Here is a 71,908-nt window from a genome sequence, read left to right as displayed (position 1 = left end):
GCACCCAAAATTTTGCTATTCGCACAGCTCTAATGAATAGATGTGCAATAATTAGATGATCATTTGTGTTGTAATTGCAACTAATTGTTGTAAAATACACAATTACTTTAACACTTCAACTTGCTTTATATTCTGTCTGCGGATCTACGGCATAAAATTATGCGAATATCATCCATTCATAGACAGTCGATCATAATATGTGTCACAAAGGGTTAAGTGTCGCGAAGCAGTGGGCGCAACAGGAAAAGACACGGGCATCTGAAACCAACCTTTGGGTCTCTCGATGACCGAGGATAAGGAGCGAAATCCCAGGACACTTTCGAGTCGTCAACAAACAGACCAAAGGCGACCGGTTCCACAGCAACTGCGCAGAGAAAGGCAGTGTCAAGGGCAACATATTGTAATGAAATGGAATAAAAAAATCGTGAGCTTAAACGGTTCCTGGTGCATAATGTGGTTATAGGGATTGCCCCTGTGAAATGGCAAGCACAGGCAGTGATTGAAAAAAAAAAATTACTTTCCTTTAACCATAACATTCTTTCGTCATCCGTGACACGTCAGCCTGAACACATTTTATATACAACACAAAAGACAGAGGAGGCTATGCTTTCGGAACAAGATATACTAAGGTTTGTTTTTGACCAGCCTGACAACCACTAAATCAGACTCGAGCAGACTCATCACGCCTCTCCGTCAGAATGAATGAATGAATAAACTTTCGTTGATGTCAGTCCGGCAGCTTCCTTCGGGCGGGAGAAAAAAAGCCCGTCTGTTGCACAAGGCTAACAGGCAGCTTCTTCCTATACATTCTTCTTATAAAGTAAGCCATACAGTTTCGGGAAAAAGATTGTCCTGGGCTGGAATTAGCACTTGGACACAATGCCTTTCTGAAGTAGTCACTCTACCATTTGAGCCAATGAGAAAGCTAGGAGACTGTGGCATGGGGGCAAACATATTCCGCTTGCTTAGAAACCTACATTGCCTTGTACAGCATGAATTGATCAACTGCTCAAAGCAACAGATGCGAAAATGCCGCATCTGTGGTAACCAATCAACTTCTGCAGAGTCAATTGGTTACCCCTTTCTGTTAGGCAAATAGTTGGATAAAACCAGCACATTTCTAGTTCTTTTGGCTCATTGTGAAGGACGTAACGACTACAGCAGATGTCGCGCAAGGTGCTTACCTGATTTGGACTGGTGGTTCGTTCCTAGAGATGAGGCAAAAGTTGTCAGGGAAGACGTTGAAACAGGTCGTGGCGCCGAGCTCGACACGACTTTCTTCTGCCTGTCACCCTTCACAAGGAAAGAGGCAGAGATGTGTCGGTCTAAACAATTTCAGTGCTATTCTGCAGTCAAAGCACAACACAAAAAAGTGAAGCAGAAACTCCTGGTGCAGGAATCGTCAGACTGTACGGAACTGTTATTTTGAATTACTTGTGAAGCCGATACTGATAATAATACAGTAAAAGCTCGTTAATTCGACCCTCGTTAATGAGGAAAATTGGATAATTCAGACGTGTTCCCTGGTCCCGGCCAACATATGCATTGCTTAATGGCATGAAACTCTCGTTAATTCGGTCATATTTGGCCACAACATGGTTAATTCGGACGATTCTCGGAGCGCGCCAAGCATGAAGCGCCGCAAATGTGCGATGCAAAAGAGCCAAAACTACGTTCGCAGACAACTGAAACGAGGAGGCGTTGTCCGCATCACTACCTTCATCAGTTAGTGACCGCAGCTTGTTCCACACGCGGATCCGGCACTCAGAAGCAATGTGTGCGCAATGTCACAAATCTCAAACATTGCGCAAAATGTTTAAGATGAAGAACTTTCAGATGAGGTCAGCCTGCTGGCATGAATCTCGCTTGCCAAATCGCGATGGGCTTTTACTCTGCTCTTGTGGAAAATGAGTACTGGATTTATGTTGGATTGCTGGATCTATGTTGGATTTATCAGATGCTGGCCATTTTACCTGCGAAAAAAAGCTATCGAAGATGCAGAAGTCTGCATCTTCGATACTGCCATACTGCCACCACCACTGCGTGTGCACGCAGTGGTGGTGGCAGTACGTAATAAGGGAGGGGTGCAGAGCACGTTTCGGGCTAATTGAACATGGAAGTCTGACACCGTGCTTGTATTGTGAACGGAGCAGTAGGACAATCAATATTGTGGCTTCTACTCTGCTCTTGTGCGAAGTAAGTACTGAATTTATGTATTCATGAAAAAAATGAAAATGCACTGATGTAGTAGACACTTGTGTATTGTGTTCTTCATACTTTCGGTAATTTGGCATTTGGTGAATTTGGACATTTTTTCCAGTCCCGCGAAATCCGAATTAACGAGCTTTTACTGTAATTGCTGGCGTTTTACGTGTCGAAGCTACAACACTGTTATGAGGCAAGCTGTAGCCGGGGGGCTCTGGATTAATTTTGACGACCAAAGAAAACTGGTGCACGTATTAATTTACTGTTTCTAAGGGTCATGGCAATGTGATAAACGAGTGATTTCCGGTAAAGTTTGCAGACGTCATCGATCGTACTGGAAGTCGGTAATTATGCAGCACGTGCACACGTGCATAATTATGGAACAAAATGTACTGTGTGCCGTGTCAGCTAGTAGCCGTGCCAATCTTAATGCGCTTTTCTGCACGACACCATGTACTGTGGCGAAAGTGACTTAAGCATTCCGCACGCGATCAGAAAACTTTTTAACCAATGTCCTTAGTTATTACTTTCCTTTAATGGTGGTGCTAATGCTGTTTTTGGGGAGATTTATGGCCATGCCCGCACAATTAGGAGGATTGCTAAAAACTCCAGTGTCTCCCGGGCAAATCGTGAAAGTTAGGTGGTATGGAATCTTAATACATGGGTGCCTCAAGATTCTTTGCTGAGAATGGACCCCAGAAATGTTACACGCGGGAAAATGTAAATGGGAGAAAAGTTGAGAAACTTTGCACACAAATGTGTACATCACTTATTTTTGCTAATTGTGTCGACTAGTGACTAAGAAAGCGCAAGATACATTGACCTTTTTTATGAATTGAATTTCCTGCATAAAAAAATGTGTCTTTATTTAACTTCATCTTGCAATGTACTGTTGCAAATGATCACTTTGCTGAAAACACTACCATGTTCGACAACTAGTTCGACTTGCCGCTTCCCACGAGTCAGGACCAAAGTACAATTTTCCTTTGCTCAAAATGAACATTACCGAAAACGAATTTCCACTATATTTCTAGCCTAATATTTGATTCATTTATGCAATAACTGTGCATGAATGAATTCAGATTAAATAAATATTTAATAACAATTTAATTAGGATTAATTACCGTAATGCACGTAAATCACTGTATTATGACATTCTTTTTTGTGAAAATAGAATATGAAGTGCCTTGAAATAATGTTTGAAGAGATGAAAAGTCCGTGAACACAGGGTGTCGCTGGAGCCGACGTTTCGACAAGCGGACTTTTTGAAACGTCGATCTCACCGCGTTCACAAATTTTTCATCTTTTCAAGCTTCCATCTTATGAACTCCTGATATAAAAAAAAAAATTATGCTGCGTCAATCTGACACATTCGCAGACAGTTCTTCATAGGACGTGTCAGAAAAGAATAAGTAGGGTTCTACTGCAAATGGGAGGACAGTGCAAACGAACCTTGCTGCTATCGCAGAGCCGCTCGTACGAGAGGTCCTCGAGCTTCTCCGGGAGCTCCCTCTTGGTCCTCACGGTGACGTTCGAGATGCTGGGAAGCTTGGGCTCGGCAAAGATCGACGCCGCTCCACTCTTCAGTGCCGGGGCCTCCTTACGCTGCCGCACGCGAGCCTGCTGCGTCCCGTCGCTCTTGTGCTCGCTCCGGTGCTGCTTCATGTCGGCTGGTGCAGTTCTCCTGTGGCTAGTCTACCCAGCAGAAAAAAACAAAAACGAAACGCGACAGTTCTTGTGAGCCCAACATGTTGACAAGTTGCCATATTGAATGTTTCATGCTTCTCCACTCTCTACTACACTCATCGCATTGTAGCTGTTTAGGCAAATTTACGAAGTTATTCATAGCTCTCACAACTATTTACCATTTCAACTTAGCACAAACATGTCCCAACCTAATCTACAAACAGTGCTCCTCCTTTAACAAGTGAACGTCGGATTTCCTTGCTTGAAGTTGCTGCATGTTATGCAATTTTTTTTGTCTGCAATTGATGTACAATGTTATCAGTTCTGCCATAACTCCAACACAGTGGCAGCATGCCAATATAAATTATGAAATTTGTGAATAGGAAAAGTAAGCGAGTGTTTCCTATAAGCAATGCACCAAAGAATTTTTCCATTACATTTCCACATCAGGTGCACAGTTCGTAGTTATACATCTTTGACCAACAATGAATGCATCTTTTGTTCAATTAGAGCAGCACGATATCGGATCTTCCAGAGACGACATTGTCGGATATTACCAGCAGTTGCCCACATACTACTGAGAACAATTTCTCCATTGAATGTCTTTAGATCAAACATCTTCGACCTCTGTGTTCTGCACAATTCTACAAAAAATAAACATTTCCCTTGGGCACTCTAATCTACCCACTTTAGAAGAAGGAGTATCAGGGAAGAAAGATGGATCTCGTCAAAAGATCTGCCTCTCAAAAGACCTTGACCATTCCAGGCCATCGGCATTCGCTGTTCCCAGGTCATCTCTTGCCGAAGCGCTGAACTAACTCGACGCTTTTTATTGCCATTGATATAACAAGAACCTGCAGATTCTGCATGTCATGGCTTATTGCTTCTTCTTAGAAATACATGGCAGACCCAGTGGCATACACCAAATTTTGAGCCCAATTTTTTCGCTTGGCTGTGATCTATTTCCCTTCTGCATTATGAATGGTAACACTACAGGCTTATATTTAAAAAATCAATGTAGCATAAGCCGGGCTAATCAGTAAAGTGTCGTGATGAGAAAGAAACAAACAGCAAACAATAGACATAAGCAAGACAAACATATTCATAACCTCTGTAGCTGTTTCATATGCCATCGTCTATGTGTCCTAAGCATTCCTCCAACTACACCCGTAATACTGAAAAGGCACTAATAGCTGCAATAAAGGAGTCTACAGTCAATGAGTAACTCTTGACACTGCACAACTGTTACTGCAAAAATAAGTTTTCCCTTGATAATGTAAGCCATACTGCATAGTGTGAAACGTCCCAAATGTACGACGATGGGCTAATCTCATATCCTAAAAGTGAGAGCAGAAGTCAATGTACATGTCACATCATAAACAATGCAAGTGCACCGCAGTGAAATAGAAGGGGACATGAGCGCTAGTGTCCAAAAGAGATTATCTCACAAATTTAGCCCTTGGCAACACGCCCTATGACTGACTGTCTCTAAATGCGTGAAATTTACATAATTTGAGGCCATGGTTGTGGAGATCAAATTTAAAGCAAGTGGAAGTGTTAGAATAAATTATAGTGTATCTTTCAGCACACAACTGTAATTACAATTACTGTGGTCAATCATGCCATATTTCTTCATAAACTAAGTTTAATAATAATATGTAGGGTTTAATGTCCCAAAACGACGATATGATTATGAGAGACGCCATAAACTGTGTGTCCACCTTTTCAAAAGGAAACGTGAGTGTGGGTGTTCGTAGCAATGAGGTGATAGTTATCTGCTTGCAGCGAGCATTTCTAAAAAGGTGAAAAAATATCTTGAAATTCGTGCTGAAACACCCCATGTGTAACATTGAAACACAGCACTGCCTTCACCAAAGGGCTCGTATGCAGCAGAATATTTCAAGCAGGAGTGTTATAAAGGAACATTAGGCCACAAGAATGTTTAAATTACAATTAGCTCAGTGTTCGTGGTCTCTTCCTTGTCAATAGTGCCCAGAAATGGCAAACGTAAGTCGAGTCTCCAAATGAGGATGCTGTGTCACAAAGGGTTAGGGAAGAGATCAAAGATCTGCTAAAGGGTAATCTCAAAATCCCCATTGACAATGGAAATTTATGAACCCCATTCCGTCAAGGAAGCCACAAAAACAAATAACTGCAAAGGGTAAGCAAGAAAACAGCTGCTTCAGGTAATGACAGTTCTGCCTTGAAGACTCTATCATGATATTGGATCTTTCAGAGATGACATTAGCGGATATTACCAGCAGTTACAATAGAACAGCGGGACACAATGACCGGGCATAGCCATTAGGCTACGGCTACACCCTATCACTGTCTCAGCTTAATGGCTATGCGCGATTGTCACCGCGCACTCTTGACACAGGTTCCTGAAATATCCACTCATGTGGTCGCCGGAAGGGTCAGCACTGTGGCTACTCTTCGTCGCCGTCACCGAGACCCGACACTTGGTGTTGCGAGTACTCATCTTGAGAAACCCCAGTGGTGTTCCCGTGGTGGAGCATCTGCCTACAACGGAGACGGCGCTGGGTTCGATTCCCAAGGCCACCAAACACCCGACAGTTATTCTAACAGAGACACAAGTCTACCAAAATGGCACTCCGTGGTGTGGGTACTTTTATCTAGAAAAGGTGGCCCCTCCTTTCTGCTCTCGCATCTTTCAAAAGCCTTTGCCTTCCTTCTCAACAATGCTGTTTCGTGCTTCCTTGCAAGTTCTACACTATACACAGTAGTTACATGATACAGTCATAGTGTATTTGTGTTGTATGTATAGTGTATTCATTGTGTTGTTAAGTGTCCTTCTGGGTTGCCGAAATATGCATCTTCCCTAACTTCAGTACACTGTCTGTAATCACTGTCTCTCATTCCAATGAATAAGGTTCTAGCTTCACCCCCCCATTTGTTTCACGGGATGCCAAGTTAAAGAATTAAGACTTGGATCGTAGCAACTGCGTAAGTGGTGGCACATTGCGGCAAGGAGTTCAAAGGCTTACTGTAGTGAAATTTCATTTTGTTAAACTCGTCAAGAGCAGGTAGTATAATAAGGGGTGCATCACAAAGCAAAATGCAAGAGCTCCCGTATAAGGAAACACAGCTGCCATCGTTTCAGTCTATAAAATATCGACAGCGAGTAGTGACAAATCCCGTTTATGAAGATGAGCTATGATATAAGCATTCAGAACGGAACGGTTCAGATATTGGGACGGCCCGAGACGTTCTCGAAGGCAAGAATTCACGTACACCAGCACAAATTGAAAGCATCTTCAAAAGCGTCAAATTGGGATAAAAGGCCAGCCGTCCGACAGCGGGATCAATAATTCATTCGCGGACCTTCACGCTCGGGGTGGCTGCCCTCACAGCGACCTACGAGCAATCTATATCTTCACATCTGGGCAACAACTACCTGTATCAGCGATTCAACGATCGAAAACATGCACACAAGTGTTCAAAACATCGTCTACTCACCCCATTTCGGGCCGCCGATTCCACCGGCTGGCTCATATCCACTACGGAGAGACAAAAAAACACACCAACGTCAAAACTTCCGCGACCTAACGCAGTTTCGATTCAATCTCGACGCTGCGACAGCCGAGATCACCACTTGTGCGAGTATCTTTAGACTACTGACGTCACGAGAGGCAGCTAATTGCTCCACATGGCCCGATGAGCGCAGAAGCAAATGTATATCATTTTAATGGCCATCGCCAACCGTCCTCTGAACTATTGTACTTGCCACACCTAATGCACTTCGAAGAAACGCATTTTTACAGAAAACAACGCAACGTTTAAGGTACTAGTTTGATGCTACGCCGACTAAACTATGCCACGAGCATCCTAGATGCCTCCGAAACCATAGAACATCGCACATATGCGGGCGATGTCAAACTTCAATGTGAAACTTAAACAGTCGGTGCACATAGGAGGCTGGCCCCAGATTACCACCGCGCGTAGAAACTACGCAAGTTTTAACTGACAGATAGTTTTAGTGTAGCGCTTCTGATTCGCTAAAGAGCTCGCGCTCTTCATCAGATGATCGTCGCAATTTTCCGCGCACCGTTCGGAAGCGATCGCTTCTCGCCGCTGATCGGACGTGTGAACGCACGTTAAACTTCGTTATCCGACGTGCCCGGAGTGTCGCAGCACACGTAACTCATGCGCGAGGGGGTCCCTGAACCCCAATTAAGACGGAAGAGCCGGAGGACGCAATTTGATACCGCCGCACACAAAAATGACAACACGCAGGCGCGTCGCATCACGGGACATGGTCGAGGACGAACGACACGAACCATGTTTATAGAATTACGAACGAGTGTTGTTCAGCGCCGTTGCGAGCATGACAATGCGTCCCAACGGTGCTTATGAGAGTGATGGCTAGTGACTTACCGTTTAAATTTGTTCCGAGGAGAGATGCTGAAACTCCTCGACGCGCGCTTTAAACGTTCATATTGATCGCGCTGGTGCCGTAACGGGCGAGGATGGCGAGGAAGCGAAAGACGAAAATACTCAGCTGTTCATCAAAAAGCCGCACTGACGAATAAATATACACGAATGAGTATAAGTGTCACTTCATTCACTAATTACTGCTTAGTTAAGAATATATTTTTGAAATGACTTGCAATACGGAAGAAGCAAAAAAAAAAAGTGCTCGTATAAGAACGAACCTTGTAGGCGGCCGCTATATTAAGAAGGACTCAACAGCACTTGGTGGCAACACTGTGCTTGCACAGCGTTGCCTGAGAATGGTCTAAAAAACCGCAGCCTGCAGCGGCGGCGGAGAAACCGGATTTTCTCAAACGAAAATTCACCAAAGAATTTTTCGAGACAGATGATTTCATTTTTTACTGATCTAATGCTTAAATGAATGCATGTTCGTGCACTGGAGCCTAGATTAGACCAAGGAGGTTAAAAAAGAATTGCTGGAGCGGCGATTATTGCGCAAGAGTGAAGCCGTGCCCACCACAAGATGGCGGCTGTGGCCGCCATCTTAGTAGGGGCACGATAAATCATCGGCGTTTGGCGATGGAAAGCGAGCGTTTTCCACGCACGCCAGACGAGTTTAATATAGCAACTTTTACGGGTCAGATACTGCTCCAAGCGTGTCTTTGTGTTACTAGTTTTCTTCAGTAAGCCTCAAAGTCATGGCAAATTTTATTGGAGATCAGTCGCCAATACTCCACTCGACGGGTTACTTTTGTCGGCAAGAACTATCTTTTATTTTATAATTAACGTAGTATTTATACTAACAGATCAAAGCCATTTAATCTCTTAGTAGGCACCACCAGAAAAGGGCATGTTTCCGAGTTCTTTGGTGGGCAAAAGCTGGCTTCACTTGTTCTGGCAAGGCGTTGCGAGAGCTTCCACTCCAGAATTTTTTTTTAAACCTCCTTGGATTAGACACCACCCTACCCAGTTCACTTGACATGTGATACTCGTTCAGAGCCAATTGACCTTGGCCATTCTTCATAAAATATAACGTGACATGCAGCTTAGGTTATAGTTGCGATCGGATAAGGTCATCTGAAGATTTCACATGCAGTGCGCGTGGTCCGTTGCATTTTCGGAGGAGCAGTTTTCCATGCGCATATACCATGCGAACTTAAAACTTTTCTCGTGCACAATATTTTGTTGCTTTCAAAAGTTGCCTGCTGTGCCGGGTTAGATTATCCTGAATGAATATGCGTGGCTGTGCGTCCTTGAGCTTACTTTTACTGCTCATCCAAAGAACCTTGATAGCAGGGGCGTAGTCAGAAATTTTTTTCGGGGTGTGTGTGTGGGGGGGGGGGGGTCACCCATACCATGTTCGTGTGTGCGTATTGATGTATGCGTGTATATATACGCAAGCAAAATTGAAAATTTTCGGGGAAGAGGGGGGTTGTATCCCCCAACCCCCCTTGGTTACGCCCCTGCTTGATTGACTGCCTGGTAAAGCGAACAGGAGGCCTGTGGACACTGACTTTTTCTTGTTCGGAAAAGCACGGATCATCAAGCTTGTCTGCGACCTGATTCAGGACCAACACGAGGTTTTCACCCTGCACAGCAGGCACTCCCGGAACTGCTAGATTTAGTTGGCGACTTTTGTACTCGAGCTAGGTCACATACTTCCTTCTGAAACTGAACGTGCAACGACTGATGGTTACTCTCTTTACTTTCTAGTTCAGCAACTTTCTTTCTTAGTACCTGGATTTCACATAACTGAGGACCATAGGTCGGCAATACTCACTCATGAGTCGACTCACTCAGACTCAGATCGAGCCGTGAGTCGGAGTCTGAGTGAGTCCGGGTGAATAATATTTTGGTGAGTACGAGTCCGAGTGAGTCCGGCTGAGAGAAATTTTAGTGAGTCTGAGACCGGCTCTAAGCTAGGACAAAATATATTTCATGAGTGAGTCTGAGTGAGCTCCACATTTTTTGCCGCGGCCTATGCTGAGGACTGGTGGTTCTTTTCAGCTCCTCAAAGTGCGAGACATGAACATCAACAAACGATTGTTCCATACCCTCCACTTTTTTCCATGAGGGTAGGACGTCTCTCGAGTTTCGAATTTATTGAAACGAGGACTGCTGCTACATTCACCTCAGAGGAATCTTCCCCATATATTATCGCTAAACTTTCCAGCAGCCCATGCAGTTTACAACGCCAAGTTTTCTTTGCACTTTCGGGTTGTTCTCTGTAGGATACTTTTCTAAAATTCCGGCACATTTACCAAAATATAGAGTTTGGTAAACTCAAAACATTTTACAACGCCACATTCATCTGACAGGACGAGCTGACAAGAAAAGCCCGAGTCGGGCACTGCTTCAGCCAAAGCAAGACAAAAACCCAATTTTCACACTGTAGCGGAAAAGCAAGGTATTGAACTGTGGCAGCAGCACCAAAAGTAACATGTATCAACACAGGTGAAGTATAACAACATTACTTGTAACAGATGCGTCTTCGCGATGTTGTTACGGCGCTGCCGCTACACCCTGTGGTCCTCCCTGAAGAAGGGACCACCCTGCGCACCTGCCGCTTATGTGCTTTGCACTGCGCAGTCGACAAGTTCCCCCGACGAGGGGCGTCACTTGCAGTAAGTTGACTGTAGGCTAGCGCCAAGGAACAAGGCAGCTATTGCGGGTCGATAGCGTCAACTGTAACAGATGCGACAACATATGAACGATGTTGTTACGGCCGCTGCCGCTACCGCCAGTAGATATATTGGCGGTACAACTACTACTAGTATACACATACAGAAAGAAATAACGTGCAGTGTATACACATTTTTTATTGTGTTTACTAGTTGTGCAGACGATCGTGTAGACAATGTGCCAACGATTCCGTAAGCGGCGTCCGTATACTTCCCATTGGGCCCGCCAAGCAAGCTCACATTGTAAAGCGAATTGATCCCTCGTAGCCTTGACATCAAGGCTACAAGACTTTCGAGGACTCACGAGACGCTGACATATATCTCGCATTTTGCCACCGCCCGTAAGGAGTGTCAGCTGCAAGGGCGACCGCGTGCTTTGCGGCGAAGCGGCAATGAAGAGAAAGGCAGTGTGCGTTCGCAGGGCCAAATTGAAAGAAAGATTTTTTTTTTCTTAAAACAAAAATTGATTTGATCAGACTTTCTCCATTACTTAGCAATAGAGCCTTCACGAGGATTTTCACTTGGATCGCATCAGTACAAAAAATATGGTCAAATATATGCGCCAAATCGCATATTTTCTCTGATTTCACAATTTTCTTCGGGACAATTTGAAGTCTTTCACATATAAACATTTTTGTACAAAAATACACTTTGCTGAAAACCATATTAATATTAAGATTGCCTAGGGAGAGTTCGTATTAGCTTAAGAAAAAGTCGCGAGCTTTAAATATTTTCGTTGTATTTGAAAATACGTAGCTGGCAGTTAAACACAGAAATTTTCGGAATAGTTAAATAGGACAACGAAACAGAACCTATGTAGTATGGCAAGCACAATTTCGAAGCTCAAAACACAAAAATAGATTTTACACACATTTTCCTATTAGGCACAATTTAATTAACAAAACCAAGCGAACATTGAGGGAGCGCCACGATCGTGAAAAATTTTTTCGAGCAAAAATGCTTGGCATTTCACTCCATGCGGTATAAGAAAGGGGAGCAAATTTTATTAACAATATCTGCGCACGGCTAATTAGGGTATTGATTTATTTTACTATCTGTTACTAATATGTAAAAAAAAGCTTTCTTTATAGATTTGATCAAACACCAAAATTTCCTGTATAATTTTGTAACGTTTCTGTTCTATTAGCCGCCTTATATTCTAAAGATTTATGACGTTTTATAGACCCCTCAATTCTTGGCCGTTCCCTCGCTGTGGGTGTGAGTCAGAGAGAGGGTGTTGGTCAGAGTTAAAGGGACCGACAACTGGACAGAACGCATGATTAGATCCTGATAGAAGTGAAAAGACCGTGAAATATAGTGACATATTCTAGCATCCTTTTGGCGTTGTGAATAGGATTTGTATTTTTAACTCGTGCTTAAAAGTAACAAAAAACCGGGATGTCGTGCAGCCCAGCGGAAGAGCCTTGAAGCAAGATTATGAAGACGGCCACTTTGTTGTACGCAGTCTGATGCTGTCATGCGCGCCATAATTGGACCTCAAAGTTAGAGTATGTATATTATTATCTATTCCCGCTCTGTTCTGTGTTGCCTACGAGGTAAAGGTAGTTGCACGGTGAGAAGCGGTGCTGCCTTCGTGGCTGCCAGTGGCCCATGTAGAGCCGCGGCGCATGAGCGCGGAGTGCCCGCACGCGCAGTAAATTTCCGCGCTCGAACACGAACAGCTTTCGTGCTCACTGATTGCAGCATGTGTTGTCAAGTGTGTATAAGACTTCATATTCGCCGCACATAGAAAAATTCTGATCAAAAATGTTTCACGGCGTTTTCCACGTTACCATTCTGTGGCTAGACACTCTTACCAGTTAGCTTTCCAATGCGCTAAAGAAAACAGGTGCCCTAAAAATTGGTTGTCAGTCCCTTTAATAGGGGAACAGCAACAATCAAAGCCCGCGTTCTGCCCATCCGGTGAATGCAGTGGCTATGCTGTTTTCTCGCACCCACCGGATCAGTTGGTACGCAGGAAAACATCGTCGACCGGCAATATCTTTTCGGGGACAGGCTGTGAAGAATGGCCACATCTAGGCCTTCGCCATACGTGCGATAATGTAAATCAGTTTTATTCGAACTATAGAAATGCCATCGATATACTGGAGCAAACATAGTTTTCCCGGCCGCGACGGTGTCTTGTACACTCTAAGAAAAAGAAAGAGTGTGTGTGACTCCTTTCGGAGAGTTCTGGCTCGTCACGTATATGACTCTCTTCAAAGATGCACGTTAACGCTCTTGTGGGTCACACGACTCTCCGAAGAGAGTACAGTGATCTGCAAAGACAGCTGACGTGTCTCTTTAAAGAGAGTCATGAACATAGCAAGTCAGGACTCTCCGAAAGGAATCAAAGGACTCTTTTTTTCTTAAACTGCACTACACGGCTAAGCTAGCAAGTATGCGCGCACTGTTTTCTGTTTAATTCACTAGTGAACTACCAGATATAATGTTGACAAAAAGTCATGTTAGGTACGAGTATCACGAACACTAACGTTAGAAAAACGCCACTAACTATTTGGACAACAGCGAGCGTCTTACAAAAAAAACTTGTGTAGCGATTGGTGTAGCTCTAAATCCTGCGCTAAATGCAACTCCACTACTGTGCCACCTGAGGAAGTTCGTAGCACGGGCACCCAGTGATTCCCGTTCGTAGAGATCCCCTTGTTCCGTTTACCGAACCGCCGATGGCGTCAATGTTTGAGGTAAGCATGTACGGTTTTCCCGGCACGAGTAGAATCTTGTTAGGCATATTCGCAAACTCTGCGCGCGACATACGCGTTACTTTTTGCTGCACCATGACCAGGATTTGGGGACATATGCACGTAGCGCCATCTGTCGTCGGGGACTGCGGTGGCCTGCCGTAACTGAATGGGAAATAGGCGAAAAAAATCATATCTGACGAAAAAAATACAGATATCAAAAACGACTCCCAGTTCTATACAGCAGAGACTTACTTGAACATTCTGTTAAAATTACAGTGTGGCGCTGCAAACCGCGTGGCTTCCCAGAGTGTTTAAAATTTTACAATGGGGCCCCATGTATTTCTAATGGGCGGTGTTCAATTGCCCTGGGAAGCCACAGGCTTTGTAGTGCGATACTGCAATTTTACCAAAATGTTCCAGTAGGTCTCTACTGTATAGAACCCCGAGTCGTTTTTGATAGCTTGCTTTTTTCAAGAGATATGATTTTTTTTTCGCATATCTCCCAATCAGTTACGGCAGGAGGCCGTCGTTACCGCCGAGAGATGGCGCCACGCACAGATGTCCCCAAATCCTGGGAATGTTTATCGACTTCCAGCTTGTTCTGGCAGTTGAGATAGGTGTCGTCTGCAGCGAGTTCCGTCAGGTTGTTTAATTAACACTTCAGATGTAGCGACGAAGGCGCCGGAGAAGTGCCGGTGGGAGGAGAAATCGCACGCTTGTCGAGTCGGTGGCGCCCTCTCTTGCGCGGCTCTGGTGTCAGCTGCATCTTTCAGAAGCGTTTTTATAGCGATTTTAAGTTAATTATTGCGATTATTTCTGGTTTATTTCTGTTACTTATATTATTTGACACGTTGTTCAGTTATTGCAACCCGGTTTTGAGCATTGCCGGCCTTGCTTAAGGCCTGTATTGACCTTGATTGCGAGCGTGATCACGCCACATGGGATCTAGGGATGGACAACAAGCCCCGCCTCTAAAGTGCTACGCCCATTAAACAATGACACATATGGGTTGTAGCCTTCACGGCCGAGCGTTCCAGGCTATCCGACAGCGCAAGCGTGCGCAGCGGAGCCGATTTCCTGCTGCGCGGCAAGCAACGCGAGTGAAGAAATGATTCGGCTGATAATGATGATGTGGTGATGTACCCGCTATAACGGTCTAGTGGTTGTAGCGCTCGACTGGTGATCCGAAGGTCGCGGGATCGACTCCGGGCTGCGGCGGCCGTGTTTTCGATGGAGGCGTAAATGCTCGAGGCCCGTGTACTTAGATTTAGGTGCACGTTACAGAAGCCCAGGTGGTCGAAATTCCCGGAGCCCTCCACTATACGGCGTCCTTCAAATCATATTGTGGTTTTGGGACGTTAAACCCCAACAATTATATGGCGATGTGATGGCCATGGCAAGAGTTGACGTTAAATTAAGTACTAAGTCCCTGTCGTAAAATTGCCATTGTTGTTCGCGAGAATCAAATCTGCTTCCTACCAAACAACAGAGAGACCGCGCGGAAGAAGCGTCAAATATTACTCGACAGAGCACATATGCTTGAACATGACCCGGCGATGGCTTCCAACGTTGCAAACGGTGAAAGTTAGCGCTGTGTCCGCGTGGTCGTTCTTTTTGTGCCCTATAAAAGTTAACGTCGAATACCGTCTTGCTGCATGGTCGCGTTAATTTCCCGGTTAGCGATAACCTGCCAGCGGGTAGCCATTTCCGACAAAAAAAAAAAAAAAGAGCTTTGCGGATCCCTTTCCCAAAGATAACAAATGTATCCATAAATTAGCGCGACTGTATGAATTCAGGTGCATAAAGTGAAATTGCCATTTCTGCTTTTTGAGTGTTTCGCAGACTGCCATCAAATGTGAGACCGGTTCATCTGCCAAGTTTGACTTTTTATAGGGCGAAAATATGCAAACAAAAAGGCATATTGTCTTATCGTAAGGGCCCGATTCAGTTTATCATTAAAATCTTATCTAGACCACTTACATCTACATTCTGTAGCATATTAGTTTGCGCTCCATTGCAAAGGCAGCGTGAACGAAATTACCAAAATAAAAAAAAATATTTTCTTCTTGAGATATATTTACGTCGAAAGAGCGTAAACGTTTCATTACATTATATAACCGAAAGGTGGACTTGCGTGGAAAGCCACGGAAAGTTCAATATTCTGCGCCAGAGATCATTATTACTTATTCGGTTGCGCATGATTATCGGGAAATTCGAGTAGTGGACAAGCGTCAACACTCGAAAGCAAGAAGAACCTAATGAAGATGGATGCGGACTTGTCTGAGCATCAGCGCCCCAAGCCTGTGAAAAGAACGGTAGCAGCTGTTCCTGCAATCTCGGTGCCGTATAGGTCCAGTGGTCTAACGAAGAACTCCTTGCCTTTAAATAGCAGTGACTTAACCTCTCCGACGGTTGAAGAGCCCATATCCGCCGTGAGTATGTACGCCATCACGCGCTTCGTACGAAGTAGAATATGTCGACAGGATCACACTCATTTCAACTGATAACAGTACCACGTCTCGCTTGTGGCAGGGCTTGCAATACTGACATGATATTTTGAGAATGATTCCGGTTATTCATTCCTATTTTTTGGTCGCTCATAAAAGGCCCAGGACGTTGAAACAAGAGAAATAAGCCCCAGAAGCCCCACTCTTTAGGGGCTTGCTCCCGGGTCCGGTGCCATTCGTAGTGGTTCTAGGAACCGTAGTGAGAGCAGATCGGGTCGAGAGACGCGGGTGACGGCAGACATTGCTGACATGCCCGTTTCCGGCGACGTTAAAGGGACATTAAAGAACAAAACGATTTTTGTCATATTAGTAAAGTACTCTTTCACAATACCAAAAACGCCACGCTTGCTGCGAGAAGACGCTTAGTAAGCGAGAAAACGCGCAAAAACAAAATGTGGGTGGCGACGCCACCTTGAAGTTTCCGCACCATTCACCGTGACGTTACATGTTTTGACGGCGCATATTAGGGACTATGTAGTTCCTAATCGGTAAAAATGAAGTACATTGACCTCTGAGGGGGCCATAGACTTATCAAATACCAAGTTTGGGGTAATTTTGTTTAGCCAATGGCGCCAAAATACGATAAATACAATTTGAAATCCGTGACATCACGCGGGGAAATTTCGGCGGGAAATTTAAAAATGAAAATTTGAACTTGATTTTCTCCTCTACCTATGATGGCGAAATTAACGACATTAGAATTCTCAGAGCACAATTTATCGATCTAGGCCGATTAATTGTTTCTCTTTAGTGTCCCTTTAACCTTCACCTCATATAGTTTACGGCGCGGCCACTAAGTTTATTACTTTCCACTAGTTCCTGTCTGAAATCAAGGTCGCGTCTACCGACATCAGCACCATTCTTCCAATTTGGCTGAAAATCTCGGCGGTAAATTTGTTGTTCAGTATCCCTTTAGCGTTCCTACTGCAGTCTCCAGCGTTCGTCTCCCGGGAACGCCGCGGACTCCGCCGACGCCAACGGCACAGAAGGATCGCGACGTTGCTGCTGTCGGCATTCACTGTGTCCGTCCTCCTGGTGATGTTCATATTGCTGCTGACTCGGTCGCGGGTGTCACGGAGCACCAGCGAGCCCTGCAGATCCCCGTCGTGTCGCCGCTTCATGGACCTACTCGAGGCCTCCATGGACACCACGCTGGACCCGTGTCAAGACTTCTACGCGTACGTCTGTTCTCGCTGGAAGCCAGGTATACGTGCTATAGATTGCAATGGATATATACATTCTAGAACACGGCGTACTGGAAGCGAGACGTGATGATCTAGGCGTAAGTTCACAAGAAGTCTTGCGATGGGATTGTCCGTGAGAGAAAATTTCAACGACCCCTGATGCTAGGAATATCACTATAAAAAACCGGCTGAACAATGGCCACTCAAACACTAGGAACTTTGCGAATACGACCGAATATCTCTAAGCACACCGTATATGTAGGGGGGTAGATGGAGGCGGGAGAGACCTAATTTATTTTGACAGGCTGGGGTTATTTTACACGGACCGAAACAAGGCAAGTTTCGTGCTTCTTCCGTTTCAAAACGCTGCCTCTGAGGCCGTATCGACGCGGCCAGCTCGGGCCATCAGGGCAACGTCACAGCAACTGCGCTACCGTGGCCAGCAGATGCAGTGACAATATAAAATGGCAGAAAGATAATTCGCAATTCATTGAATCTCTACTCTCCTTCGACTAAATACTTGCGACAGTAGATGGACATGAAGTACTGTTTGGTACTGTGAAATTATCCAGGAGCGTGACGCCAAGCCTCAGCAAGGTGGCATTCAGATACCGCTCTTCCTCAGGATCCAGCTAATAATGGGAGCCGTTGTCTTGTCTCGCTGTCGACCGCTACGCTATTCTCCACCGTACTCGCTGTGTTGTTCGCACCAATGTATTACCATTTATTTTTAAAAGGACACTAAAGGCAAACAAAGAATTGATTTAGATTGATAACATGTACACTGAGAACTCTAATGTCGTTAATTTCACCATCATAGGTTTATAAATGGAGGAAAAAATCAACGTAAAAGTTACATTCTTGACTATCGCGCCGAATACATCGCGCGTGACGTCACGGACTTCAAAGTGAATTTTTCGTATTTTCGCGACATTGGCTCAACGAAATTTCCTGAAGCTTGGTATGTTAAGTCTATGACCCCTCAGAGGACAAAATATTTCATTTGCACCGGTTAGGAACTACGTAGGACCCAGCAGGCGCCATCAAAATCTATGACGTCACGGTGTCTGGTACGGGAACTTCAATGTGGCGTGCCCACCCACATTTTCTTTTTACTCGTTTTCTCGCTAACCAAGCGTCTCCTCGCGCCATGTCCGGCGATTTTGGAATTGTGACAGAGTAGTTAACAATGTGAGAAAAATCGTTTTTCTCTTTATTGTCCCTTTAACGTTGCGAGTGCCTATTAACTATTACCTTTAAAATATTTTACAACCACAGGGTTACCCGCCACGGTGGTCTAGTGGTTATGGTGCTCGACCGCTGACCCGAAGGTCGCGGGCTCGAATTCGCGCGGCCGCGCTTTCGATGGAGGCGAAAATGCTTCAGGCCAGTGTACTTAAATTTAGGTGCACATTAAAGAACCCCAGTGGTCTAAATTTCCGGAGCCCATCACTACAGCGTCCCTCATAATCATACCGTGGTTTTGGGACGTTAAACCCCGACGATTATTATACAACCACAGGGTTAGGAGTTTCACGTGAAGTTCCATCAATGTCCATTTCTTTACTCCGTCGCTGAATATATAACGGCTACCTACCTTTCCCGGTGCGCTGCACTACTACAGAAATCCCGGGTATGGAAACTGCGGTCTAAAACAAACAACGTGAGCCAACATTGACACATTGCATAGCCGAAAACTAACGAAGACTCCTTTTAAAACAAAGTTTTCTGACATAGAGGTTTCTGCCTTCTCATAAGGATAAAGTGAATACAATACATTTTACGATGAATATGTGGAGTAGTTTGTCCTTTACTTTTCTCAAATAAACCTTAGGACAGTATTAACAAAACCGACCTACGCTACGATTGATTTTAAGACAATATTTCAGCGAATCCTGATGTGGGGCATATATCTTTGTCGAAGCCGATTGGAAAAGAACACTTACGAACTAAAGGCTTTGCGAATTTCGCCTTGAATGCGCTGGAATAACGACATACGAATGAGGTTACACAACAATCACATGCTCTCATGTTACTCACGCAGCATAAGCGCTTGTGTTTGGCGCCTTCTTCGAAGGCCTTCTTATCTGCGCTCTAGGTTCCTTACGAACAAGGCCAGCAGATATTAAGGTAACCCTTTCAATTTCGAGTGGCAATGAACGCCAGATTGGAGTAGCGCGGAACATTTGCAGCCAGACCATTGCTTTGAGACGCTAAACTCGAATCGATAAGCAAGTCGACCATTCATAAAGAGTAACCATCTTTTTTTTTGTTCCAGAGGCCGGAGGTCGTACTTTATTAGAAGACGCGATGCTGGAATTCCAAAACGTGGTCATGAACCGCGCAGCAGCCGTAAAAGTGCCCACGAGAAACCAGAACCGCTTCCAGAAGGCCGTTATGCTATACCAGAGCTGCCTCGCCACCGGAGATAGCAGAACGAGTTCGTTCCGAGGATTCCTGGACGTAGTGATGGGTTCACCATGGCCCGACGTGAACACGAGCGTCGATCCCATTGGAATTCTTTTAGACCTGTCCTTCCAGTGGCGATGTCCTGTGCTTTTCTACGCCTTCTACACGCGGGGTGCCTCTTCCGTCGGCAAGCTCGTGTTCCTGGACTCCTCGGCGGGCTTGGACTTCCCCGCGCTCTTCGCCGAATACAGGTCGCGGCAAGACCACGGTCGCTACATCTGCGCGCTGCAGGCTGAGCTTAACAAAGGGTCAGATGAGTTTCCTGGGGACAGAGACTCGGCGAATCACACTAAGTGGTGCACGGACCTGGCACGGTTCCAACGCGAAGTGCTGAGCGAATTGGAACCGCACAGCCACGAATCCGGCGGTACAGCCTACGCTAGCCTCAACCAGTTCGCTGCCCAAGCGACTCCGGCTGTCTCGGAAGAGCGTTGGATGCGTGTCATGGCCGCTCACGATCGTCGAGGCGAAAACGTCCTGAGTACTACCCCGGTGGAAGTCGACAAGCCGGCTTACTTGAAAGCCCTGACGAATATCTTGGAAGATAAACCGAGGACGGAGGTTCTAATATTCATCGGCCTCACGATTGTGCAGGTAATCGGACGCTTCGCGAGTGCCGATCTGGCGAGCCTTATATACAACGTAGCGTCGTCTGCAGGCCGGAAGCATCAGAGGACGTTCTGTTTCCAGATTGTGGACGTTGCCCTGCCCGCAGCTCTGGGCAATGCGTACCTGTTTGAGGATGAACGCGTCAGTAAGGTGAAAGAAGTCGCCGACGCGGTGGTTGCTTCCACCAAAGCGAAGCTCGAAGGCGCGACCTGGCTTACTGCGCAGTCCAGGGACGAGTTTATCGAGAGGATTGGCCATGCGGCGCTCGTCTTCGAAGGTATACTACGAGAAGCGAACGCTACAAGCGAGAACTTCTCAGTCGCGAGTACCTACTTCTTAGAGAACGCGAAGTACCTGCCTAACGACGTGTGGGTGCGCTTCAAGCAGCGGTACGGCGACGATGTGAAGGAAACCAGCGGCGGATGGATAGAACCCCCCAAGCTTGAAGCAAGCACCAACGAGAAGGCTCTGCGGCTGGTCGTGCCAGACGTGTACATGTCGAAAGAAGTGTTTCCAGACGCCGCATACGAAAGCGTGAACTACGGGACCGTGGGTTCCCTCGTAGCACGGCAAGTCGCGTCAGCTCTGTACCTCATAGGTCAAACTGTAGGCGGCGGTGGACAACGCCGCGATCGTCTGACCGATGGGCGAAGCGGGCAGAACGGGACGTTAGAATGTCTGGTCGAGGAGTTTGAGCGTCGCGACAACCTGACGCTTCGGGAAGACGACAAGTCCGCGCTTTATGTTACCTGGACGAGCCTGGCACCGCTTTTCGATGCGCACCAGTCCAGTCCTGGACTTAACGAGTACAGCGCAGGTTACAAGCAGTATTCGCCCGTGCAGTTGCTCTTCATTACCCTCTGTTTCATCGGGTGTGCTCAGAGGACAGATAGTGACAGCAGTGCGACAGGTATCAGCGCCGCTTCCTTGTGCAATTTCCCGCTAAGCCTGTTCAAGCCGTTCGCGGAAAACTTTCAGTGTTCAGCGGAAAGTCCTATGCACTCGGTGCACGCGTGTAATGAACTGTAAGTTTTGAGGATCGCGTCAAACACTTTACCTAAAGCTGTGTGGTCGCAAGTGATGGTGTATTTGTACGATATGCAGTAAAGGCTCGACCAGCCTTTGTGCGACGAGGACTCGACCTGCACTACTTTCATCCATGAGAATTGGTGTATAACCAAACCTGTCGTATTGGCTTGCTTTAAAAGAAAAAAAAATGCGGAAATTTTTACAGCAGTGTTTGAACGCGTGTGAACGCGTTCAAACACTGCTGTAAACTGTGAACGTGTGTAATTTTCTCTTGAGAACTACCCGAACGTTGTGTATCTAAACACGACCATAACTTGCGTGCTTGCATATACGAAAGAACAAAGCGCCTATTTATTTTAATAATAAACCAGTATACCTCTAAACATTCTTCTCACAGTTTTTTTAATATCTTCAGCGAATTGGGTGAATTTACCTGGGAAACATGATGTTTTAAGAACGCGTAAAAGGTGGCGGTACCACGTTACGGCAGAACAAGAAACACTTTTGTGCTTTGTCACTGTTGTCTGAAATGGAGTTCAGTATATGTTAACGATATCTGATGGCGCGTTCGTGCCTGCAGGTAGAACATGTAGTTGCACGAAATGGTGGTGCATGCCTTCTGTTAGACGCCAGCGCCATTAGATGGGGCACTAACAGAACGAGAAAGGTCTCTTTCAGAAGACCTGCATTTTTAAAACATTATAGTGCTTCCCACAATGTCCTAAGAAAAACGCGCAATACATGACACGACTCAATCTTTATAAAATAGATATATGTGGCGCTTTGTTTTTTCTAAAAGACCCAATCCACTTTAAATGAAACTGAGAAAAACACAGTTTTTTGCTACAGACAATATGGTCGGGCCTGCTTCAATAATTTTTTGCAAATGTGCTCATGCCAGCAAAATACCTCAAACCTACATTTTGGCTAAAATCTACGGGACGGGACGCTAAAATCTACGGTGGACGGGAGGATGACCGCCGCCGTAGCTCAGTGGTAGAGCATCGGACGCGTTATTCGAAGGTCGCAGGTTCGATGCCTGCCGGCGGCAAGTTCTTTTCGTCCACTTTACTTTCTTGACATTTATATTCTAATTAATACAAATAACATCCCCTATACTTTCCTTGGCATTATTGTCTGTTAGTTCTCATTAATATTGTGCATAACAAAGAAATACGAGCCCTTAAAATTAACACTTCTTTCCTTCATTCATAGCGAGGGTCTCGTTCTGGCAGACTTGATGCTTTCAGGTAGTATGCGAGGGATTATTGGTCAGCTGCCAGCTCGTAATAAGTTCATGTGCTACGTGACGCCAACAGGAAGAAATAGAGTGTTCCACACTCGCCGCCATGGCTGCGATCGGCGCTGACTATCACTCCTAGGTTTAAATTCACATATATACCCCATAAAGTGGACGGGAGGATGACCGCCACCGTAGCTCAGTGGTAGAGCATCGGACGCGTTATTCGAAGGTCGCAGGTTCGGTCCCTGCCGGCGGCAAGTTATCTTCTCGTCCACTTTATTTTCTTGACGGTTATATTCGAATTAATACAAATAACATCCCCTATACTTTCCTTGGCATTATTGTCTGTTAGTTCTCATTAATATTGTGTCTAACGAAGAAAAACGAGTCCTTAAAAGTAATCTTCTTTCCTTCAGGACTGCAATAAAGTGCTTTATATGCACGTAACTTGCATGCTGCGTGGTGACTTCCCCCAGCTATTATGGAAGGCCCGCGAAATGTGAAATAAAATCACGTGGTTGCGCTCATACGCTACCGTACTGCAGCGCTCTCAGCCGTGCATCAAGGAAACAACCTGCGCGCGGACCATGAACCCTTCGCTCATTAGGGACGACGGCGCTTTTTTGCCGTGTGCGGCCGTCAAAAATGCTGACGCACTGGCAAGCCAATGCCTAGAGCCGCGGATGCTCATTTCGCCACTGTCTGCACGCATATTGTTCCGCTCGAAGGACTAGAGGAGGATGAGGAGCATTTTTTGTTTTGCAGGCGGATCTAGCTTTGCGAGATTTGCAGGCAATTGCCCCGCCTGGTTTCCTGCTTTTAGATTATGTTGAAAACGTAATTTTTTTTTAAAGTCAAGCGTATGCATGCCAGGCGAAATACTAGACGTATCGAGAAATAAAATTTTGTCTTCCTATGATACACTATCTTTGTCGGAGTACTGATGTCATAATCTCTGGTAAAATTTCTTTAGACGTTCAAGTTTTCTATCTGTAACCGGCGACACATACATGCGCCTGTGGGAAAATTGGGCTATCTTCCACACACAGAAGCGCTTGACGTCACGAAAATCAGCGATAGTAATCGGCTGGAGCGGTTATGCAAATTATTTTTCCATAGGGTGCGGTAACCGTGGACGTTAGCACACATCTATTCCTAGGTCGTAACCGACTGCAGACGCCACATCGTCGGCTCTATGCGCAAAGCATAACACCGAGGCATGGACAACGCTGAAGAGCTCTGGAAAGTTAAACGAAGTCGCGAGCGCTATGGTTCAAACAGTGAGCCGCCACCTAAGAGCGCGAAGGAAGGAAGCGATGGGCGTGCGCTTTTTACCAGTGAAGACATCCAGAAGATGATGATGACCGCCTTGCCTGGGAATACTAGTACGTTGGCTACCGTAAAGGTAAGTGCTGTGGCCACAGGTGTTTCCAACGTGTTTTACGAATGTTGAGCAAGTGGCAGGCATTGCTATTTTTGGTGCCTTCCGTACGCCAGTGCTGGGAATATACAATCACCGATACTTGCGATACTAACGCGATAGCGTTAATGACCTCGTTTCGAAGAAATTTTGGTACCGGCGTCGTAGGTTGTGAGCGAAAAATTGCACTGGATGCAATACAATAATAAAAAACAATGGATTCGAACCGGAATCGAACCCAGGCCTTCGGCGTGGCAAGCAGGCATTCTACCGCAAAGCCACGCCAGTGGTTAAAACTGCTTCGGTGTAAAAACAACCCTGTGCAGGCGTCATGTAGTGTGAGGGGGGTCAGCGTTAACACGTGTAATATTGCGTGACAGAAGCGTAGTGGCACACTAGACGTCACACCATGTGAACTGCGCAGCGAGTGCGTGGTTTAAAGGCCCACTCATTACAAAGCGCTCAGGAACAATTAATCGTTATCAGCAGCAACAGGATCAACAACGCGTGTAGCTGCGTAGGTGCGTGTATTGCCTTACGAACGCGTAGTGGGCATTTCGCTAGTTCGCAGAATGAATTATGTCACAGTGGGCCCTTCGCAACTGTGCTTGCAGTTGGCATTCTAGGATAGTTTGAAACAGCCAGTGTTACGGGCACAGACGCTTTTTTCCTCGCGGCGCGGTTGAGGTGCATACCGAGAAGCGAAGTCGGCTAGCGAATGGGAAGGCGATGCGAACGGGGTCAGATTACGTCATCGCGTACGACTCCAGAAGGCGATGCTCAAGCGTACTCCAAGTTTGTTGATACTCCACCAGAGACAAATAATCCAAATCCAGACTGATGTTCCAGGCGGCAAATAAACAATGAAGCAAGAAGGGGTGTCTTCAGTCTGGCGATATAGTGTTTGCACAAGAGCACTTGCCTACCACATGGTAACAGGACATCAAGCTAGGGCTTTCTTAGGTCAACTCATTGGTTGACAGTGCAGTAGGTGTCAATGCTGCTCTGTGTTGCTGTAGCCTGTTGTGACAAGTGCGCTGCCACTTTTGTAGGGATGAAAAAGTTTTGGGCGCACAAGATACACTCTAAGAAAAAAGAGAGTCAAAAGAGGGTCATGGAACCGTGACTCCCTTCGGGTGTCCATCTGACCCCTTTTGGAAGGTACAGGCAGAGAAAAAGAGTTCGCATTTGGGAAGGAGTCACTGGACCCTCCTGAAGCGCGTTTCGATTGGCTTCGGTATACGGAAGAACCGCCGTATACGCCATACATATCGCACGCTCGCCCTTTGGCGCCGTTGTGGCGCCTTGCTCGGCGACGCAGACGCAGACGGGGTTGGCGCCGGGGTGGCGCGCCGCTCTCCTCTCTGTCAGAGAACACCCATGTCTCAGTCGTCTCAGTCTCCTGGTCTATTGGAATGCGTTGCGTGGATGAGTTGGTTGCGCGTCTTCGGTGGTACTGAAGCCGGCTCCGTGCACGAAGTGACGCTTGGACGGCGGAATATTCATGGAGCTGCAGACACCGACAACGGGCGCCAGTAAACGGTGAGTGTACTGCTTTCGTAGGTACTAATTATACAGCTTTAGCTGGGCGTCTGCAGCAGCTCTGCGGAATCTGCCCGCCATTTCCAACAGTAGCCTGTATCCGCGGGGCTGTTGCGGATGCCCAACTAAAGCTGTCAGTTAACGAGTTGCCACCGTTATGCGCGTTGCTGTACCAGCTCCCATATAAAGTGAGCGATGCAAACAATAATCGAGGGTCATTTCTTGCTGATCGCACGTCGTGTCTACACTACTGAAGGTGCAAGATGTCGTTTTGAGGTGCACTTTAGTCTACTTCATAATAACATTTCCATCGACCTTGAGTGTGCGGCGTGCTTCCACGCGTGGGAGCGCGAAAAAAAAAAAAAAAAGCCTGTGTACAGAACGCTCAGACGCACTATATGTAATGGTTTTTGTTGGCTTAAAGACGGTAGTTTGAGGTGCAGATATAGTACGGTGGCTTCCAGAATGTACGCGGTAGTCATTGAAGTTGGACACGCCTCGCCGGTAAAGTGAAAAAAGCTCTAGACTTTCGACGGCGCGCGTTGTTGCGGCCGCCGGCGTGCACTCTTTTCCCTCGTTTCTGTTTTCTGTTTTCGTGGTTTGCATACACTGCGATGACGTTGGGCGCTATAACAGAATCGAGTGAGTGTACGTGATTGTGGGAGTTATGTGCGCTAATTCTAGCATATGACATGTCTGATCTCGACGTAGACGGCGTACGCACGCGCTGGGTGTCGTTCGAGCCCTAGTACTCGCATCTGTTTATCTGAGTATTTAAGGATGGGTTACGTTTGTAAAACGTGCGGTCAATAACCGCTCACGGCATGCCCCTGGCTGCCGGAGGATGTGCTTTGTTGTTTTGTTGTTAGCCTTTATTATGTCTGTGTGAACCACTTATTGTGTAGGTTTTGCAAACTTTCACTGCAATTTCATTTTCTCATCATAATATCACGTTCTGCTTTTCAGATACCGTTTTTCGTGGTGCTGACGCTGGACAGGAGCGACAACCTAGCAAGCCACAAGTCTGATGCCTCAAGCCGTCACCACTTATTTATTTATTCTTAATCACAAGGAATAAATATGGAAACATGATGGCGATTTCTGCTGTTCATTTAGCACCATATGACACTGTGCACATTACAGTCACACTGTTTAGTTGGCTATACTCATAGAAGCATGTAAATGAGGAATACCCAAACTTCTTAATTGGAAATCACAGACCACCTTTTCGCGCTTTCCATATAACTTCGTTGGAAAATATGTGTTGTTTTGACGAGTTTTATTAAAATAATGCTAAAACTGAACTACTCTTTTTTTACAGTCGCTGGGCAGAACGGCAAGTATTATTCGACTTGCTTAAAATGAATACTCCACTATTTTCAACAGTAGTCGCGCAAAAGTAGAGCAAGGATCAAATGAGTAGCTTAAAATACTTGTGGAGTCGCTTGATGCTTCGGTGTGGGTCCCTTGACTCCCCTAGGAGCGTTACCGGCAAGAGTCGTCTGATTCCCTATGAGTGGTAACGTGATCCTCCCGATGAGAGTCTTTGTACTCTTCCTAGAGGGTCAGGGGACTCTCCTAGAGCGAGCCGACCCTGGCCCATCAAGAGAGTCACCGTGACTATTTAAAGAGAGTCCTATACGTGGCAAGTCAGAACTCTCCGAAAAGAGTCACGCATACTCTTTTTTTTTCTTAGAGTGTACAGCGATGGCGACGCGGATATGGCGACCTTCTGGTTGCCATTGTTCCTGGACAGGCACATTTCCTTCTCTTAACAGTGGAAGTTTATGCGGATGCCTGGTATCGTTGCCACCGCATTATTCGCCGCCATGCTAAAAAACTAATAGTGTTGAGTTTCGGTAACCAAATTGTGAAAATGTTCCAATCACAGCGTTCCCCAACCAGAATTGCCGCTCAGTTTCAATCGGGCTCGTGGTGCCATAACGCCTCTTACAGTACTTCGTTACCTTCCGTATTGAATTGCAATGAAATATGTCTATACGCAAAAACTCTTCCCTCTAGACAGATATTTGACATATATATGCAATTTCCTGAACAGCGATGACGTGCACTGAACAGCACTAGTGATAGTGAGACGGCAATCGTCGCGACATCCTGGCAAAATAAACTTCTGATTAAAGTTCTAACATATTCTTTGTCCCTGTCAGCCAGCGTTTGATGCATAGAAATTTTAGTGAGATGTCACTTTTATCAGCGCAGAGCGAGAAGCATGAACCTACGACAAGACGTATAAAGCGCTGCACGTTCATGATGCCTGGAAGGAATACCATTGATATTGTAATGGACTCGTTTCGCTATCGCGCCCTTCGATGCAACTAAAAAAAATATAACGCTTTTTCCTTGGTATGGCGGCATCACCTGTGCATTGTGTCTGTGTTCACGAAAGATTTGCCGTTGAAGTATTCTAGGAAGTTGTCGCGTCGCTTGTAAGTTAAAACAATAGCCGAACCGCACAACGTCGAAGGTATACCGTGAGCTGTCGTGGTAGCCTTGTGGTTACGGTGCTGGACGGCCGACCTAAAAGAGATCCCGACCGCGGGGGCTGCATTTTTGATAAAGGCGAAAATGTTCGAGGCCCGTGTACATAGATTTAGGTGCACGTTAAAGAACTGCAGGTGTTCGAAATTTCCGGAGCCCTCAACTACTGCGACCCTCGTAAACATATCGTGGTTTTGGGACGTTAAAACCCAGATATTATTATTAGGCTGACCCCAAAAAAGCGGCTTTGATCGCAGCCGCGACGGTCACATTTCGATGGAAGCGAAATGCTAGAGGTCCCGGTTCTCTGCAATGACAGTGCTCGATTCGCTTTGCGACGCTAGACCCAAAAAACGAAAGCAAACGGAAGGTACAGACGATACGCATAAGACACACGGCCGCCGCCATTTTGAACTGTTAAAGGAATGTTTTCGCATCTCGAGACGAGAATTGAGGTCATGAAACGTCTAATGCACCATCCCAACCGTTTTCATCCATATGCGCCTACCGTGGTCTGTGGCACTGTTCGCTTAGCTGTTAATGATGCGAAGCAAGGCTTCAGCAAAACTGGTGGCACCGAAACCGACGCGTATAATCTGTCTCGATCGCACAGCATGTGAGTGAGCGAACGCGCACTCGCACATGAAACAGCTTGCCTGTATTCCTCCAATGCAAAGTGCAGCGCTTTTACTAGGATTTGATCCCTTGCGTCGAAGTGAAAAGATGTCTAAACTTACGGTGCTGGCTGTTTACCTAGCTGCCAGTAATATATTAGACATGCTCATCAACCATCGATGAACTCACTCGACAATGTTCATAAGTACGTCGTCTGAGCTATCTGATGGAGCTAGTTTGAGACTCAGTTACAGTGTTGACAACTGTTTTTCCTTTGGTCGTTTGTTTTGGCTTAGCACGGGCAGTGTAACTGATTATAGGCTAACTCAGAAAACATAAGTGTCGAAATACCTAGCCATCTACGTTGACAGCTGGTAACATTTAAAGGGACACTAAAAAGCAAAACCATTTTTCTCATATTAGTAAAGTACTCTTTCACGATACCGAAAACACCACGCTTGCTGCGAGAAGACGCTTAGCAAGCGAGGAAACACGCAAGAACAAAATGTGGGTGGCGACGCCACCTTCAAGTTTCCGCACCATTCGCCGTTACGTCACATGTTTTGATGGCGCCTACTAGGGACTACGTAGTTCCTAATCGGTAAAAATGAAGTACATTGCCCTCTGAGAGTGCCATAGACTCAACATACCAAGTTTGAGCTAATGGCGCCAAAATACGATAAATACACGTTGAAATCCGTGACGTCACGCGGGGAGATTACGGCGCGAAATTTAAAAATGAGACTTTGAACTTAATTTTCTCCGCTATTAATAAACATATGATAGCGAAATTAACGACATTACAGTTCTCAATGCACAATTTATCGATCTAAACCAATTAATTGTTTCTCTTTAGTGTCCCTTCAACTGCCTAAGTGAAATACGAAATCCCATTTCAGGAAGAACGGCCGCAGGAGTATACAGACTGGCTTTCGAAATGGATGACCGGTGGATCACAGTCCGTAAGCAGACAAGTCCAGCGACCCAGCCCCCAGTCGACGAGTAGACACTCTAAGCCATGCACAATTAGCAGGAGCCCTTATAATGAATGTAATAAGGCAAGCACTCGGGGTAAGTGGCGTAATGATTTACAGTGAAACAACCGCGGTTCGGTTTGCTGTATTCTTGTAGCAGCTTAAGTACTCAGGGACTCTGTAACAATATAGCCAGGTTGGCTAGTTGGTATCTCATGATTAAGTAAAAACTTTGAGCGCAAATAAACGACGCAGGACCAAGAAAGAGAAACACACACCACATGCGCTCACTCGCAACTGAATTTTATTAGAAGAACGAACATACATCACATCGCGCATGTCACAAGTAGTTACAGGCCTACAACCCAAGGCACGTGTTCAGTGTCTGTTGATAAAAATGAATTCTGTGTCATGTAAAGATAGGGATGGTTGGCTAACACATATGGCCGCGTTCTTTGTGATGTGGTACGCCTCCGAAATTTCTCGCGCGGTCTGCGAACGCGGCGATGTGTGTTAACCAGCCATCCCTACCTTTACATAACAAAGAATTAAACTTTATCAACAGACACTGAACACGTGCCTTGGGTTGTAGGCCTGTAACTCCTCGTGACATGCGCGATGTGATGTACGTATATACGTACGTTCTTTCGTCCAGTAAAATTCAGTTGCGAGTGAGCGCTTGTGGTGTGCGTTCCTCTTTCTTGATCCTGCGTCGTTTTTTTGCGCTCTAAGTTTTTACTTAACTCAGGGACTAGTTTCTAGTGGAGTGGTGAAGAAAGTCATCTGCATTCAAAAGCGCAATTTAATTTTTGTGTCTCTCATTGACAATGCTGCATATGCCGTTACAGCCATAAAAGATACCGAATTCTTCCAAGTTCCTGATGTGCAACAAGGAAGCACCACAAAGCCTAGAGGAGGGTCAAGTCTGCTGACGGTTATGGACATTGTAGTTTTGGGACGTTAAACCTTAACAATTATATATTACGGTTATCGACTACGTTCCCGTATTAGCTTTCTATAACCCGCACAGTTAATATTAACACGTTGTAATATTTCTTTCCTCCATGTGGTAACAAAGAATCACAAAAGGGAAGAAAGTTGTCATTGAATATACTGCTGTCAGTGTTACTGGATTAATCGCGTAAGTTAATATGGTAAGTCTACTGTAGCATAGAGACTGAACAGATTTCTTTCTAGCAGTTTCTGGCCTGTGAAAAAGTTTCTAATGTTAAACTTGTTCATTGGGGCTGGTACTCCTCTTAATCGTGTAATCTTGTTAAAAGGACACTAAAGTGAAGCAATTAATTAGTTTAGACTGATATATTACCTCTGATAACTTTAGTGCCATTAATTTTACCACCATAGGTTTATTATTTGACGAGAAAGTCGAAGACAAAAGTGAAACTTTAAAATTTCCTCCTTGAATCGGTGATAGTGACGTCACGAATTTTAAAGTATTTTTTTCGTATTTCGGCTGCATCTGCTTGACGAAAGTTCCTGAAACTTGGTATGTTAGGTCTCTGGCTCCCTCAGAACACGATGCGTTTCTTTTTTACCGATTAGGAACTACGTAGACCCTATAGCAGATGCCGTCAGAAACTATGACGTCACGGCGACTGGTGCGTGATCTTGAATGAGGCGGCGCCAGCCGCATTTTGTTCTAGCGCGTTTTCTCACTTACCAAGCGTCTTCTCGCGGGAAGCGTGTTGTTTTTGGTATTGTGAAAGAGTTATTTACTAATACGAGAAAATTCGCCTTTCTATTTAGTGTCCGTTTAATTTTTGTTTCGTTAACACAACAACGTCGTTCGCCGTGCCTCCATTGATAGGAGAAGAGCCCATCTCGATGGTGTCTTCCACCCCATCGTCGAAGCCCGCTGGCATCAGTCGAAGACGACTTGGTACAGAGAACACAACTGACGTTTCAGGAGAACATTATCTCAGCAAAAATGGTGTTAATGCACCAGGGGCGCTTTCGCCCAAGACATCGACAAATGCGAGAAGTACGGCGGAAGAAGACACCGTAAGACCCGGTTCAGAGGAACAAGTTGCACCTATGGGGGAAAGGTATTCACGTTACTAAATCAGTCTCCCATATTCGTAATTAGAGTAGACGCCATTGTGAATCTTCATTGAACATCGAATAGATATTTGCTGTTCACAGTGACAGTAACGCGTAAATTTTGGTATCACATATTCGAACATAAGTAGGGAAATCTCGCGCTTCTGATGGAGGCGAAAATGCTTGAGGCCCGTGTACCTAGATTCAGGTGCGCGTTATAGAACCCCACGTGGTCGAAATTTCCGCAGCCCTCAACTACGGCCGTTAAAGTTCATTGTCTGGACATTAAATTTCATTATGTGTCATTAAAGTTCATTGTCTGTGTGCCTCCACTACGGCGTCTCTCATAATCATATCGCGGCTTTGGGACGTTAAACCCCAAAATTCATTATTATAAACTTTGCGCTACATAGTAGCTACAAAACACTAACTTAAGGCAAGACACACTACATGAACGGGTAGGCGCAAACTATCAACTACTTATTCTTTCATGAGGGGCCACCTGAGGCTGTGCATCTTTTTTTAGCGCAGCCACACGTGGCAGATAATTTTTATGAAATGTGAACAAAAGCTTCATATACGGGTTGTGTAGAAAATGATTTATATGCAAACACCGTCACACACCTATTTACATAGGTAGGCTATGATTGAGTATAGACTCGGAAGCACATACGGCAGTTATAAATGTAATAAATTAAATAATACAATGCGCTCGTACATTGGGAGGTCCGTGTGAAGCAGCGATGAGCAGAGATATGACCTATGATCTCAGATGTGGTCAAGTTTTCGGTAGGATTGCTTTTTTCTTCGAAGGGAGGTTCGATTACTGAAACTGTTTCGCTATTTCGCGTACGAAGGTTACATAACCCTGTTTTCTACTGACATTTAGTACAGGAATAAGCTGCGTACTTACGTCCATAAATCAATACAGCGACCGAACCAGCAATAGCGGCCTCGCCAAACCTGGCCGGCTGTCTGTAGTCGGATACATCTTGAGAAGTCTGGAGAAGCCCCGCCCAGATTACCGAAGCGTGGCAGCCGATGGCCTCCGCGACTAAGTAAATAGTCCCGCTCATGAGTTCGGAAATGTTCCCTGAAGGCGGGGTCACCGGACTTCAGGCTCATGACGTCAGTCTAGAGTGTGCGCCCATTGGGGGCAGGCTTGTACGGATCCGCCTTTGAGGCGGAATTGCCACAGACTTGTAAAGTTGCATCCGACTATAGGCAGATAAGACATTGATTTAACGACGTTCCGGCTGAAACAAACTCCTGTGCAATTGGTGTTTTACAGTTCTGACGAACAAGGCCGGCTGGACGAGCGCCTTCGCCATTTGCGTTCTCGGTGGCGGGCTGCGCAGCGAATTCTGGACGAGATAGGCGCTCGGCTAAGCAGGCCTGCTGGATCACGTGATCACAGAGACGCTCCCGCCGTTGAAGCTTACAGGTAGATGGGAAACGACAGTTTTTTGCGCTCTTGTGCATGGATTATACGCTGCATTAGACATATGTTGCGGGCATGGTGCAAGAAAAATAATTTAGGTGTGGACACTTTCCGCCCGTCGCGAAGGAGAGCGCGTCCAGATAATGTTCGCCTTTAACACATGCGCCGGCCGCAGTTTCGTGGGGGGCGCTGCGACATGGGGGCTTAAGAAACCTATTGCGACGAGGCGAACGCGCGTTTTTCTTCATTTTTTTTCACCTCAATGCATTTTTTTAACCGTGCACGCGGAGGAGGATAGAGCAACTGAACGGCGAGTTTCATACGGCCACGGTGTAAACGGCGCACCCGACGCACATAGCGTCCCTAACAGCGTTGCGTACGTAAAAGCGCGGCGTCTTGCTTAGAGCGCGTGAGCAGTCTTCTGCTCGCTGACTTCTCACGTGCGCAACGCCGTTACGGACGCTACGCACGCAGCTCGTCTTCTATAGTACATGCGCCGGCCGCGGTTGCGTGGGAGGCGCTGCGACATGGGGGCCGAGAGGAGGAAAGAGGCGAACATTATGTGGACGCGCCGTCGGGTGGAGTGTCCACACCTAAATTATTTTTCTTACACCGTGGTTGCGGGGTTATGTTATCTATTTATTTAAATAAATGAAGTTATTTATTTTACTGAAAATACCGCATGGACCGCGGGAGTGTCGCTGGAACCAACGTTTCGGACAGCGGCCTTGTCTTCAAGGCATTCGCCACGGCGGTCTAGTGGTTATGGTGCTCTACTGCTGACCCGAAGGTCGAGGGGTCGAATCCCGGTCGTGGCGGCCGCATTTCGATGGAGGCGAAATGCACGAAGCCCATGTAACTATAGATTTGGGCGCACCTTTAAGAACAACGGATGGTCAAAATGTCCAAAGCCCTCCACTACGGTGTCCCTCGTCATCGTATCGTTGTTTTGGGACGTGAAACCCCACCAATCATCGCGATCTTCTTCAAGGCAGCAACTGCTTTGAAATTTGGCTCAAGCGACAACCCCTGTTAAAAGAAGTGTCATCTGTTTAAGCCCCAATATTCCCTTGAACTTCCTCAAGGACATTGTTTTGCGTAAGTAGTGAGTGAAGAAAACTAGTTGATCTTGACGAAATGTGATTGAACGGCGGCTTTGAAGCGAATCGAGTTGGCATGAAGGACGATGTTTGACGGAAGATTGTTCGTCCGTGCTGTCTAGAACCTGAAACCTTCGGATTACGCGGTTCGGTCGCTGCCGGCGGCAAGTTGCCTTTTCGTCCATATTGCTTTCTTCACATCTATATCACAATTACTACAGTACACTTAAAACAATAAGATTAACGTCTCCTATACCTTCCTTCGCTTCGTTATCTGCTGGTTTTCATTGATGTTAACCCAAGGAATACACCTGGTCACACAAACGCCTGCGTGCGAATGCCACTACCAGACACCTGATTCAAGAATTGGGGTTGCCTCCAATTTTTTTAACAGCGGAGCTATTTTAGCTCGAGCTTAGGCCGTGCAGAGTGAACAAATACTATCCTAATCATGATCAGCCTTTACCTTACAGCGTTGCTCGGCCGGCGCGCGCTTTCTTCGTCCTCTTCATCTTCAAAATACCTTACTAATTAAGGCTAATATAGGTTAACTGGTAATTACAACCTTGCTAATTAAGACATTGCTATTAGCACTGAACCAATTGACAACACACTGTCATACTAATTAATCATTCACTTCACGTAGCAACGACGACACTTCGCCAAGCAATATAGTTATACGCTCCACATTTTCAAGCCTTGTAATGCATAGTTAAACTTAGCAAAGACTTCGTCAAGCTTGTAGAAGATGACAGAAGCCAGGTCAGCCACAAGCTCCGCTGGTAGTCAAGCCTTGCACCACTAGTGCCACTTAGCACATCTTTTTTTTTGTCTTCGCCGTAAATTCGAAAATTCGAAGCTGCGTGCGATCGACTGCCACCGACTTGTGCGATGTGCAGTCGTAGCGCGACTAATTTTCTCTCCCTTCCTCGTAGGGAACAGCGGTGGAATAATGCCCAATACAAAAGGAGGGCTGTTTCCGAATCGAGGGAGTCCACGGCGGCGGCTCGCAGACCGGCTAGTTCACGCTCCCAGCCCGATAGCCCAATGGAAGAAAGTCCGGGTACTCCCACATTGTTCGACGGGGTGTTCAAGCGGCCGCAACCAGTGTCCAGGGAGCCTCGACGCACGCGAACGCAGCCGCATACTTCGAAGACTACGGCTCCAAGCTCTGCAGTCGCAACGAGAACTGCGCGCACATTGGAGGAGATCACGAATGTTGGCAACAAATCGCCAGAAGTAAGTGCGCATGTGGTTGCATCAGAGGATTATAATTGGTCCTCAATTACGAAAATAAAGTTATAAAGCGCTAAACTCTGGTGAAGAGAAAGACGAAACAAAAAAAAAAGAGTCGTGCGAATGGTCCAGATTCTTTCCGTCATTTTCTAGTTTTTGCGCCGGCTAGTTTCTAGTTCTAGTTCTTGCGCCAGCTACCCTAGAAAGGAGCTTTCTTAAACGACTGCAATTTTTTGATTTTCAGTTCTTTTTGTGGCATCAGAAGCCATGATTGTTGATTGCGGTATGAGAAGCCAAGATTCATCTCTGAGCTACAAAATAATGAAAACCCTTGGAAAACCCTGCATAATTTAACCTAACAGAACCTCCTACAGGCTGTTTTAGTTTCATTTTTCCTAAGGTAACCTTGTCTTGGCGTTACCAACCAAGTTTGTTCACGTGGAATGAGGGCATAGTGATGTTGTGACAGTCGCTACGGTTCGTTTGGTCGTCTCGTATGCTGCTACATAGGGCCTTGCATATCACAGGTGGGTACTGACCAAAAATTTGCTGGAGTGGCGATTATTGCGCAATAGTGAAGCCGTGCCCACCAAAAGGTGGCGGCTGCGGCCGCCATCTTAGTAGGGGCAGGATAAATCATCGGAGTTTGGCGAAGGCAAGCAAGCGTTTTTCTCGCACGCCAGACGAGTTTAATACGACAACTTTTACGGCTCAGATACTGCTCCAAGTGTGTCATTGTGTTACTAGTTTTCATTTGTAAGCCTCAAAGTCATGGCAAATTTTATTGGAGATCAATCGCCAATACTCCACTCGACAGGTTACTTTTGTCGGGAACAACGATGTTTTATTTTATAATTAACGTAGTACTTATACTAATAGATGAAAGCCATTTGATCTCTAAGTAGGCACCACCAGAAAAGAGCATGTTTCCGAGCTCTTTGGTGGGCAAAAGCTGGCTTCACTTTTGCTGGCAAGGCGTTGCGAGAGCTTCCACTCCAGAATTTTTTAAAACCTCCTTGGTACTGACTAAGCTTGGTCGTGTGTCTTAATGCTGCTTCGGTATTCTTTGTTTTTTAGCGGTATTCCTGTTTTTTAGCACTTTCGGTTTCCCGGATATTTAGAAAGATTCTAAAAAGTACAAATCAATGGTTCTGGTTACATTCTGGATACATACGGCACCGGAGCTTACCTTTACGTAAGATAAGGACCAATAAACTGCCAGCATACTTAATGAAAATGTTGCGAGCAGCTTGGATCGTTTCGGCACCTGGCGGAGCAGATCTCAACCACTCGCCTCTTTCTACATGGCCTCCGAGATCCGCTCCGGCAGCGTGACGAAACACAGTGGACCCGAGGAACACACCGGGGCACATGAACACCGACGTATGTTTAAGCCGGGGATTACGGTCGCCTCCAGATTTTTCCCTCTTGCTGTGAGCAGTTCGAGTGAGTCATATGCGATTGTGTCTGATAATACCCGTGCTACTGACACGGTACGAATCTTCGACAATGTGCAGGCACCGGCTGCCTCCGTTTCGCCTTACCTGACAGGCTTCTCCGTGTTTCTGCACGAAGAGTGCGCGAGCGTCTTTCCACAACCACGAAGCTTCGAATATCTCGTTCTGGACGTTCGTCGCGCCATCTACGAGGAGTCGGCGGCGTCGCTGGACTCGTGGTGTTCTCACAGCGAGCAGGTACCCTGCTGGCTCCTGACCTTCCAGGGCACCCTGACCAGATTTCTGCTTTTTTATGACATTGAGATTGCGGAGATTCATCTTGGAACCTACTCGCTGCATCACGTCGACAGCGACTTTCCAAAGCGAGCAGACGCAGAGGCGATCCTTGACAGAGCACGCGAAATGCGCACAGAGCCTGGGCGTAAGTACCGTATTAGAAAGTTCGATATAGTCTCCAGTATGTTTAGTACTAACCGGTACTAACATAAACTTTCGATGTACAGCCCTGTCCACGCCTGTGTAGAGCGCGCGAGCAGCCGGCTTCGCTCTGTTCGGCGACACCTTACGCCGGTTGCGGAGTCTGACGAGGTGTGCCCAGGAGCATGCGCGGCCTGATAGACATGCAAATCTTCGCACACTGCTTTAAACCAGCAATGATGTTGGTAAGCGCCTTTGTTTCGTCGGCTGTGCGCCTTACGCAATGTTATCACTTTCATGTGACCGCGTATCTTGCAACAGCCAGAAAGCGCGCATCGTTTGTTCTGAAAGAGTCCGGCGCGTGTTATCAGCCCAAACGCGTCATTCTTATGGCATCGAGATGCCGCAAGCGCCCTGAGGCGGAGTGCAAATCCGGTTAAACATGGGCCGTGTTCAAGGTTGCCACTCGTGCATAGCAGGTCTGCCTGTCTATTACGCCGCGCAGCCTCTTGGGAAACTACGTCAGACCCCGCAACCACCGCAAACTGCCGCCCCCAAGAGCAAGGCCGGCTGCTCGCGTGCTCTACACAAACGTGCTCTACACAGCGGTCCACTGTTAAAAGGAACAGCGGAGCCCGTGGCGGACGCTCGGCGCCACTGCCGGCCGGCGGTTAGCGCAGGCGCAGTGCGCTGTGTGAGTAATGTTGTTTCGTCCTGCACTACCGTCAGCTGTCGCGCTTCGAATCGTCGCGAAGCGAATCGTTCACTCGACGGAAGAGCACCGCGCACGGTGCCCTCTGCGCCTGCGCGAAACCCGTTGCAACCGCCGGCCGGCGGTGGTGCCGAGCGGCCGCCAAGCACTCCGATGTTCCCTTTAACAGTGGACCGCTGTGTACGTGTTCGCTTGGTATAAACACAAAGTAACACGCACATACAGTGAACATAATAGAATCTGCGAGCTTCGAAGATTGAGCTAACTAGAAAGCTACGATTTTGGATTTTGTACGCATTGTCACGCGATCGAAAGGATTTTAAGTATCAGCGCCGGTGGCGACTTCACTTTAATATGGCTGGTCAAACGCTAAGTCGCTAACGCGCTATGATGACATGGAAACAGTGTCGGACGGGCTGAAAATTTCGTAACGTTTACTTGTGGAAGCCGAACGGTCACGCGCGCTAAGGTTCTAAAACATAACTACTTTCTTACGCTAAAAAAATGCGTAGAAATTCACAAGCCCGACAGAAGAACGTCAGAACGCAGAAACACGGAGACTGATGTACGATCACCCTTTGCCATGACAGATGAACCATTCGGGTAGCCATGTTCCCATTCATATAGCTATGAACTTGCGAGAACACTAAAGCACCAGTTGCCGTACCGATGACGACTGTGCCGTTCGGTGTGTGTTGTTACGTTTGGCCTAAAAATTCATCGAGGCCGACGCTATTGAGCGTACAGCTGTCTACCGGAATGCTGTCTTCTCCCCCCGTATCGGCGCTTAGACGGAGGCAGGAATGCCGATTCTTCCTGTAGGAGCTTTTGCCGGGCGGGCGGACATGTCGCTGTCGACGGATTTCCCAGAAAAAGGACGTCGGAATTCGGAGACCCCCTTTTGGCTTGTTGTTCTCTGCGTGAGAAAGCACCGCGGGAGAGTTTCACACCCAGCCACATCTGCCTTCTACGCTACCGCAGCAGGGAAAATTAACCTGCGCCAGAGGGAGCGGTCTGCGTGTTTTCCGGAATTCGACACACCCGCTTTGTCGTGCGTTTTGGTCAGCGTGGGACTGCGCCGTTGAAGACGCTCCCATCAACCCAGGTGGGGCCTTCACCCGAGGCAGCCATCATTCAACACTTCTTCCAAGTATTACTGGCAGTGGAAACGGAGGTCATCGGCCCTTTCCCCTTTGGACTGAAACTCCTCGCCGACCTTCTCACCTACGAGTCTTCGGGGCGTGGCGAGTGTATTGTGTGACTCTTTGCCTCCTTTCGGGAGGCCGGACGCCAGGACGACAGGTCACCGGATTGGCGGGAGACGTTGACACCGGTTTGCCAGTGCTTATGCAGTGACAGTCTCGGGGCTATAAAAGCCGAAGACTTTTGCTGTTATTTCTCTTCTTTTCACCTCCTGACTTCATCATGTAAATAAACACGTTCCTTCTTGAAAGAACGCGTCTCTTCCCTGAGAGACAGCTACCGTAACGAGACCCGCCGAACCCCACTCCTTACAACTGGTTGGCAGCGGTGAGATGGACCTTGCGACATGGTGCTGCGTTGTGGTGAGTGCTTGGTCTTTGCTATGACTTTCCAGGCTTCATTTTGTGTGTACACTTAAGTAGTGCAGAAGCTAGATTGTTTTTTGTGTGGGTTAGGTAGATCACCTCTTTATGAGTATTGAGTGAGTTATAGGGATCACCTAACTATTAGCGAGCAGGACCAAAGCAAAACAGCAGTCATGGAGTTAAAGACAATGCTAAAAGACGAACTTTTGTTTGTATGTGAGGATCTAAGCATTGAGGTTGAGGAAGGAATGGGCAGGTCTCAAATTGTGAAGCTGATTATGGAAAGAGCCAGTAAGGGGGAGATTGAAACCGCGTTAAACGTTTTCAAAATGTTTGAGGAGCAAGAAAGAAAAAGAGAGGAAAGGGAAAGAGAGGAACGGGAGAAGGAAAGAGAAAGAGAGAAACAGGAGAAGGAAAGAGAGGAACGGGAGAAGGAAAGAGAGTTGCGGAGAATCGAACTTGAGAATGAAAGCAGACGTTTGGCTCAAACGAGTGGAGGGGCTCCTGAGAGAGTGAGCGAGATAGATTCATACCGCATGGACAAATATCTAAACCCTTTTCAAGTCGGGAAAGATATAGGAATATTCCTCGGGAGTTTTGAACGGACTTGCGAGAGGATGAACTTTGCTCCAAGTACATGGTCGCAGCGGTTGCTTTCGCTGTTACCGTATGAAGCGGCTGAAGTAATTACCAGACTCAGCGCGCAAGAGGCAGATGATTACGCGAAGGTTAAGGCTGCCTTATTAAAGAAGTACCGCCTTTCAGCCGAGGCATTTCGTCAAAGGTTTCGAAACACAGAAAAGAAGGATAGTGAGGGATATCCGGACTTTGCCTACGGCATGAAGAGAAACCTAATAGAGTGGTTGAAAAGTGCGGAATCCTACGAGAGTAGAGACAGGGTCATCGAGACCATCTGTCTAGAGCAATTTTACAGGAGCATTCCACAGAACGTGAGGCTATGGGTGCAAGACAGAGATAACGTAAACACTGTGGAAAGGGCGGCCGAGTTAGCCGAAGATTACGCAATGCGTAGAAAACTGAGCATCGAGGGTGGAGGACCGGACGGGCGAAAGGGATCGCGGAAAGAGTTTTCGTTCAGAAAGGGCTCACAGGCGAAAAAGCTAGACAATCCGAGGGGAGAAACAAGTACGCCAGAGAACAAGGGTGAAAGCGCGAGTGGTGGACATTCCCAAAGAAAAGAGTTCGAGGCTTTCAGACCCATTCGCTGTTATAACTGTCAGAAGACCGGACATATCGCGGCAAACTGCAGAAGTCCTAAGGTGGTTTTTTCCTACGCGGACGAAAGTGACGAGAACAAAGAGCTGTTACGCCCGTATCTCCATGACCTGGAGGTTAACGGCAAACCTTGCAAAGTGCTCAGGGACAGCGGCGCCACCATGGACATTGTCCACCCATCGTACATTACTGTAGATGACTTTACGGGAGAAGTGGCGTGGATCAAACAGGTTGTAGAGGAAAACAGCGTCTGCCTTCCTATGGCTAAAGTAACGATCACTGGGCCGTTTGGAGAAATTGTGACTGAGGCAGCGGTCTCGACATCTCTGTCGTTGCAGTACCCGTATATATTTTCAAATCGGTCAGACAGGATACTGCGCGAGCGGGGTCAGAAACTTGGAGAAGGAACTGTTCAAGCGCTGACTCGGTCCAAGGCGCGAGAGCTCGCCTCTGTGGCACCAGAAGAACCAATCGCAGCGTCAACGGAGACGGAGTTAGGTAACCCTACAGGCGCGCAGATAGAGCCAGCTGATAAGCAAAATGAGGCTTTATTGACGGAGTTAGATCATGACCTAGAGGGAGAGTCAACTGATCAGCAAAATGAGGCTTTATCAACGGAACTAGATCAGGGAGAACTAGCTGACACTCGCACAGGCAAAATGGGGTCAGTACTGTCGCCGGCCTCGAAAAACTTTGATCGGCTTGTACGAGTAAACAGAGAGTCGCTGGCAGCCCAGCAAGAGAACGATCCTAGCTTAACTAGATTACATTTTAACGCTAAAGAAGGGATCGCTAGGGGCAACGTGACGTTGCATAAGAAAGGAGGTTTGTTGTATCGGCACTACAGGGATAAAAGAGGCCGCATTCTAGATCAATTGGTCGTTCCTAGAGAATACCGGGAGGATCTTTTGAACCTCTGCCATGGAAACGGGTGGTCCGGCCACCTAGGAATAAAGAAATCCAAAGAGAGATTGCTAATGGAATACTATTGGCCTGGGTGCTTCAAAGATGTGGAGGAATTTGTAAGATCCTGTGACACGTGCCAACGCACGGGTAAGCCTGGGGAAAAGTGGAAAGCTCCGCTAAAATTGGTACCTATAATATCAGAACCATTTCGACGTCTGGTGATAGACATAGTGGGTCCCCTACCAGCAACTAAGTCGGGTTATAGGTATTTGTTCACCATGCTGTGCCCAGCCACGAAGTTTCCAGAGGCAATCCCTCTGAAGGAGCCCACTTCGACAGAAATAGTAGACGCGCTTCTGTCAGTTTTCACACGCGTCGGCTTTCCGGCAGAAATACAGGCTGATCAAGGGTCGGTTTTCACGAGCTCGTTAACTACAACTTTTTTACAGAAGTTTGGGATAAGGTTGATACACAGTTCTGTCTACCATCCTCAATCAAACAGCGTCGAGAGATGGCATTCAGTCTTGAAGCGAGTGTTGCGCGCTCTTTGTTATGAGCATAAGGAAGACTGGGAAAGCTGTCTTCCAGCTACTTTGTTCGCTTTGCGTACGGTCCCACATGAGGCCACGGGGTTCTCACCGGCAGAGTTAGTGTATGGCAGAACGCTGCGTTCCCCACTTAGAATGTTGAGAGAAATGTGGGAAGAAAGAGGGGATAGTCAAACAGTGGTAGAATACGTGCTAAATCTGCTAGAACGACTAAGTACGACACAAGGGCTTGTCGAAAAGAACATGGACAAGGCTCAAAGGAATGCCAAGCTTTATTACGACAGGAATGCCAGACTTCGAACATTTAGCATTGGGGATCAAGTAATGATTCTCAGACCATCGCGAAAGAACAAACTAGAAGTACATTGGGACGGGCCAGTCGAAGTGTTGCATAGGCTTTCTGACACTAACTACGCGTTGAAAGTGCCAGGTCGAAGGAAGGAAGTTAGAATCTACCACTGTAACCTGATGAAGCCTTACGTAGAACGACATGGGGTTGTGAATCTCGCCCTAAAGGAGCCCGAAGAAATTCAATCCGAGTTCGACGGATTCACCAAAACTTCCGACTCAGAAATTAGCCTTGAAGAGGTTGTAGCTTTCTCGGTAGGCGCGGAAGCGCTTAAGCCTGAACAGGTACAGGAACTAAAGGAGCTACTGAGGCAGTATCTCGATAGGTTCAGTCATCGGCCGGGTAGAACCGAACTGATAACCCACGAAATAGAACTCACATCAGCCGAACCGGTAAGATCCAAACCTTACCGCGTGTCCCCACGACAGAAGGAGATTATGGAGGCCGAGATACGGCGCATGCTGGAGCTGGGGGTGATCGAGCCTGCTGAGAGTGACTACACGTCACCACTAATACTTGTGGAGGTCCCAAACAAGGACCCTCGTCCATGTGTAGACTACATGAGGTTGAATGCCATCACTAGGGATCAGTTGTACCCGATCCCAAATATTGAGGAGCGAATCGAAAGGGTCAGCGCTGCTAAATACATTTCAACGCTAGATCTCGTGAGAGGATACTGGCAGGTTCCTCTTTCAGAAAGTGCCAGCCGCTATGCCGCATTCATTTCACCTGTAGGCACTTTTAGACCTTTGGTTCTAAGCTTCGGGCTAAAGAATGCGCCTTTCAGTTTCTCCAAGTTGATGGACATCGTACTGAAAGACCTACAGGAGTTCGCACTCCCGTACCTTGACGATGTCGCGATATTTTCAGACAGCTGGGAAGATCACCTAAAGCATCTGAGGGAAGTATTTTCGAGGTTGAGAGGGGCGGGTTTGACAATGAAAGCGGAAAAATGTAGTTTTGGCTGCTCTCAAGTGACCTACCTAGGCCATGTTGTTGGGCAGGGAACGAGACAGCCGGCCGAACTGAAAACAGCTGCGATTGCCGGTTTTTCACAGCCACGCACAAAGACCGACATTCGGTCCTTCTTGGGACTTGTAGGCTACTACCAGCGTTACATTCCCAATTTTTCGCAACTGGCAAGTCCGCTTACAGACGCACTGAGAAAAGGGGAGCCCACTAACTTGCATTGGGATGGGGGTAAAGAAGCCGCCTTTCAGGGTTTAAAAGCATTGTTAGTTTCACGACCTGTGCTACGCGCACCGGACTATAGTAAAGAGTTTATAGTTCAATGCGACGCAAGCGACAGAGGCATGGGCGTTGTGCTTACCCAAGTTGGTGATGATCATGAGGAACATCCCATTCTCTATGCCAGCCGCAAACTAACGGTCCGGGAGGAAGCCTATAGTGCTTCCGAAAAGGAATGTGCCTGTTTGGTTTGGGCAGCCCAGAAGTTGTCATGTTATTTGTACGGAGCGAGGTTCATCTTTGAGACAGATCACTGTCCTCTGACATGGCTCAATCAAAGGTCACACAAAAATGGTCGCTTACTCCGATGGAGCCTCACCCTCCAGCAGTACAACTTCGAGGTTCGTTATAAAAAAGGGAAATTGCACGGCAATGCGGATGGTCTGAGCAGACTAATCTGAAAAGTGTTGTTGATGAATCAAGGGCCACATTATATTGTATCTTTTGTTGTTATCTTATGTGACCAAAACTGTTCTTTCTTTTTTTTTATTTCTCTTTGGCATGCCTTCTTCCATGAATGCTGTAGCTTTGGCGGCACGAAATTCCGTCAATATTTTAGAGTAGCGGGTTTTTCATTTATTTATGTCTTGAGAAGCCTGGAGAGTTTTTAGCGAGTCCAAGGCGCTTGATCACGGCATGGCATTGTGTTGTATAGTTCACTTTGCTGCTGTCGATCATTGTGAGGTGGTTTGGGAGTTTGTTGCGAGTTCGCAGTTGCGGTTCCAAGACAGGACGTCGGCCTCGTCACCAACCATTCTCTTCGTGCCCAGCGGTTGTGAGCGCTGGCCAGCCGAGATTTTCCGGGCGGCGGAGGAGCTGTTACGTTTGGCCTAAAAATTCATCGAGGCCGACGCCATTGAGCGTACAGCTGTCTACCGGAATGCTGTCTTCTCCCCCCGTATCGGCGCTTAGACGGAGGCAGGAATGCCGATTCTTCCTGTAGGAGCTTTTGCCGGGTGGGCGGACATGTCGCTGTCGACGGATTTCCCAGAAAAAGGACGTCGGAATTCGGAGACCCCCTTTTGGCTTGTTGTTCTCTGCGTGAGAAAGCACCGCGGGAGAGTTTCACACCCAGCCACATCTGCCTTCTACGCTACCGCAGCAGGGAAAATTAACCTGCGCCAGAGGGAGCGGTCTGCGTGTTTTCCGGAATTCGACACACCCGCTTTGTCGTGCGTTTTGGTCAGCGTGGGACTGCGCCGTTGAAGACGCTCCCATCAACCCAGGTGGGGCCTTCACCCGAGGCAGCCATCATTCAACACTTCTTCCAAGTATTACTGGCAGTGGAAACGGAGGTCATCGGCCCTTTCCCCTTTGGACTGAAACTCCTCGCCGACCTTCTCACCTACGAGTCTTCGGGGCGTGGCGAGTGTATTGTGTGACTCTTTGCCTCCTTTCGGGAGGCCGGACGCCAGGACGACAGGTCACCGGATTGGCGGGAGACGTTGACACCGGTTTGCCAGTGCTTATGCAGTGACAGTCTCGGGGCTATAAAAGCCGAAGACTTTTGCTGTTATTTCTCTTCTTTTCACCTCCTGACTTCATCATGTAAATAAACACGTTCCTTCTTGAAAGAACGCGTCTCTTCCCTGAGAGCCAGCTACCGTAACGAGACCCGCCGAACCCCACTCCTTACAGTGTGAGCTGTCCGTCATTTTGTCGATGTTTCGATGCTGCGTCGTAGTGAATACTTTGAAACAGTCACGCCTCGTGTTTCAGTGCGTATTAATATATTTTGTGCAAGACTGTGTAGAAGTGCCAAAAGCACTATCTATAGTGATAATACCAAGCCACGGAATATGGTTGAAGCAATCATGCTTCTTATAAATATGATAAGCCGCAAAACGTTCCCGCTAATATCTCGAAGGTGTGAGTGTGATACCTCGTGCTTGGTAATAATTATGTGTATCCAGTGCTAGGCACTATCGAAGATACATGTATCTTAGATACTATCTCGTATACTCTTTGGGTATCTTGTATCTGTATCGCGATACGTCTCGCAAGACATGTATCAGTATCTGTATTTCCGATGCATTGAAGAATGTATCGTGTATCTTAAGATACAAGATACTGCGATCGCAACACCACGGTGCGAAACAATAAACGTTGGCTGAACGCCGCTGCTGAAGCTAATACTGCTGCCACTAAGTCACCAAAAGTAAACTAAAGGTCGTTACATTATTTTATCTTTTCACCAGAGTTTTCCAGCGAGGATAGGCGATGAGCTGTGAGCATCCCTATTGGTGGAGTAGTCACGTGGTGGCGCTCGCGTCGTCTCGACAGACAAGCCCGCGAGCGCCTACGCCCAGCCGACCTTTTGTTTTCTCGTTTTTTTTTTCTTTAGTTGTGGCAGTGCCATGACACTTGGCACTTAGTCACTGTCCTGTGCTGCGTACTGCAATGCGTGCGGAGCCTTTCGCACACATTCTGATGCCGTTGTAGTGCCGTTATCGAAGTTTCTCTTGCGTGGTGCTTCGTTGCGATGTCTGAAGAATGCAAGAATGGGGGGTTGCCTTGCTTCTCGTGGTTTTCACACAACGGTGATTTGAAGGATCTCGTGGATGAAAGTTCGACTTACATGCAATGAGGTTGACTATACATAAATAAGCTTCTAACAGCTACAGCACCACGGTACCGACTCTGGATCTAACAGAACAAGCATTCACCTAGCAAGCGCTGTCTGGCCGTACGGCTATTTTTTCTTTTATTAAAAAAATATTTAGGATCATAATTTGATTGTTAGCACAAGTATTTTCTTAGCTGTCCTTCTATTCCATCCCGTACATCACACATGTCTCTATATTGTTTTTTTCCCGGTCTGCTTACTGCACTATGTCTTTACCGTGCTGTCAATTGCAAGCAGTCTGCTTTATTTTTACTTTTAACTGTCTGCGTCATTTCTGCTATTGTTTACATACTTATGTTCCACATGAAATTATTGTTGTGTAATGGCGATGATGAGAACAAATATATAATACGGGTGCGCCTGGAGTATAAAATAACAAAAATTCTGCTTACTACTAAGTAAAATAGCGAATTTAGTTTTCATTATAATAACGTAAATTACTATGAGCCCTCTTAAATATCTTAGCAATGGCATTCGGGAAACATTCTTATACTAAATGCTCCGTTTTTCTCACGAGCCTCCCAACGATCCGTTTTACGTTATTTTCCAAGGCACTGAATTTAATTGTCATAACTGTTAGGGGTTCCCGTCGCAGTGGTCTAGTGGTTGAGGTGCTTGACTGCTGACCCGAAGGTCGCGGCGGCCGCATTTCGATGGAGGGAAAATGCTTGAGGCCCGTGTGCTTATATTTAAGTTTTAGAACCCCAGGTGGTCGAAATTTCCGGAGCCCTCCATTACAGCGTCTCTCATAATCATATCGTGCTTCTGGGATGTAAAACGCAACATAGCTCTTGGAGGTACCGCATGTATTGTGTTTCTATACTTATTCGCAGTTTTTATACGGAACCGCTTTTCTATGTTACTTAGATATAGCTGTTTTCCTTGTTTAGGCTTTCCTAAATACTTTTACTGTTACTAATCACCAGGTAATCGGAGCTATAAGTGGGAATAGTGTGAATAGCGGCAATGTCCTGCGGTGCTTTGTGCAACTGTGCAATACGTCTGAAACGTTTCTGGGCTGCACACGTCCTTGGTGACGTAGACCCTTCCGGTGATCCACTATTTCGAAAACCGCACTACGTTTACGGGCAAGTTAGAACTCGATAGCGGTATTTGCACCATCTCGCGGGCGCTTCTTATTAAAGTTCTTGTGATTAGATGGGAACCTACTAGCTGGTCAGCAAGCAGAGCAGTGACTCCCATCAATTACAAACGCGACAAGCAAAAACCGCTATCATCGATTTGTGTAAAGAGCTGTCATGTTAAGCAGCTAAAGCAATGCCATTAAGTTGTTTCGGAATGAAACTAAGTACCTGGAGCAAGAAGTACAAAACTTTTGAGATCTATCAGACATTTAGTTCAAATGAAGCAAAATTGGTCACTGTCAATAAATTTTCAATCCAACGCTTTTGTGCGTAGGCGTTTTATATATTTATATAATAACAAATTTGCGAGTGTATCGCAGTATCTTGAGATACAATTGGAATGTATCGTATCGGATACAATCAGTGTTGTAGTATTTTGTATCTGTATCTCAAATACTTCTTGCCTGAGTATCTTGTATCGTATCGCGATACAATTTCAAAGTGTCTTTGCCCAGCCCTGTGTGTATCTAATATCATTATAGGAGTTTGCTTATTAAAAATTTCCTTCCGGTATGACAACAGTATTGTTACACTGTCTTCTAGGTGAACTCAACTCTGGCGCTGTCCTCGATTCGTGTCCTTTTGCAGAGTTCCTCCACGAGCGAGAGTGTCTGATCACGTGGCTTATGCGTGTGCACCGGTGCCTTCGACGCGTGCGTCTGGACCTCACTGAGGTGGCCGAGTCTCCCGGCGAGTTCTGCCGGGGGTATCGGCTCCACGAAGGCTACAAGGTTCTCGAACTCGGAGTCAGTGGAAGGACCCTGCTTAGTGGCCGCCACCTCTTCTCCTTCCTCGGCCACGTGACCCAGCTTACCGAGCTGTCGCTCTTCGGTCTGTACCTGATGCACCCGGATGACAATTGCCGCCTCGCCGCGCTGGTTGCGACCAACATGTTCCTCCGGAAGCTCTCACTGAAGCGTTGCCAAATTGCCGACAGGTGACGCTGTCTATTTTTGCAATGTGGTATTCTATTCACTGCGCACAGGAGCTCAGTTCAATTACCGCGTCACCCCTAGTGTGTTCATACTCATCATCATTATGATCATCAGCCTGACTGTGCCCACCGCAGGGCAAAGGCCTCTCCCATGTTCCACCCATCAATACTGTCCTCTGCTTGCTGTGGCCACGTTATACCCGCCTAGTTCTTAATCTCATCTGCCCACCTAACTTTCTGTCTTCCCCTATGGTTTTGCCTTCTCCTGGAATCCAGTATATTATTCTTAATGACCAGCGGTGATCTTGCCTGCGCGCTATATGCCCTACCCATGTCCATTTCTTCTTCTTGATTTCGACGAAGGCGTCTGTTACGTGTGACTAAAGTGCATTCTTAAAGGGGTCCTGCAACACCTTTTGAATATGGTCAGAAAATGCTACCGATCGGAAGTCGAGGTTCCTGCGAACGCGTGAGTAGAACATTATAGCGCCGCACGTGGAGTGTAATTTACAATTTCAAAGTCAGCTGTAAATCACTCGCTCTTCTATCCTCAAATGATGCAATAGCCGAAATGATCGCGCCATAAGCACAAAGATCACTGCCACGGGCTGATTTTAGAAAAGTGAGCTGCACAGTTACCGCGGCCGCAGCGGGATGCCGCCCCGTGCCGCGACGTACTTGATGGATTCTAAAGATGTCTGCGGCAGTCGATTCAATCGGCAATAAACTCCTGTAATGAAGTCATTCGATGATCAGCCGGAAAAATATTGCAGGGCCCCTTAATATATCAAACTCGCGATGCAAACACGAACAATTAAGGGAAGTAGTGAAAGCTACGATTTGGTAAACATATGTTTATCATACGGCAACGCGATCGATAACTCAAGATTCAGATGAACGCCTAGAGAACAGAGATTTACAGAGCACCATGTGGTCAAAATTGCTTTGGGGACGTATACTACGGCGTGCATAATGAAGGTATGCTTTTGGTGAATAAAAAATCAGCTGTTTGTGCCTGGTTGATATAGATTAGGTAATCTTGTTGATGGCACCTGAAAATTATATTCAATTCGCTTTCAGAAACTTGGACGGACTTATCGAAGCGGCCAAGGGTTTGCCGCTCCTTGAGTGCTTCTCCATCTCTCTGCTAAATCCCGGACTGTGGATCGAACGAAGCCAGCAACTGTCGCGACTGCTGGCGGGAACTGGGTGTAGGCGTCTAAGGCAGGTCCACTTTGGAGTTGCCTGTGACCTGGAGCCAATGTTGGAACGCTTAGGCGAAAACAAGAAAGTCATCGAAGTCCAGATCAATCATGAGCTTACCACGTCTTCGGAGCTCATGAAGCTCTGCGACCTAGCCGAGCTCAACACTCACCTGAAGCGCCTTTCTCTGCCTATCGACATGGAGTCGGCCCTTCCAACCCGCTATTACCAGTTCATACTGAGAAAGTTCATAGCAAACGCCCGAATGGAAGTTCTGAATTTGGAGAATTCGTTCATCACGACGCGTGGCGTTAAAGCCATAGCGGAAGGTCTTAAGAAAAACGGCGTTAAGGAAACTCCACAACTGCCTTCCGAAGTACGGGCCACTGCGAATCAGGATGGTCGACAACGGTATCTAAAGGAGCTACACCTCAGAAGCGACAAGCTTACTTGCGAGCACCTGGATATTCTTGTGGATGCACTGGATGCCAATAGGACTCTCGAAGTCCTCGAGGTTGGTCGAGTGCTGCCTACGCCATTAGTTAGTCACGCTGACGTGACGCGGAAGATTATCGACCACGCCTTTCGACAGCGTCAGCACACAGCGAGTTCCCAGAAAAGCAACCCCGCGGCCACTGTACGCGTTAACAAAGTGTACTTCGCTGAAGAATTTCAGCTTCTAATCTTTGCCGTCCGCAACGATGTGACATTCCGCAAGTTGAATCTTTCATTTTGCGATTCTCCCACAGAAACGCTCAAAAGTCACTCGTTTGATTTCAGCCACCTTCTAGCACTGTTACCCTTCTTCGCAGTAGCAGACACGCTGGAGAGCTTGGAGATAGACGTGTCTTTGCCCGGGATCGTCGACGTCGCTTTTATGGGCCTGTCTCTGCTCGCCGCCACGAGCAACAATCTGACTGAGCTCAGCGTCACTTTGGCGGACACGTGTTGCGAGTTCGCCTCCATCCTACTGTTCCAAGGGCTCGCTTCCAGCGTCTCGATTCGCTCGCTCACCATGAGTGGATGGGCGTTGAAGCATCCAGTGCCAATCTGGTTCCATCGCTTCTGCCGAATGAACGAGAGCCTCCGGAAGCTTCACGTTCATATCACATGCCTGGAAGCCGACGACAACACCACGTTCTACGAAGAGCTGCCCGACGCCCTCACGGAGTGCCGCTGGCTCGTGGACTTCAGGCTCACGTGCGGCAAGTTGCGCGAGCCCATCTTCATTCCCGAAGTGCTATCCACTATCAGGAGAAACCAGCGAGTGCAACCACGGGCAGTTAAAGTTGTCTCAACTGCTGAGTGCGCGCCCCAACGAGTGGTCAAGATTTTCGACAGAAAGCTCACTCTCGATATGGGCGTCAAGCTGCGGCGCTCGATGGACGTTCCTGAGTTCAAGCAGCACATTTTGGAACGGTGCATGTGTTCCACGGAAACGATTGACCGTGCGATAGAGACGACCAGGAGGTTGGTGTCTAGCACTTTGGGCCATCGGGCCAAAGTTCACCGCAGGGTGAGCACGCTAGGTTCCGATCCGAATGTCAGTGACACAGTCCGGTCAGGCGATATGGACGAAGCCACTCAAGAACGCCTTTTCAGAAGCTTGCGTGTTCGTGATGCTTGGATTTGGGATTGTGGTGACGGTAATGTTGATCATTACCAGATGAGAATCTCGATGATAAGCCATATGATGAGGACGATTTATAATGAAGAGCAGAAACGCTATCAAGACCCCTTGAGCGAACTACAAGACTCAGTTGAAGACATTATAGATGTGGAGTCACTCTGAAAATGCTTTCAATGTTGCTATATTGTCTATCAGCTCCAAATATAGGACCTTGTTGCGTACGAGTAGATATGTCATGATGGGTGCGTCGTGATAGGTACGTTATACGAGTTCCTAATGTTGGTACCATACTTCTATGTTACGCCCTGTGCATGTCCTACTAACTTTATAATAGAGTACTACTGTTACGTTGCATACCCAACCATTCTATTTTTTTCGCGTCATAAACTGCTGTCATGTGCGAGTGTTAGGTATGAAGGGTTTAACTTTGTATATCAAGTCGTGAAGATATATTAGTGTTTGTTTTAAAGTACCAAAATGTTAAGGTCGATTTTAAAGCATCATAAATCTCACTTGGATAGCTGCTTACCACTCTTGAATTCATCATTACGATGTATTTATTTCATACACGACAAAGGCGTCTGCCAGCGTTCTACAGTTGCACGAACTGATTCCATCGTTTAATAGTATACGTTGTTGGGCTAGTAGGTTCATAATCTTCAAAATTGGCTAGCGCGAAAATGGACAAGGACTGAGAAGGAACACTGATGTACAGGACAGGCACTACTCGCAACTAAACGTTTAGTTGCGAGTAGCGCCTGTCCTGTACATCAGTGTTCCTTCTCAGTCCTTGTCCATTTTCGCGCTAGCCAATTTTGAAGATGATTCCATCGTGTTGTTTCGATTTGGTTCCATTATCATGACATTTCCTAGCGACCCTTATTGTGCTTCCCTTTGGTTGTCACCCTTCAGTCGGCTCTAATAGACCACCGGATATCTGCACTGCGCGATATACGGGCCGCGCAACTTTGTTTTGCTCTCTTATTGTGAAGTGGAATGTAGGCTACTCCTTATTTGCCCGCTTATCTATACCGACCTTTTTCTGCTTGACGGAGAAAAAGCAAAATAATTCTCGTCCCGCCATCAGTTGCGTGGTCATTACTTTCTCCCTTCTGTGGCAATTTCTTCGCTACATATTAGAACTGGTATTCGACAACTATTGTACGCTTTGATACGTCGGTGGTTGCGCGTACGTTTTAGGCCCAATTCATTTTCACCATTCTGTAAGTTTACCTACTATGTTAATGGTCATTTTAGATATAGACCTAGGCGAAAAGCCTTGAACACCAGCGACGTCTGGTGCACAGGGCCACGTTTTCATCTCAGACCAACGGCATCCTGAATTAACGACGCCGACAACCTTGGACGACTATGCCGTCGGCTCAGTCTTTTGAAAAAAAATTTACCATCTCCCAATAAAGAAAACCATGTGCGGATGCGAAGGAGCGCATGGGACGACTTAAAGTTCCGTTCATCACGGGCACCTTGCCCGATGTTAACGCGTCCTTGCATGTGGAGCACACCATGAATTCACTGCAGTTGCTGTTACTCGTCCCGAACTCTTGTTGGAGCACGCCACGCGGATTCACCGCGCGTCTGCTTAATCTCATTCGCCGGCGCCATCACATGATTGCTGAGAGAGTGTAAGGGGGAGAGGCCACAGCGTCTTACCCAGCCACTTACACAGGCCCGAGCGCGCCAGCACACGTGGTTTTGTCTGCGTTACGCCAAGCTAGGACAGCATACGGCAGCCCGGGCCCCTAAAGTGCGCTGCCCGTATCATCAAGGCGGTCGAAGAACAAGACGAAGAAGACTTCTCCTTGGCGCGAGCGCGCGCTCAATATGTTACAGATGGCTATGGTAGGTTTTAGAAAGCGGACGGTCGCCAATGGAAATACGGACAAAGCCCAGCGCAAAAGCTGCTTCGCATCTAATAAAGTTTGTTCCTCCTCCTACTTATGCCTGCTGAATGACATTATTAGTCATTTGTTGCAGTTTAGCCACAGCACTGTTTAATGAGACCGTTTTGGAACCGAAAGAGGGCTTCGATGTTTGCCCTTGATCCTAGGTCCTGTCCTGTCCCAGTCTGAGAGGTTATGTTTTTAAAGCTAGGGAACGAATAGCTTTAAAGATTCTTCAAGCCTGACATCTTCTTTGATAGGCATTTTTCCACTGTTCAATTGGAAAATTAGTGTAGCTTGGAAATGTTTGTACGCAAACATTTCATTTGGTATCCATATCGTAGTACATGAGACGAAGCAGACCAGCAGGCCACAGAGTGTTGATAGTAGTCACGGATCTCGATCGATGTCTGGTTCCTCGTATTTCATCTTGTTGACGCCAGCGGCAGTTGCTGCTTTGAAGAAGATAAGTCCACTTGTTGAAATGTTGGCTCTAGCCACAACACTTGTCCAAGTATTTTTCTCCTCTGGAAGCCTCCATATTCTTTCTGTCTTGTTTGGTATATCTTGTAGAGTCACATGTATCCGCAGAACCAAACAGGAACGCCACTCCGGAAGGCTCTCCTCCTCCTGCCTTAATTTCCTACCTGGCCTATGAGTTAACTATGCAGTCTGGACCTTTGGCAGTCCACGTCACCGGCAGCGGCGTACACCGTCAGCGGGACGAGGCTGTAATCATGGGCTAAGGGCCAGTAATTTGTAGTGATGTGTTAAACCTTATTCGACGGTAGTCTCATGATCCACTGGTACATTCTCATGCTGGCAACATGTGAAATGCATATATAAAATGTGTATGTACTTGTTACTGCTGCGCCTGCTGGCTCATGTGTAAACATGACGCTTTAGGTATAACCTCTTGCGGAATATCGCAATAAAACGTACAATGTCCTTTATGTGTGCGAATCACTTGTACTTTTACAAAAAAACGCATTAAAAGCCATGTACGCATATGAGACGACTCCTTTTCTGGTAAGACTTTACTTTCGCTGTTGATCAAAGCTCTTGTACATAGCACACAGAATAGGGGCGCAAGCATTTGTCAACAAGGGTTAGCAACTTATTGTGCACAGTTTTTTGCGTGGCGTTGTCCGGCTGGTATTCTCTTGTTTACGGGGGCTGCGAATTTTATACCGTCATTTTCGTAACTGAATGCGTTCTTTACTGACAGAATCAAGCAATGCCTGTGTACATTTCTTTTTGCTTAATATCAAGAATCTTGGCAGTGCTGGTCAAAGGTGACACGGAGACAACCACCAACGAGCTTGCTATTGCTGCCCCGTTGGCTTTTTAAAAAAGCATGCGCTGCTTATCTACGATCAGGAAACTAAACCACATAACGAACCACACGTAGCGGCACTAACAAGCCACTCGAACTCTCGACACGCGTTCAACACGAAGTGAAACTGGACGTTTCAGCTGCTATTGACTTCAGTCAAGATTGATTCATATCCTGTTTCGTTCTTCTTCTTCGTTTTTTTTTTCTAAGTTAACACGTTTCTGCCATTGACTTCAATGTCCCTGAACTTCATATCGATTGATGTCTACAAACTCCCTACGGATAACACACAAGAACACAACGACGTACTACGAGTAAGTTCATGCCGTTATATTGAATTCCTGGTTTTGTTGCAGACATTCTATTAAACTTGCAGGAAAAGCAACACAGTCTGACAATGATATAGACAGTACAGAAACTGTCAAATATTGCTTAAAAGAAGCTTCGATGGGCGAGTTTGTTCAGCAAGACGAACGTGGGAATGCGCTTAAAGGACGATGAGGAAAGGCGAGGTGAAGAGATACAACATAGCGCTGTGTGTGTCTTTTCCCCACTTTCCCTTCTTCGTCAATGAGCATTCGTTCCCTTCGTCACTGCTTGCAAGGATTGTTAGGTATGGAATCATCGTGTTGTTATTCACGCCATCTAGGGACTACTGGCAAGCATCCAACATTGAAACACTAAGATGTTTCCTGACGCCCACGCCAAACTCACTAGAGCAGTGGATATTGCCGCAGGAGTGGACTTATGACAGAAAGGTAATGTTCAAATATGTGCTGCGTATATTGAGATAGCGAGAAATTAAGCCTCTATATCATACAACAATAGCTAAAGGGGGTGCCCATTAAAGCCAATCACGCCAGAGATGCTTTAGTGTCGACCGCGCCACCGACTGCATTCCCCCCCCCCCCTACCTGCATTTAAAGTGGGCTATCGGGTTGTTGCATGTGATAAAGGTCTGCATATGCGTGTGCACCCTGATATCTTCTAACCATGACATGTTTTCCTAATAAGGTCATTTCTGAGTGTAGCAACCGTGCGTGTGTACCCACTAACGCGGTGGCCCTGTGTTTTGCTGATCCGAAAGTCCTGGGTTTGATCCCGGCCGCGGAGGTAACACTTCAGCCATGGTGAAATCCAAGCCCGTGTACTGCCATTTCAATGCTCGTTAGAGGGACACTAAAGGCAAATATTAAGTCGACGTTGATTGTTGAAATAGCGGTCCAGAAACCTCGTAGTGCTACTTTTGTAACAAGAAAGTGCTTATTTTGAAACAAAATCACGTTTTAGTGGTCCGCATCGCGTTACCGCACTTCAAATCACCCGTCTGAAAGCGGTCTTTCTGAAGTCACTGTTGCCGTGCCTAGCGTTGCCCGCCTTTACTGCGCGGCGGCGTTCACTGGCGGCGTGCACCATTCGGGAATCTGGCAACATCACTTGCATGCGGAATTTTGTAGAACTTTCTGTCACAGCGACTTTCGCGAGGGTGCAAAACACACGCGGCAGTACGCGATACCGAAAATACCACTGAGACGCGACCTCGTGAGCGAAGCCGGTCGCTGGGCGAAGCGCCGTTCGGCAAAAACGAAATTTTTGAACCACGCGCACCGTTCCCCATGACAACGCCAACGAGGTTCTTTTTTCCATGGGTCAAACAGAAACGAACAAGCAGCATTTTATTACGTCTCTTGATGCACGGAAGGTCATTTTTTTATTGCAGCTAGTTTGATTACTAGTGATTAATTGTAGTCGGACGCTCTCAAGTAATCGGGATCATTTCCAAAATGTCCCACTCGTGGCGCACGTCGTGCGATACACTTAGCTTAATTTCTCGGTAAGTAGGGCACTGCTGTTGATGATATTGCCGTTTTAGGCGTTTTCATACATTGAGCTTTCAGTCTGAGATAAATTGTTATTTGCCTTTAGTGTCCCTTTAAAGAACCCCCTGGCGGTCGAAATTATCCGGAGCTCTCCACTACGGCCTCTCTCGTAGCCTCGGGCACCTCGTTACGTTATACCCCAAGTACCAACAAACCAACGTAATAAAGATTTATAAATCTGATGTGTTTTTATCACCAACCCAGGAAGCCGGGAATCCTAGAAACCGCTCCTTTTTTTCTTTTGCTATGTTTTCTTGCGCTACAGTTTGAAATGATCCATTTATATTCAATATTCACTCTCTTAATGTTTTAATTTCCTTAAGTATGTGAACATAAATTTTCGATCTTCTTTTCCTTTCACTGCGAAGCTGTATAGGACTAGGCGAAACCAAAATTCGTCCCTCTTATGCGTGCAGAAACTTGTAGGGCGTATGGGCCACAGAGACTGGGCGAATCCCACTACTCAGCACTGGTCCACCAAAATGAAGTAGCGATCACACGGGCGGCAAACACCAATTCAGATTAATGGGCAGACGCAACCAATAATTGAGAAAGAGTTTAATGGACTGTCGGGATTAGCCCAGTGATCCAGTGATAAATACCGGCACCTCGCATTTCAGCTTCGCCGGTTACCCATCAGTACGGAGTGCTTTGGAAGCGATTTCAATCGAGACATTTGTGACCGTACTTTCCCCACACAGATACTTCGGATTACGTGCATCTAAGAAACGAAGAAGAAGACACAGTCGGCCCTCCGGCGTTGTTTCCTTGACTGAGTACCACCGTAATTCTAGTATTCCAGTCACCGTGGAGACAAAGTGAGTTATAAGAAACGTTGTGCGACCTTTCCGGAGAACGTAACCATATGTCCGTGATTTACTTCTGCACGCTAGCTTTCTTTCCGACGTGCAGTTTGCGAGAGTTAGTTTGTTCCTGTCTGATAAAGTGCCACAAGGTCTAGGATATGGCTAGTAGTGGTTTTATCTACGTTCTCATGAATCGCTAGGGACACGGTGTTTTCTGTGTTTATCATATGTTCACAAATGCACTGAGTTAAATGACGACGTTATTAGTTACACGAAAAATAAAACATCATAACCAAATTATTACCAAAGCATAACTAAACTCTAAATGGAGGTGGCTAGCAGTTATCTTACTTCAATTCTCATGAATCACTAGGTACGCGATGTTTTCTGTGTTCACTGATCGTCGTTGGTAAAGCACTGTTCTACTTGAAATGCTTTCTGTGACTGTTCTGACGTTTCGTTAGAAGTTCCTGCAATGCGTTTCCCATTCTACAACAGATGGCCGACGGGCACCATTGCTGCCGAACGCAGGACAGAAGGAGGTCAAGCTCAAGACGCCGTACTTCCGATGCGAGCGACGGCATTCTGTGCGGTCATGTTTCGGAGCCGCACCCTATCTACTTCCGTCACGGACGGCCACCTGTCGGTGAGCGTGTAGCTGCTTCACATAATTGGTCTTTTTTTTTAAATGTCGAGGTTTAACGTCCAAAATCACAATATGATTATGAGGGACGCTGCGGTGGAGGGGTTCCGGCAATTTCGACCTCCTGGGGTTCTTTAAGGTGCTTCTAAATCTTAAGTATATTGGCCTCTAGCATTTCGCTTTCATCAAAATGCGGCCGCCGCGGCCAGGATTCGACCACGCGACTTTCGGGTCAGCTGTCAAGCACCATAACCGCAAGGCTACCGCGGTGGGTTCACATAACTAATGCAGCATACCCATCTATCCCTGACGGAAATTGTGCAAGATTTGTTGTTTATAGTGGCAAGAGCGCCGATTGACACTCTTGTTTTTCTTCCAAGCATTTCCGGCCGAGCACTCACTTCAGGTTTTCTGACTATTTAGAGAAGTCTTAAAAGAACTGGCACGAAATAGATGGTTCTGATTGAAATTAAAAGCTACACTGGATACATTTGATATATGTTGCAATGTACTCTTCCTGGCTTCTATCGTATTCCCTTAAGATTACTATGTTACGTTTAGTGTAGTTGACACGTTATATTTAATTTAACGTTTTTGTTGCTCTTGATGTTGTATGAAACTACCTGCAACGCTCTGTTTTTTTTTTGTTTTCCACCTAGAATAACGCCCATCGGGCGCTGTAGGAATAAATAAATAAAAATATTTTTATCTTAGCTCCAGCTTACTCACGATATTGGCCAACAAACTATCAGGATAGTTAAAGAATAATAATTGAATGACTTCGTTGAAAGAGCAGACGGTTTTCTTGCAATCAGCTTGGATCATTGCGGCACCTTGAGGAGCAGGTCTCAACCACGCGTTTCTTTCTACGTGGCCTCGGAGATCTGTTTCGGCAGCGCGACGATACTTCTGTGTCTTACGCAGCCGTTGGTTCATCCTTCTCCGATTCTGGTATTCTGCACGCTGATTCAAGTATCTTCACAGCAGAAGCTTACGCCATACTTGCGGCCGTCAAACACATAAAACAATTAAAACTACAAAAGGCAGTAATATACACGGATTCCCTAAGCGTGGTAAAAGCTTTAAAAACTCTGAAAAAAAAACACAAAAACCCTGTCCTTGTGTCGTTATACTCTCTTTTATGCACGATCTACTCACACAAACATCTCGTAGCGTGCTGGGTGCAAGGGCACCGCGACATACAAGGAAATGTGCTGGCGGACCAGCTAGCTGCATCCGCCCACGAAAAGAGTCAAAATACATACATGAATATCCCTGCACTAGACCTAAAACCTTTCCTCAAAAGAAAGCTCAGGGCCTTTTGGCAAAGCACATGGGATAGGCATACACAAAACAAGCTACGCGTTATCAAACCGCACCTTGGTAATTGGCCGCCAACATCAAAGTCAAGCCACACAGAAGTCACACTTACCAGGCTAAGAACAGGACACACATACAGTACACACTCATATCTTTTGTCCGCAGGCGATCCACCTTTGTGTGAGAGATGTGGTGAAGCACTAACCGTGCTTCACATTTTAATCCAATGTAATGAACTGAACATGCTTAGAAAAGAGTACTTTTTACTACCCTACCGACAACAACTACCACTTCACCCATCAATGTTCATCGGTAGGGAACCGGTTTTTAAACACCAGTCACTATTCGCGTTTTTAAAAGACGTTCATAACTTTCATATCATATACCAAGGCAAACCGTAGCACGACCTCTGAAAAGAGGTTGTTGCTGCGGTTGGTACATTACAGAATGCACCTGTCTCCGTGCCTTTGGCATCAAATGCATTGAGGAGGCATTCGTGCTAGTTCACCTTCTCTCACCTGCACATACGATGCTCACTTGTAAGTCATTCCACACCCATAGATCACATCACGTATCACTGCCATAATTTTATGCTCTTTACAAACATTTTACGCTTCTTCATAGCGCGTGATTTTAGGCCCCTATACAGCCAAAATACACCATCATTGCAACCATCGGTCATCGCTAACACTACATCACAGACATGGCGCTCTTTGGCCACCCATGGCCCTTGCGCCACAAAACACCACTAATCATCATCATCATCAAGGTTAACTCAAGCAACGCATAGAGGAGGCGTTGACCCAAGGAATGCATCAGGGCAGACGAAGGCCGACGTGCGAGTTGCACTACCTTGATTGAGCACCTTGATTGACCACCTTGATTGCACTACCTGATTCAAGGACTAGGATCGCCTCCAATTTATCTCATGTTGAATCTTACGACACTGAATGTCTTGTAACGACAAAGTGCGTAAACGGGACGATGAGCACACAGGACACAATGCTGTCTCACTTGTGCTCATCGTCCCGCTTTCTGCGCTCTTCGGCCACAACGTTCTCAAACCAACTAGACCACCTAAAAAGCCTTTCTGCCTTCGTTTTGTCGGCTACGTGTGCAACCGCACTTTTCTGCCAAAGAGGCGTGACAGGAAATGCTTCGTGGCCCTTTAAAAATAACGTACGAAGTAACATGCCTTTAACTTACCAGCACTTCAGTAACTACTCGTCAGAATGTATAAAACAACGCTAAAACCGAACATAAACAACAGGAAGGAAGGCGCCAACACACTGCTGAGTCGCGACAGTTATATGCTTTTTGATGAGTCCTAACCAACTCGTCCAGCTTGTCGTCTTGAAGCAATATACGTCTACTACGACGTCCTCAGTCCGCAGGGAAGTTGTACATTCTTAACAAGCAAACAAGCAAGCCCGAAGGGTAGCCAACCACAGTTTATGAAATGGAAATGCTACTCGCCGTTTTAGGACACAATAGTTCTAGTCCAAAGAGTTCGAAATCGCCAGAACAATTAACGAGCACAATGGTGTGAGGAGTGAGCCAGCCGATATCGTTTTATATAACATAAACGCTTACAATGTAGACTATATTATAATCATTGAATAAGAAACCATAGACATTGTGCATTATCGAAAAGGCACTACAGGTAGTTCCTCTGCTCTATTCGACATCGCAGGAGCACCAAGTTTTGAAGACGGAGTTCCAAACTTCTACATGTAAGTCACGTTCTTCTGGCGCTTTCATGTCCTGCGCAGAGCGCGACAGTGCTGTATTAGTACTTGCTGTAAGCCCGCGGGAAGTTGATTTATTCAAAATTGTGAAATCCTCAGCCGTTTCTTTGCCAGCGTGTGTGTTTGTGGCTACGTCCTTCATATAAAAGCCAGCGACGTTTCACCAAGATGGCTTTTACTGTTTGCAGGTTCCGCCTTTCGCACGTGGGCCTCTGTGCTGCGCTCATCCTCCTCGCCACATTCGCTCTTTTGCTCGTGTCCGCCATCTTGTTTCCCGTGCTCCTCAACTCGCCCCGTGAGCAAGCCGATGCTTATCCTCCATTGTATAGGCGCATTTCAAGCCACATCGGGCCAAGAAAAATTACGCGATTTGCTGTTCATCATGAATTGAAGGCTTTCTTTATGTTCACGAACGTACGTTAAGGTGGTTTCTGACCCATTTGCTGGCTCATACTGACTGTAGACACGGCGAAGTATTAACGCTTGCACGCAATGCAAAGAGACAGGACCAACGCTGCCTTTGTTTACGGGAATTGAATATACATAGCAGGGGGAGTTACGTGAAATAACTTCCAAAGAAATGAAAGAAAAAAAAAAGCTATAAGCTAGTATATCACGATTGCCTGCTATGCATACCTACATTTTGAAAGTAGCAGCTATTTACTATAGAGAGGGAACCGGCGTTTCACTCCCGCAGTCTCAATGTCCCCTATCAATCTGAGCTGCCTCGCTAAGTGCAGGTGTTTGCTCATCCTTGATCTCACGAATCACTGTGATTCGAGGAAATTGCGAGGTATACGCATGTGCTGGCGTGCAGAGACAGTACTTTTAAGTAAGAAAGGCTTTATTGCTGTGGACCTGCTTGCGTTGGCAAGATGTCGTGATAGTTCGGAAAGTAAAAGACATTAGGATGAAAGACAGGTTTGCTACCCTATACACTCGAGTAATGAGGTCAGAGGAAAATTAAGACCCGGTGGAAATATTGTTGAACATGTGCTCCCCTCAGCAGGGCTTTATAAAGGCTTTAAAAAGTGAGCGACGTGTGTCGACTTCTAGACTACTGAAGCAAGCGATTCTTCGCGAGGACTTACATTATATGCGTGGCCTTCCTCGTTTATAAAATGAAAGTGTAACGTCAAACATTATGCTGTTTTAAAGCAGTCAGTGATGAGGTGTGATAACGCTATGAAGCTCGCGAGGAGTATGTGTAAGTGGTTCTTTTTTATTTTCTTTTGCTGAAAACCAGCTATATATTTAAGCGCAGGTCTCCAGTTCTGTACCGCTATGTCGCTGCTGTAAGGTTCAGCGTATCGATGCGCTTGGAGCTGCCGTTTGCCGTACACTGAAGCATGTCACTGATAAGGCAGTCTTGTACATATATGCTAGAAACCGAAGCCACAAAATAGTTTTTTTTATATGTTCATATCTTCCTAAGCCACACTGCGGTGTCTTGCTGTGTAGGAATACTGACAAAAGTCCTAAGCGGTGAAAAGTCATTCAAATGTTTTTGCACAAATAGGCATCATCTGTTTGAAAGCCAGCTGTCCTACATGACCAATCTTATTTTAGTTATATTTGTTCCTCAGTATTGCCTGCATTTTGTGTTGTTTACATTTTTCGATTTCAGACACCCAGGTACGCATTCGAGGAAGAAAATTCACAGGTACGTTTTGTAGCTTTTTTTACATCTTGCTTATTCTTAAAATGCCTTAACAGTGACAACGCTGGTTTCTCTTTTATAAAGGTGTCGTCAGTAAATCTGCATGTCTGTAGGAATGTAGAATTAAAATCGGAAACAGGATATTTTTATAAGTGGCCACGTTTAAAGTGTGATGTGAGATAAAAAAGCCGACTATAAAATGTTTAAGTCAACTGCTCAAAAGGAATAGCTTTCCTGGAAGTAATGCCGTGATTCGGCGTGGTTGCATTAGTCTACTCTCTTTACACCGTGCTCCTGCTTTATCGAAATAATTTACAAATATATGAGGTACCTATTTCGACAATCCGATAAAGAAAATTGCTGGGATAGCATTAGCACTTTATTTGAATATATGAATATAAGAGACTAATTCTACTATGAATTACTACGGATGATACACGTTTGAGCACTTTCGCCAGTAAAAGAGTGACAATAAATGACCACTCAGGTTGCCTAACCATTTCGGGTTACACGCTTTTGTACACGTTTAATTAACCCTGGTTATTGCGAGTACGAGGTTCGTTAGGATGGTTCTGTCACTCATTGTTGAACTGAGCGTATGTTCTTCAGCACGTGGTGGCCACGAAGACGAGTTCGTAGACGCAACGCGCGTCATCGCCACGACCACCGCCAGCAGCACCAGCAGTATTCAACCTGAATGCGTGGACAATCCCTGCTTGCCTGAGTGTGAGTGTAATAAAAAATAAAGTGAGCACGGATCTGTGGAAAGTGATTGTTACGATTAAGCGATAGGTTCCTGGTCGTTCCTGAAATATAATGCTGTAAATTTAGGAAATATTGAGCGTGACATTCTAGCTCAGTAAAATTCGCTGGTTTTGCAGTGCTTTGCTGTGAGCGTTGAAAAAAGTATAATGCTGGCCTTGATGATTCATACGGCATAAATACTCACATAATTTTCATGTGTGACCGTACGTCAGATTGTTTACATGAGGTATTTTTGTTCCAATGATAGGGCATAAGTATTGCAGTATTAGCGTTATTACTGCATAGCTGTTCCATTTAACAGTGCACCGGCGACAACGGTTCACGGGAAACTGGCTCCATGGCATACGTGTGTGGGTTAATGGGTGACGCTTCTAATACGCGTTGGGTGACTGCGTAGGTCACGAAATTATTATAGGCCGACACTTTTAATCAGAGGCTATGGTGCAAGGCTAAGTCACAGTTCAAGTTTTTGGCAAATCTAGAGCTCCGTAAACTTTTGCTCTTGCGTGCACGTAGGACAAGCTAAAGAAAAAGATGCGTTTCGGCAAAAATGAGAAAGAAGAATGGGGGTTAATATAAGGGCAACTTGGAAGCAGCTCACATCAGTTTTACCTTTTCAACTAGTTCATTTCGTTGTTTCGTCCTTGCTATTAAGAAGTTTGCCCAAGTATGTAAGATAAATCTTTGGTAAACGCTTTCTAACGCGACGTCCGTTCCAGCCCTCTATTTCAAGGCCCAGCCTCAGGGACTGTTCAGCTGGCAGGTGCCGCCGTGCAGCGACTTCTACAGCTTCGTGTGTACAGAAGACCTGCTGAACCGCACTCACCCGCAGTGGCTGCCTTACAAACACGCCAGCGTCGGTTACCTGTACCGCTCCGCACTGCGCTACGTCCGAGGTATTTCACGCCAGAGATTTCTTGCCGAGTGGCGCCGCGATTTGTTAACGGAGAGTTGTGTTCTGGCCCCTATCGCCAAGAGACTCATAGATGTCGTATGAACACGAATATTTTGTCAAAATGACGCTTTTCTCAAAATGGCAGGGTAGGGTAAATTGTTGGCACGGTGCTTCATTCAGCCTATAGTAAGGTTGTATATGCGATCGTAAAAAACAAAGGATTGAGGGACGGTGCCATTAGCAATGGTGCAGTGCAGCATACTGCTTACTGGAGCTAGGTTATTTCAATGCGAACATTTCGTAACTGGTAAACAGGTTATTTGCCGGCTTCACGAAGGCGTTGCTGGAAGTTTAGTTGAAAAGTATCCCTACAGTAAAAATTGATGGTATATTCGACATAGCCCCGCGAGATTGCGCTGATGGATTGTTTTAGGTAAATTTCATGCTTCATCATTCATCGCCCATATCTCGCGATATTGAGAGTTCCAATAAATTCTAAGCGCTCATACAGACGAGGACAAAGAACACGTATGACACACAGGCGCTAACTTTCAACACTTTATTGAAGCCAGGGGAACAGAATATATAAGGGCACACGCGACCTTACATGCTGACCGTAATGCTGACCGTAATGCAGATCACAGTGTGGAAAAGAAGTGCCTACCAATGTTTAATAAATGCACAGTCGTAACAAGAAACAAGAGTAAACTCGTGCGGCAGATAATTGAGGCGGAAAAGATAGATAGTCTAGGAGATAAATGTGTGGCCAAGCCGTCGATTGCACTATCTTTCAAAGAAATGCGTTACCTGCGATATCATTGATGGTGTCATATTTTATGCCTGCTGCGTCGGTGTCGTGTAAGGTCACGCGTGCCCTTATATATCCTGTTCCCCTGGCTTCAATAAAATGTTGAATGTTAACGCCTGTATGTCATACGTGTTCTTTGTCCTCGTCTGTAAGTGCGCTTAGAATTTATTGGCCATGTCATACCAACACGCCCAAGCCGCCACAATTGTGAGAGTTCCAAATAAGACGCATGCCGAATAAGACCTCGCAAACAAAAATTTCTTTGTCGTAATACATATGTCGGAGTGCGTATGCCCTCGCATATGCACAGGCGACAACCCAGGTATCCTCTGCCTGTTTTATTTTTCGTAGCGATTTCTCAAAAACGAATGATACAGGAAACAACACCACAACAGTGTAAAATCCCATTATTCTTTTGCCACTGGATACTATATTGTCGCAGAGACATCCAGTGCGAGATGCGCTGCTGAATGGCGCTATAAGGCAGCGACAAGAAGAGATATGAGGCGAAGTGGAACTACCCGTGAGATTGTTAACATATGCACTCTTAGATCCTTGAGCAGTGTGTCCAGCTATGATAGTCCCTACAACTAATCATTTTCGCAAAACCGCTAACGCACTGGTGCAACTCTGAGCGAGTGTGACATATGAAATGCCACAATATATGAAGGGATAAAAAATGAAATGAGATTTAGCAAAACAGATAACCAAGACTTCCAGAAACCATCAAGTAGAATTGTGCTAAACGACGGAAATTCGAAGAAGCAATTGAAACGCGCAGACGACCCTGTGAAACAAGTTTGGCGAGAATGCCTCATTTACTATATGACACTAATGGCAAATCGATAAGTGGTGTTTTGTAGCGGAAATCATAAAATATTCGTCTGGATGTAAGATGGTAGTTTTTATTTTACAAGATTGCCGTTTTTTGTTTTGGCACGGCAGAAAATGTGAAGAGCATCCGCACCATGGACACCGCGCTGGCTGAAGTGACTACCTTTGTGCACAACTGCTCCACCGCCCGTAAGTAATCATTGACATAAAGACCCGCTTTTGGTCGTTCAGAACCACACGAGGTCACTAGTCACATATCGACTTACGCTGCCATGATCATGAGTGGCGCTCGCGAACGCTAATCAGGTTAGTCCTTGCTCACATACATACGTATTTGTACTTATGTATGTGTACATATATGTGGGTTTGTAGATATGTGCATATTGGCTATTTTGTACACATGAAAATCACCAGTGTGTGGACGTGCGCTCAGCCACCGCTGTAGGACTATTATTAATTCGCGCAGCATAAGAAGTAGAGGGTTTGGCTCCCAGCAGAAGCAATTTATTTTTTTCTTCTGCTTTCATTTACTTGTATCTTTCCTGCGCTCTATACCAAGTTACAAGAAAGCATACCATGCGCTTTTAATGTTTTCTTAATCGGTTGGCCCATACTGCTGACAGTGGTAACTTGACATAGATTAGGGTCTTCCAATGCATCCAATGCAATTCACAGTCAACTCTGACATTTAATGTGTATGGTATTAATAAAAAGTTCTAACCTTAGTGACAAAAGAAGTTGAAGATAACATTCAGTAGCTTCATTGTAAAATTGCTGAGCGATACAAAACACAGTATAGGAAAGAACGTTGTGTATAGGGTAGCCAGGAGGAGTGTTCTGGAGCGTCCGTTCTGTCTACAACCTTTCATCCTGTATTGTGTTTTGTTTTGCCCAACGATTTCACAATGATTCAGCAACTGGCCCAACTGTCAACGCGTCTACGTTCCGTAGCTGTTCAGTAGTGTTGGCGAAGATTATAACAAGTCAACTTGAATTCGGTATAGTTCAACACTGATATTTCTAAGGTGTGCTCTTGCTTGCTGTTGTACAGAGACGTCCTCTCGCACCCGTGAGACATTCCTGTTCGTGCTGGAGTCCATCGGACTCGGGGGCTTTCCCTTCGTCAAGAAGCATGGGAACCGGACTTGGAGGTTGGACGAGGCCATCGCTCTGTCACTGAGGCTGCTGGACGTGGCTCCCTTCTTCCATGTCAAGCTTCCCGACGTTCACGCGGAGTACCAGGAAGTTCTGGTTAGTGAACTATTGCTCTTAACTTTCGTGCTGACCTCTATCGAATCGCTGCAGCTTCATCTTTATTTTGTTGTAGGTTAGTTCCGGACATCGTATAAGAAATAAAAGAGAAGTATATTCAGGCAGCAATACTGAACAAATTAAGCTGCAGTTTACCATGTAGCAGTACAAATAGCAGATACAGATAGAAATATTCTACGAGAACTGTTGTCCTTATTCATTTGGTTACAATACTACATGACTGACGAAATTAAACTCACCAAATTGTCTCTTTTATTGCCAAGACTTGAAACCAAGGCGTCCTGTATAAGCTGCTTTACTATGATGCTTTAGTTGGGCCAAGCTACATGAATCTTTTCGTGTCCCAGTTTTCTAACTTTACAACCGGAAGACATGGGCGTAGCCGCTATAATTTTTGACAAGTTGCAAGTTTTTTACACGAATATCCATCGTTTCATGTTGAATACCATGGTTGTAAACTATATCGTAAAGAACTGTATCTGTACACTGAGGAAACATCGTGTAAGTTTGCCAGTGGCTGCTTGAACGCTGAAAATCGATGCGTACCGAGGTGTAAATGCTAGCGTTACAATGTATACCCAATTTCACTTGTTCCTGCAGCTGACGAGGCGCAGTCCGATTGTGCCCCGTCTAGAGGTGCACGATGCGAGCAAAGACCTGGATCGCCTCATCAGCACCTGGTGGACGCTGAGAACGCTGATGCCTTTGCTGAGACAGCAGACAATGACCGACATAGAGGCGACCCTCAGCATATTCAAGGACATTGCGAAGGCGAGTGCGGCTGGCTGTGGAGAATAGCAGAACCACATGTTCTGGAATAAGACCTGTACCGGAACATTTGCGAAAAAAGTTCAGAAACCCTTGCCCTATAGGGGATATGGGGTGTGCGTCCCAGACGTACTTTCTTTCTTTCTTTCTTTCTTTCTCTTTCTTTCTTTCTTTCTTTCTTTCTTTCTTTCTTTCTTTCTTTCTTTCTTTCTTTCTTTCTTTCTTTCTTTCTTTCTTTCTTTCTTTCTTTCTTTCTTTCTTTCTTTCTTTCTTTCTCACTGCACATTGCTGTCTCCGAACTGTCTGTTTCCTCTTTGCCGGGAATTGCACTTTTATCCACGTGCTTAGCAGCGCGTTACACTTCAGTTGCTACAGGCAGCAATGACGACCACGCATTCACATCCAGGCAACAATGAAATGTGGCAACGTGAAATGTCAAGTGACCTCGATAAAAGATAATATTGCGATATCAGAAACGGCTGATCGCCAACAAGCCCACCATCGAAAAGGTCAGTTATAGGAAAACTTCGCATACTAATGCGCACGTGACCGGAGTAACCTTCGAGGGCGCAGTTTTTGGTGTGCTAGCTGGCGCTGGGCTTTTCGCGTACGACGCGGCCACTGAAATCGGTGAGTTATAAAAAGTTTCGCTTAATTTTTGCGTGCAAGCAGTGAGCATGTTTGTCTGTGGGTGTAAAGAAGGCAGTGCACATGGAAGACCATATTACCGCAAAGCATGGGGTTGATCTACATAAGTAAACAAAAAAAGTCCGTTGTAATAGTTCGGCGTCTCCAGCCTGTATGCACTGAGTGTGGCTTGAGAATTCCGCCTTCTTTGTCAGCAACCAGCAAAGTCTGTTCATCAAGCTTCAGGTAATGGATTGTGACACTGACGCACTAATCCGACTTTCAACTGTCTTTTTTACCACGATCTTAATCCATCTATAGTTACGTTGGTTTCTTCTATGGGTTAGATCGTTTGCAAAGCCGCCTGAAAACTTCCTCGGCTGCAACATCGTTCTATATTGAACGAATATTAGCGCGACAAAAACGAGGACGAGAATAGAAAAAAAAAACAGACTACGGCACTGCAAATTATTACACATGATAAAGCCCACGGTAGAAGAAATGTGTTGCATCAGAACTGTCGATTGGGCGAGTGGGTGTACTTCCATTTTGAACGAGTATTATCGCGACAAAAACGGCGACGTGAATAGAAAAGACAGACTGCAGGGCGTCCCCGTTTTTGTCGCGCTAATATTCGTTCAAGATGGCAGTACAACAACTCGCCCAATTGACAGTTCTGATCATTCTATATACCTGCAATGCTACTGTACTTGCAATGCACGGGCACTTCCAATAGTCTTCGCAAGCGTTTCGCGGCGTCACGTTTATGAAATACTGGATGATGGAAATCAAGGAAAGCCAGGCGCTCTATTTTTTACAGCAAATAACAACCATTTGAAACCAAGGGTTAATTCTCGCACTTCTCATAGAAGTATGAAAGTCCACTCGTCCTTTGTCCACATGAAAAGCCTCCGGTGGTGAGTAGGAAGCTCTACAGAAATGAATTGTTTCACACTATATACAGTCAGCGCGCAACAAATGCTTCAAGTACACGCGCTCAAGTTTAACAACTGTATATAGCGGCCTGTTTCCATTGGAGATCGCTCACGTGAGGCCGCCATTTGAGCTGATGGCATCCATGCGGAATATCACAGTGGGAAGTGGCAAGGATCAGCCTTTGCATAATCACATCAAAACGAAAACAACGTCCTGCCGCTGGCAATTTGTACTCATGTGTGTGTGTGCCGTATATTAGAAGACAAAATTTCCCCGTGATTCTCGAAAGCAGGTTTTTTATAGTTGTACTCATTTGTCCTGGGCTTAAAACTGGCGCCACTTTTTTTTTATTCCCAGGTGTCTGCCGGCGCTGAAGTTGCCGCAGGACATCCGGTGCGCACCGCTGTGAAAGATCTACTGCCCATACATCACGTAAGTAGCCCCGGTGTGCCACTCCCTCGCTACGCCACTGCCATAGGTTAAGGACGCTAAAATGCCTAATTTCGAGAGCTATTACGTTGCAGTGGCAGTGGGAGCATTTCCTCAACGTCGCTCTCAAAGGTGCCCACAGCTTCGACCAGAGTTCGCTGGTGATGGTGGAAAATATGCGCTACGTGCGAAAAATAGCTGTGCTCATGGGCCAGTACGAACCGTAAGTAACGCGTATCTTTGGCAATGACTTGCCAGTTACGCGTTAACGCAGTGCGCTTGGTGAAGTTCTTTAGCAATTGTCGAAAGAAACAAGTGTGTTCAATGTAGGATATATACTTGAAGTGAAAACTTGAAGGTGAATAAGAAAATTCTGAGCAGTTAGGCAGCGTGCCGTGAAATCTATTTGCACTTTGACAGTACGCCAGCTAGAACTAAGTAGAGAAATCAAGCAAATAACCCTTAACTTAACCAGAACCATCGATTTCCATTCTTAAAAATACTTCATATAAACATTCTTAACACCGGAAGTACGTGCTTGACCGGATATGCTTGAAAGGGAAAGAAGAGTATCACACGGTACTCGTGCCACTAAAAAGTTCCTGCGGCTGGACTTGAACTCACGCCGTCAGCACACGAACCTAACGCTCTATTCATTACGCCACTTGCACCTGCCTGATGAAGCGGAATGGTACACCCTCAAGAATGTTCAGTCTCAAAGCAAACGCATTTTCCGCAAAGCTCGTTACGCATGTTCGCTGTGATAGGAACCATCTGAACCACACTCGTCTAGAGTGGTCAGTAGGCGCCTTCAGCTGCCTTTGTGCGCAAAATTAAGCAGAGACCGACGCCGTAATGATACCAGACACAGTCATACCGCGTGCTATGTCCTTGTGCTAGGACGCAAGCTTGAACGGAAGCATGTAGCTAACGGAAGGTAGCAGCTGCGGACGACACCAGCATCCAAAGCCGTACGCTCGACCGATGCAGACAAGCGTGATTCAGACAGTACCGTATATTCTCTGCGGCTATCTGCGACATTGTGTCCCTTGTGCCACCCGATTTATTGACCGGTACCGCAGGCGGCACGTGCTCAATTTCATGGCTCTGTGCGTGGCCGACGAGCTGAGCGTGTTCTTTCCCGAACGCCACGCACGGTCGAGCACCGCTGTACGGTTGCCGTACCGCGATCGAAGCCTACCGACCAGGCCCCAGCTGTGCCTGCGTTTCGCCGAGAGGACCTGTCCGGTGGGCGTCGAGGCACTGCTGCTGCAGGCCCTCGCCGGAACCAACGTTCGCGAGGACCTCGTCAGGGAGGTGAGGGACAATATTGAGAAACCTTTAAGGGTATAACCTTGACGCGGTTAAAACTTTGAAATTTAAGTGAACTTCTTACTCGGCGCGTTGCCATTTGTACTGCTTGTAACTTCCCCAGGCGCGAAAAACACGCAGCACAGGAGAAGACGACGGGACAAAAGGCCACTCACAACTTTTTTAATTCACAGAAACCACTTACCTATGTGCCCTGAATACGGGCGTGCAACCCTTCCCCCTTTCTCCACCGCAAGTGGTTTGCAGTAACGGGTGCGTCCGGGATCGCCCTACATATGACCAAGCAATGATGTCATGTGATGGCGTCA

General features: G+C 46.3%; 3 protein-coding genes and 1 non-coding gene across 5 annotated transcripts in view; 3 read left to right on the top strand and 1 right to left on the bottom strand.

Moving 5' to 3' along the window:
* Positions 1-8,390, bottom strand: part of LOC119401858 (gamma-tubulin complex component 2) — a gene marked incomplete in the record, with an annotated part of 48,142 nt that extends 39,752 nt beyond the window's left edge. The window contains 5 exon segments of the mRNA XM_049418229.1: positions 280-364; positions 1,185-1,293; positions 3,658-3,900; positions 7,372-7,412; positions 8,290-8,390. Coding sequence (XP_049274186.1) covers positions 280-364; positions 1,185-1,293; positions 3,658-3,900; positions 7,372-7,407 — 473 coding nt within the window.
* Positions 8,391-13,714: 5,324 nt separating this feature from the next.
* LOC125759446 (neprilysin-1-like) lies at positions 13,715-21,530 on the top strand. The gene is made up of 3 exons (XM_049418228.1): positions 13,715-13,732; positions 17,170-17,443; positions 19,702-21,530. Exons 1-3 carry the CDS (start codon positions 13,715-13,717, stop codon positions 21,528-21,530), a joined length of 2,121 nt encoding a protein of 706 aa, XP_049274185.1.
* A 979-nt stretch (positions 21,531-22,509) lies between these two features.
* On the top strand, positions 22,510-22,581 carry Trnat-cgu (transfer RNA threonine (anticodon CGU)). The gene has a single exon. It is a non-coding gene; the product is annotated as a tRNA-Thr (tRNA).
* Positions 22,582-23,923: 1,342 nt separating this feature from the next.
* On the top strand, positions 23,924-51,844 carry LOC119401857 (uncharacterized). 2 transcript variants are annotated; one of them, XM_037668853.2, is made up of 8 exons: positions 23,924-24,178; positions 29,749-29,920; positions 31,652-31,889; positions 33,176-33,328; positions 35,361-35,643; positions 37,179-37,539; positions 48,462-48,810; positions 49,888-51,844. In XM_037668853.2, exons 1-8 carry the CDS (start codon positions 23,993-23,995, stop codon positions 51,800-51,802), a joined length of 3,657 nt encoding a protein of 1,218 aa, XP_037524781.1. In that variant the 5' UTR covers positions 23,924-23,992; the 3' UTR covers positions 51,803-51,844. The 2 variants fall into 2 exon arrangements, with proteins under 2 accessions (XP_037524781.1, XP_037524780.1); XM_037668852.2 differs by having other exon boundaries at positions 35,361-35,664.
* Positions 51,845-71,908: the final 20,064 nt, after the last annotated feature.

The sequence above is a fragment of the Rhipicephalus sanguineus genome, chromosome 8, assembly GCF_013339695.2.
Source record: "Rhipicephalus sanguineus isolate Rsan-2018 chromosome 8, BIME_Rsan_1.4, whole genome shotgun sequence".
Taxonomy (NCBI): Eukaryota; Metazoa; Arthropoda; class Arachnida; order Ixodida; family Ixodidae; genus Rhipicephalus; species Rhipicephalus sanguineus.
The sequence above is the reverse complement of the archived record's forward strand: the minus strand, read 5'-3'. Positions and strand labels throughout refer to the sequence as shown.

Coding starts and splice junctions, on each gene's coding strand:
- LOC119401857 (XM_037668852.2), top strand. CDS start 23,993: ATGGACAACGCTGAAGAGCTCTGGAAAGTTAAACGAAGTCGCGAGCGC. Junction 29,921..31,651: donor TAATAAGGCAAGCACTCGGG/GTAAGTGGCGTA, acceptor CTCCATTGATAG/GAGAAGAGCCCATCTCGATG. Junction 48,811..49,887: donor CGTTGCCAAATTGCCGACAG/GTGACGCTGTCT, acceptor ATTCGCTTTCAG/AAACTTGGACGGACTTATCG.
- LOC125759446 (XM_049418228.1), top strand. Junction 17,444..19,701: donor CTGTTCTCGCTGGAAGCCAG/GTATACGTGCTA, acceptor TTTTTGTTCCAG/AGGCCGGAGGTCGTACTTTA.